This window comes from Phyllostomus hastatus, unplaced genomic scaffold (genome assembly GCF_019186645.2).
Source record: "Phyllostomus hastatus isolate PE091 unplaced genomic scaffold, TTU_PhHast_1.1 phas_contig_148, whole genome shotgun sequence".
Lineage (NCBI taxonomy): Eukaryota > Metazoa > Chordata > Mammalia > Chiroptera > Phyllostomidae > Phyllostomus > Phyllostomus hastatus.
Genome location: NW_025333607.1, coordinates 23,061,988 through 23,121,868, shown reverse-complemented (window position 1 = coordinate 23,121,868; position 59,881 = coordinate 23,061,988). Strand labels below are relative to the sequence as shown.

At 69.9% G+C, this 59,881-nt stretch overlaps 3 protein-coding genes across 9 annotated transcripts; 2 read left to right on the top strand and 1 right to left on the bottom strand.

Annotated features, from left to right (window-relative positions):
* Positions 1-1,126: 1,126 nt before the first annotated feature.
* LAD1 (ladinin 1) lies at positions 1,127-12,290 on the top strand. Of its 2 annotated transcripts, none has more exons than XM_045818108.1 (10): positions 1,127-1,649; positions 6,080-6,220; positions 6,868-7,954; positions 8,368-8,472; positions 9,494-9,531; positions 10,628-10,694; positions 10,815-10,952; positions 11,061-11,147; positions 11,377-11,451; positions 11,809-12,290. In XM_045818108.1, exons 1-10 carry the CDS (start codon positions 1,615-1,617, stop codon positions 11,812-11,814), a joined length of 1,779 nt encoding a protein of 592 aa, XP_045674064.1. In that variant the 5' UTR covers positions 1,127-1,614; the 3' UTR covers positions 11,815-12,290. The 2 variants fall into 2 exon arrangements, with proteins under 2 accessions (XP_045674064.1, XP_045674056.1); XM_045818100.1 differs by having other exon boundaries at positions 1,128-1,649; positions 9,494-9,537; positions 10,634-10,694.
* A 2,545-nt stretch (positions 12,291-14,835) lies between these two features.
* Positions 14,836-23,413, top strand: TNNT2 (troponin T2, cardiac type). Of its 6 annotated transcripts, none has more exons than XM_045817086.1 (16): positions 14,836-14,969; positions 16,650-16,695; positions 17,092-17,102; positions 17,207-17,221; positions 17,535-17,615; positions 18,026-18,061; positions 18,615-18,648; positions 19,185-19,245; positions 19,444-19,560; positions 20,058-20,135; positions 20,505-20,615; positions 21,341-21,349; positions 21,653-21,762; positions 22,102-22,192; positions 22,982-23,022; positions 23,192-23,413. In XM_045817086.1, the coding sequence occupies exons 2-16, from the start codon at positions 16,658-16,660 to the stop codon at positions 23,235-23,237; spliced, it is 879 nt and encodes a 292-aa protein (XP_045673042.1). In that variant the 5' UTR covers positions 14,836-14,969; positions 16,650-16,657; the 3' UTR covers positions 23,238-23,413. The 6 variants fall into 6 exon arrangements, with proteins under 6 accessions (XP_045673042.1, XP_045673050.1, XP_045673018.1 ...); XM_045817062.1 differs by having other exon boundaries at positions 14,860-14,969; positions 21,344-21,349; XM_045817055.1 differs by having other exon boundaries at positions 14,886-14,969; positions 16,653-16,695.
* A 3,523-nt stretch (positions 23,414-26,936) lies between these two features.
* On the bottom strand, positions 26,937-57,977 carry PKP1 (plakophilin 1). The gene is made up of 14 exons (XM_045816471.1): positions 57,579-57,977; positions 49,969-50,081; positions 38,379-38,764; positions 36,542-36,686; positions 35,619-35,826; positions 34,789-34,966; positions 33,551-33,665; positions 32,776-32,931; positions 31,920-32,096; positions 31,377-31,530; positions 30,933-31,119; positions 30,374-30,458; positions 30,108-30,214; positions 26,937-29,095 (listed from the first exon to the last, which is right to left on the bottom strand). Exons 1-13 carry the CDS (start codon positions 57,778-57,780, stop codon positions 30,140-30,142), a joined length of 2,181 nt encoding a protein of 726 aa, XP_045672427.1. The 5' UTR covers positions 57,781-57,977; the 3' UTR covers positions 26,937-29,095; positions 30,108-30,139.
* Between the last annotated feature and the right edge of the window lie 1,904 nt (positions 57,978-59,881).

Genomic DNA, 59,881 nt, shown 5'->3' with positions numbered 1-59,881 from the left:
GTGTCTGCGAAGAGAGTGGCAGACTCGGGCCTGGAGATCCGTGACGGTCCCCTGGCCTCAGGAGGTGTCCTCGCAAGGGCCACACTCCAAGTGCCTGGAGAGTTTTCCTTCCGGAGTTGGGGTGGGCACCAACGCTGACACCAGGGGACACCTGTTGCCCAGGTGCCCAGGTGCCCGGGGGCCCGCAGGTCGCTGCCACCCCCTCTTGCCCTCCCCTGGGAACGGGCTCACGGACCTGCCTCGGCCTCTGCACAGGGCTCTCCGGGGCCTTGGCCCTGTCGCCTTCTCACCTGGTGACACCCATGCTGAGCAGTCACTCACCTGAGCCCCCCAACCCCCGCCAGGAAGCGGGCAGGGCAAGGTCTGACTCCCATGACCCCAGTGAGGAAGCAGGGGATGTCGCCTGGTGCACGAATGGTCGGATCTGAGCTCAAGGCCAGGCCAGCACTGAGCCCCGGGACCCCTGTCCTTGCTTCCTGTGCCAAGAAGGAGGGCTCCCTGGAGGAGGGGGCATTGGGGGAAGGAGACGCCACCGCGGGTGGGTGCTGTGTGTGTTCTAGGCTTCTGCTCCGTAGTCGTGTGACCTTCACTGGGAGACCTGGGACCGTCCCCCCTGGGCCAGTGCCACAGGCAGGCCAGGCTGGAGGGGGCCCAATAGAGGCCCCTAGGTCTGGGTCCCCGCACTGGAGCGCCCAGGGTGCCGAGGCTCCCGCTGCCTTGCAGCTCTGACCGGTCAGGGAAGATGCGCTCCCCAGGCTCGCCCTGCGTGGGAAGCTCCTGCCCCCACCCACCCAGGTGGGCCGGGGCTGGTAGTGTCCACGTGGCCTCCGGTTGCCCCAGAATCAGTTACCCGTGTCCACGTCTTCCTTCTGGGGAAATGGAAGCCTCCTCGGGCCTGTTGCTCACCCGCCCCTCCGGCCCAAAGTCCGTCACCAGAGACCCGGAGCGGCGCGGGGACTTCTTCCCTGTGTCAGCCGCGTGCGCGCTCGGATCCCGCTGAACTGAGTCTGAGAGGCGCGGTTCCGCCTCTCAGGGGCACCGCCCAGCCTGTCCCAGGGCCTGTTGCGGGCCTGGGCGGCGCACACAGCCGCGGGGTGGGGGGGGCGGCGGCGGGGGGCCAGCCCGGGACCCGCAGTGCAGTGCGCTCTCCACCGGAGATTACGGTACCTGCGCTCGGTTGCCGCCCCGGCTTCCTGCCCTGGGGTTCTCGGGCGCAGTCGTTCCCGGCAGTGAGCTCAGCCTGACCCCGATCTGCGGTCCCGCCCCCCGCCGGCACCCTGGGCCGCGACACCTGCGCGAGGAGGCGCCCAGCGCCGAGCTGGTCCGACTGGTTCTGAGCAGGAAGCCGGCCGCCCTCGCTCCGCGCCGCCCGGGCGTCGCTCCCGCGGTCCGAGCGGCCGTCTGTCCAGCGCACCGGGGCCGGGGCGGGGACGAGGGCGGCGACCCGGGAGCCCACACCCCGGGGCCGCTCCCCGCGGCAAATCAGCGCGCGCCGCGGTGCGGGCGGGGGATATAAGCCCAAGCGACTTACCTGGGCCGGCGGCGGGGGAGGGGCGCGCAGGTGAGACGGCCCGCGGAGCGCGCGGTCTCAGCAGCAGCAGCAGCAGCAGCAGCATGTCCGGCAGGAAGGACTGGTCGGCGCTGTCCAGGTGAGCCGGGTGGCGGGGAGCGGGCAGCTGCGTCCCTGGGGGGGTCGCGGCTGGGGATCCTGGCACTGAGGCCAGACCCTTCTGGCTGCTCCTCGGGGGCACAGCACTGGGAGCAAACTGGGGGGCCCTCAGGGGCAGGCTGGTGTTCCTGCTGCCCAGGCTTCCTCTCCCCCCTCCTGGGTTGAGGACGCACACACAGGGTGGCTGGGGAGGGCCGGTCCTGGAGGGCCCCCGGCCCCCCACCCCCACCCTGGGGGTTGAGAGGCCGTGGGATGTGGCCCGAACTCGCTGGCACAGAGAAGTCTGTCTCCCTACCATTGGCCCTGGGGCAGGGGGTGCCCCTCGGCCCCCTCAGCCCCTCTTGGCGAGGAGGGGAGGGGCTGTGGGGATGGAGCCCCCCCCCGAGGGTGAGCCTCAGGTCTGAGGGTGGACTCCTGGGCGCTGCCTGGGCTGGGTGGCCTCAGGACAGATGCCGTCCCTCTCAGAGCGTATCTTATCTGTGGGTGGGGCCCCGAAGGGTCTGGGGACCGGTGCCTTGTCCCCGGCCTGCTGGACGCCCTGTAAGGGCCAGAGGAGGGGAGCTTGTCCCGGCGCCCCCTGCACCCCCCCCCCCACAAATCCTCCTCTGAGCACCTTTGCCTTCGTAGCCCTGAGGACCTGCCACTCGCCCATCTTGCCCCACCCCAAGGGAACCGAGGCCCATACACCTCCCACCGGGCCCCTGCTTCCCCCGGCCCGTGGCTGTGGCTGGTAGAAGCTGGCCTCTGGCCCCTCCCAGGTGGGCCCCAGGGTATTGCAGGCGCTGCCCCCCCCAGCCTTCCCCGTTAAGGGGGCCTTGGGATCCCCGTCTCCCCCTCCCTGTGGGTGGCGGCATCCACAGCTCCTGCAGGACCTCGCCCAGCCTCCCCCGGCGACTCATGTCCCTGGGCGGGGGTCCAGGTCCCGCTGTTGGGAAGCACAGCAGGACCCTCGGGTCTGCAGCGGGGAAGCTGAGCCCCAGGAGTGGGGGGGACTCAGGCGCCTGGGAGAGGAACCCCGGGCTGCCGGGGAGGCCAGACACACCCCAGGGGAGGTATGCGCTCCGGGCGGGGCCGCGTCACGGCCTTGGACTCTGCGTGTGGGTCGGCGGGCCCGGGGCCGCCCGTGGGTGTGCCTGTGCCCTGGGAGCCGGCGCGTCCGTGGGTGTGTGCGCACGAGTGTGTGTGCACGAGTGTGTGCGGGCCTGTGGCTGGAGCGGACGCCTGTGAGGGCGACGGGCCCCCATGTGGCCGAGTCTGGGTCCTGGGTGTCTGAGGAGGGCCGGTGGCAGTGTCCACCGCAGACCGCAGCGAAGCGTGCCGGCTCGGGGACATTCCGCAGACACGCTGCCCCCGGAGCTGTCTGCTCACAGGCGGGGGATGCCGCCCGAGCGCCCGCCTGCCCGTGTGGGGGGGTGTGCCTGTCGTGGGCGCCGTGACTCCTCGGGTGGGCCGGGGGCTGGTCTGAGCGCGCCCCCTGCGTGGCGGCCGGGGCGGGGCCCCGCTCCCACCGGAGTCCAGGGCCCCCGGCGAGGCGCCGAGAGCGGAGGGCGCCTCCCTGGCGAGCATGCCCGGCGGCAGAAGGGAGAGAGTGTGAGTCACCGCCAGCCGTCGGGCTGGGGGCACCGAGGGGAGAGGGGGCCAGCCTGCGGCCCACCCTCCGCACGGCGTGTGCGTTCTGAGGCCCCAACTCTGGCTCAGGCGCCGTGCAGGCCTGGCCGGCCGGCTGGCCGGGCACCCTGGCCCGTGGCCCTGTCCTTTCCTCTCTGGGCTGGCCAGGCCGAGGGCGGGGCCGGGCCGGGCCTGTTTGCGGGGGGTGAAGGTGGATCTGAGAATTCCTGCCCTGAGCGGCCCGTGGTTAATCATTTTCCTGCCCGGGCCTCAAGCAGCCACCCCCCCCCAAGGTGCCCTCGGCCTCCCCCACATGTCTCCCGGACCACCAGGGCCAGGAGAGACCTCAGGGACCACCCGGGGTGACCCTCCTCGTGTGGAACCCTCAGGGGCTGAGGACCGGCCCAAGGTCACACAGCTGGCGGGGCTGGGCCTCAGCCCAGGCCTGCGCCCCCTTGTCTGCCCTGTCCTCTGAGGCCCGCAGGCTGGGCGCCCCGAGCCCTGGGACCCTCAGTGCTGGGGCGGCCTTCCCGCCTGCCCCCTTAACCGGAGCAGCCGGGGACCCCAGCCCCATAGGGAGGCAGGCGGGGGTGCGTGCCCCCGAAGGAGGTGGAGGCAGAGCAGAGGGCTGTCCGCGGGGAGGGAGAGGCGATCAGCTGGGGAGGGTGGCTGGGACTCCCCGGACTCCACCCGGGCCAGGCTCTGGGGCCCGAAAGGTCAGTGCTCGGGCCTTGGGGTTTCCCCAGCCCGGCTCTCCCGGGCTGACCTCACGCCCAGCCTGTCCCGGGTGGGGAACCCCACACCCTCCGCGGCCGCTCCTTCCTCCCCGCCGCTGCCGGCGCCAGGAAGGTGGCCCTTTAGGGGCGTTCAGCTTTGAGAGGCTGTCCTGGGGTGCCGTCTCGGCCCCTCGCTCTCTATCCACTGGGCTCGCTGGAGGAAGGTCGTGCCTGCTGCGAGCCTCCGTGTCCTCATCCGCAAACGGGGACAAGACTGCCCCCCCCCCCGCCGCAGGGCTGTGGGGGGCGGGGGGGCTGAGGGTGATGGGGCAGTGACACGGCCAGGCCAGGGCCAGGCAGGGTGGCGGCACCGCAGTCAGGGCCTCGCCCCCGCTGGTGTCCCCCCAGCAGGTGTCAGTGTGCCCCCCGAGGTCCGATGAGCCCCCCCCAGCCCCGAGGTATCCTCTCGCATGCTGGGGGTTCCCGTAACTGTCAGGGGACCGGAGGTCCTCTGGGTGCGGCGCTGTCCCCGGAGGGCGGAGCCCTCGGCCCTGGAGGCCAGGCGCCGACCCCAGACTGGGGACTAGGGGCGGGGGAGGGTCCGCAGAGGGAGCGAGCTGGGGACGAGGTCGGCTGGGCCGGCGTTTCCGAGCCTGTACGGGGGAGGCCGAGGGGCCTGGGCCCCGAGGGACCCTCACTCATCCCTGGAGGAGAGTGGACACGTGAGTGAGTGGTGTGCGGAGCCCGCGGGGTCGTGTGGAGGCCACGGCGGTCTGCCCTCATTCCGTGGCCAAGGCCGTGCAGCCCTGACCGGAGCCCCCTGTCCCCACTGAGGGGGCAGAGACGTCCCTGAAGCCGGAGGGCCGCCTGTCCCCGCCCTGAGCCCCCCGACAACCTGCAGTGCCCGCTCTCTCCCTCTGCAGAGCAATTTCTGTGCTCTGGCTGGGGTGGTGTGCCGGGGCGGGGACCCCGCCTTGTTTGGAGAGCCCCACAATCCTGACGTGGAGCTGGCTCGGGGAGTGTTTGCTCTGGTTGGGATGGAAGGACAGGTGGGTCCAGCCCGTGGTGGGTGGTGGGTGGTGGATGAGCGGGGGGTGGGTGGGCGGGGAATGGGGCCGGATGGGGGCGTTTGATTGGCAGGTGGTGGGTGGGTCACGACTGGAGGAAGCCACTGGGGCACGGGTGGGCGGCCGAGTGGCTGTGAGGGCGTCTGTGACAGTGAAGGGTGGGCGGGGTCCCCTCGCTCCTGAGCAGCAGGTCAGAGCTGGTTCTAAAAGGGGCCCCGAGTGCCTGGGGGGTGAAGGGACAGCGACACGGGAGGCTGTTCCAGGAGCGGGCATTCTTCCTCCCGAGCCCCCGCTCTGGGAAGCTGGACCGTGTCCCTGCCCCGTCCACCGAACCTGGGACCAGAAAGAAGGGGGTGCTTGTCAATTCCTCCTGCCCCCCCCGCCCCGCCTTCCCAGGCTCACTCCCACTGCGGGGCCACGGTCAAGGCCAGCCCCACAGGTCTCGGTGGGGGTGCTTTTTCTCCCTGGGGACACCCGACAATGTGGGAGAGCAGTTTTGACCGTCACAACCGAGGGGCGGGGACCCCACGGGCACCCCGTGGGTGGGGGCGAGGCGCTGCTATTCAGGGCAACCTCGCCCACGGAGCTAGCCTGCCACTGCGTCAGTGGGGCTGCGACCCAGAAACTTGGCCCAACCCAGATCCTGTAGCTGTAGCAGAAATTAAGAGATGCTTAATAGATGTAGAATGCGAGCCGTATTTAAAACTTAAATTTTTTTGGTCGACCCATTAGAAGAACAGAAAGAAACACGCAATTTTAATTTCAATACTATATCGGACTTACTCCAAAATATCGTTTCAACATGTGACCCTCGCACAGAAGTGTTTCTGAGATGTCTTCGGTTGGGTCTTCAGAATCACCCTACACACACACACACACACACACACACACACACACACGGTGCAGGTGGTGCACGGGTCCAGTGCCCGTGGCCGCCTGCAGAGGGCGCCACCTAGACGCTGCTGGCCAGGCTCTGGGTCCTGGGGCCTCGCTGACCTGCACCCTCACCCCCGCCGCAGCCTGGCCCGGCAGTGGAGCCTGGAGGATGCGGAGGAGCAGCAGCGGGAGCATCGGCGACGCCACCGGAACCTCAGCTCCACCGCGGACGAGGACGAGGCGCCCCGGCCCGCCCAGGACAGAGGGCGGCCCTCCTCGGTCAGGTGCGCCATCAGGGTCGGGGCCGAGTGCTGCGCCCTCTCCCCTGTGACGGTGACGACTTGGTGTGGCGTCTGGCCTGCCCGGGGCGGGGGGGGGGGCGGTGTGTGGCTCAGGGCATGGAGAGGACTGTCGCCTGCCCCGCCATCCCCGGGCCCTCCTGGACCTGCCCGGCCCCCTCACTTCCCACCTCAGACTGCTGCGGTCCTTCCATTCCACCTGGGAGGTGGAGCTTTGCTGGGCCTTTGATGGGCATCGCCCACTCAGGCCTCACAGTCTCGCCCAGAGAGGACCCAGGAACCTGTTTACGGGTGGAGAAACTGAGTCAGAGCGTACACGGGCGCCGTGCCGACGTAGCACCCCTGGCGTGGCAGGGCCTGCATTCCCGTCTGACCTGCCCAGCTCCGAGGCTCCGCGTTTCCCATTAAACCAGGCCGAGCCCCGGTCCGGACTCCCCCTACTCCCCTTCTAAGGGGGGGGACTGACCAGGCCTTGGGGTTCCAGGGCAGAAGGGGAAGGGCCCAGGGTTTGCTGAGTGGCCGGGACCGTGCTGGGCTCTCCCATGAAGTGAGCCTCACCTGCCCTCCACACAGGCCCGGGCTCTCTCTCCACTCTGATGTCCTCTGACTCTGTGTCCCACCTTCCGGCTCAGGCTGCCGAGCGTGGAGGAAGCAGGGGGGCCCACGTCACCATCCCCGGGCTCCGGAGGGGAGAAGGAGGACGCCCAGGCCGTCCCCAGGACCCGGCAGGAGCGGAGACAGAGGCGACAGCTGGTGGAGGTTTCACAGGCCCCCGTCCGGGAGCGGCTGGAGGCGGAGGAAGGAAGGGACGGCTCAGGCCCTGGGCAGGCTGAGCAGCGGCCCCCCACGCCCAAGAAGGATGGGGAGGCGCCACCTCGCCGCAGACTGAGCCGGGAGCAGCGGGGCCCCTGGGCCCGGGAGGAGGAGAACCTGGTGGGCGGAGAGCCAGGAGGCGGGCAGCAGGGGGTCTCAAAGAAGAAGCCCTCTGCTCCAGAGGGGGTGGGGGCTCTGGAGCAGAGGCCCAGCCCACGGGCAGCCTCCAGCTCTGAGAGCACATTGCTGTCCAAGAAGGCGGAGGAGTCAGAGAAAAAAAAAACAGTTCTAGAGAAAACAGGCATTTCTGAGAAGCTGCCGAACCCAAGGAAGACGTCAAGTTCAGAACGGAGTCTGGTGTCTGAGAAAGCGTTGCTCTTCGAGAAGTCGTCGACCCCAGAGACAAAGCTGGTCCCAAAGAGAGCCCTGGGCTCAAAGCAGGCCCCGCCCGGGGAGCAGCCTAACCCTCGGAAGCAGCCGCCACCCTGGGAGCAGCCCCAGCCCAGGGAGAAGCCCCAGCCTGAGGAGCAGCCCAAGCCTCAGGAGAAGCCCCAGCCCAGGGAGCAGCCCCAGCCTCGGGAGAAGCCCCAGCCTGAGGAGCAGCCCAAGCCTCAGGAGAAGCCCCAGCCCAGGGAGCAGCCCCCACCCTGGGAGCAGCCCCAGCCCAGGGAGAAGCCTCAGCCTGAGGAGCAGCCCCAGTCCGAGGAGGAGCCCCAGCCCAGGGAGGAGCCCCAGCCCAGGGAGGAGCCCCAGGCCCAGGTTCAGCTTCAGGCCCAGGAGCAGCCAGCGGCTGGGGGAGGCCAGAAAGCCACTGCTCCCCCTGGGAAGGACCAGCTGTCCTCAGCAGAGCCAGGGACATGCCGCCCGCTGTCCAGGACCGCCAGCCTCCCGCCCATCACACTCAAGGTGGGCAGTGCCACCCCCCACTCCGCCCCCGTCCTGCCCAGGTGTCTGCGGCTCCCGTGCTGTCCCCCGTCTCCCACCTCCAGGCTGACCCTGGCTGTGCCCTCTTTCCCTGTCTGCTCCCCACTCACTGCCAGCACAGGGAGCACCGTGGGCGGGGGGTGGGCAGGCTGCTGGTGCTGAGGGGGATTCAGGACCCCAGACGCTGGGTCCTTCTGCAAGTCCCCCCGGCACTCTGCCGGGCCGTCTGGCTCCACAGAGCCGTGTCCACCATCCCCGCAGCAGAGGTGGGCCCAGGACCTTCTTACCCCCGCCCTCCCCTCCTCCTGCAGCTCCTGGGATGGGCCGGGCCACCTGGCGTCCCCATGGCAGCTGGGGCTCAGGGCTGCCCGTGTGACCCTCCCCTCTCCATCCAGGTGAAAATTCCTAGGAAGGAGGAAGAGGAGGGCACGTCCCCCTCCCCCAGGGCCACCTACAGCAGCTCCCTGCAGCGCTCCAGCCCCAGGACCATCTCCTTCCGGGTGAGAGCCCAGGGCCCCACTGTCCGTACCCTGGAGGGCAGCCCGGGGACACGGTGTCTGCCACAGCATGGGGGCCTTGGGTCAGACATGAGGACCACCGTCTGGACAGAGGGGGTTTTGGATTCCCCTGGGGGCCAAAGCAGAGCAGGCTGAGTTAGGAGAGGTGGGCAGCTTAGTGGCTTGAAGGTGGGTGTGGACACACGAGAGCAGCACCCCCTGGTGGTGAGAGCCGGGGCTGCAGGAAGATGGAGTGTGGTGGGGATGCTGGAGGGGTGCTGGAGGGATGCTGGAGGGATGCTGGAGGGGATGCTGGAGGGGATGCTGGAGGGGATGCTGGAGGGGAAGCTGGAGGGGATGCTGGAGGGGGAGCTGGAGGGGATGCAGATGGGGATGCTGGAGGGGATGCTGGGGGGATGCTGGAGGGATGCTGGAGGGGATGCAGGTGGGATGCAGGAGGGGATGCTGGGGGGAATCTGGAGGGGATGCTGGAGGGGTGCTGATGGAGATCCTGGCGTGGTGCTGGCTCGTCCATACACCTGCCTTCACCACCTCTGGTCCCACCCGAGAGGGCAGAGGCAGGCAGGGCTCTGCTCAGCCCCGGAAGTACAGATGGCCTGCCCCACGGACACTCTCCTGGCCCTCTCCAGTGTTTAATTCCGGTTCTTTTGCTCTCTGGGTCATTCACTCATTTTTTACCGTGTTTCGTGTGGGCATCTGGCGTGGAGGCCAGAGGCCCTGACCGGGGCCATGGGCAACGGGGGGCGGACAGCACAGCAGGTGCTGCAGACACCCCAAGAACACCTGCAGGGGCCCCACGAGAGGCTTCTGACCCAGGCTGGTGGGTGGGGGCAGGTGTCTCCCAGACAGGAGGGGTCCTCCCACGGAGGCCTGTTTGGGGGTTGAGCAGCGGAGGGGTGGGGGGCATGAGGAGGAATTGCTCTGAGTGCTGAGCCCTCCTTTGAGGGGGCCATGGCTTCCCTGGGGACCCCGGACTCACCAGGGTCTCTCTCTCTCGTTTCAGATGAGCTCCAGGATAAATAACTCCGAAGCAACCCTAACCCGCAGGTCAGGGGCCAGATGCGCCGCCTGTCCTGTCTGGTCACATTCTCACGTCCGGCTGGTGTTTGCTGAGCCCGGCTGCTCCGCAGGCCCCATGCGGGGACACGGCCCAGGGCTCCAGGACCAGCAGGGCGACTGGGTTCCCTTAGTGGGGGCCAGCTGAGGCCCTTGGAGAGGCCCGGGGCGGGGCAGATCAGGAGGAGGGAGGGGGAGGAGCAGGGCTTGGGTGGGGCTGTGAAGGCAGAGGTGGGGCGGGGGCCCGTGAACCCGCGTGGTGAGTGCACACGTGGGCGGAAGTGCCAGGAAGACCGTGCACTGAAAACAAGGAACGGGCCTGAGACTGGGACTGGAAAGCCGTCGGCGTGTGGGCGCCGCGTCCATCAGCCCTGGACGGTCACCCAGGCCTGCCACCCTGGGCCGGGCCGGGGTGGGGACTCGGGGTACAGAGATGGGTGTGACGTGGTGCTGCCCTCCACGACTCACGTCCTGGCTGATCCTCGAGAGCGCCCCGTGGGCCCGAGGGGCTGGAGAGCGAGTCCCAGGGCAGCTGGCATCTGAGCCGGAGTCACACTTTCCACATGGGAAGGGGGGGTGCATCTCACCTGCAGGGGGCAGCCTGTGAGAGCCGAGTGTGAGGGGAGGGGTACCACGTGTCTGGTTGGGGGCTCAGAAGCACATGGAGAAGGGGGTTGAGGGGTGCTGGGTTACGGGGGGAAAGGGGCCAGACCCTGGGAGCCTTGTTGGCTGGGCCCGGAGTCTGGTCCCTGTTCTGGGGCCTGAGGGTCTGGGCTGGAGGCACAGGGTGGGGTCCGTGTGGGGAGAGAGTCTGGGCGGCCGGCGGGGCTGGGGTCGAGTGCGCTGGGGGGCGGATGAGGGGGAGACCCAGGGGGTGCGTGTGGGGAGAAGTGACAGGCCCGGTGAGGACGGCAGGGTTCTGGTCCTGCTGGATGGGCTGTCTCCAGGGCGGTGGGGACCATCCTGGGGTCGGTGGACCCTCCCTGGGCTGGGCCGCGGTGGCCTCAGCCGGCCAGGGAGGCGGGACACAGCCCGCCCTCCGGGGGGCGGGGGCTCACCTGCTCCCTGTCGTCCTTCTGTGCCGCAGCGCCAGCGTGAGGCTCCCGAAGCTGGGCGAGAAGCTGGAGAGATACCAGTCGGCTATCCAGGTGGGCGGCGCGGCGGCCCCTGCGGGCGTGGGGGCATGCGGGCATGCAGGTGTGCGGGTGTGCGTCTGCCGCGCCCCCCAGCCCCCACCCCAGGGTCAGCACCTGTGCTCTCGTCCCCAGAGATCCGAGTCCATCAGGGCTCTGGGCGCCTCCCGCACGGAGTTCTTCGTGGCGCCTGTGGGGGTGGCCAGCAAGCGCCACCTCTTTGAGAAGGAGCTGGCGGGCGCGGGCCGCGCGGAGACAGCCGCCAGCCGGAAGGTGAGGGGCCCGGGTGGTGCCCACAGCCCCCGGGGGCGGGGTGGTGGCCTCCGGGTCTGCGTGGCTGTGCCCGCGGCCCCGCGCCCTGACGGGAGCCCCGCTCTTCAGGACAACCTGAAGCTCTCCGGGGTCGTGACGTCAAGGCTCAACCTGTGGATCAGCAGGACCCAGGAGTCCATGGAGGAGGACCCCCAGGTACCGGCCCCTCCGGCCGCGGACCCCTTCGTGGTGGGGGGCGGCGGGCCAGAGGGGCCCCAGGAGTGAGGGGCGTGCGGGAAGGGACGGGGGGAGTCGGCAGGGCTGTGCCCAGGCCTGAGGGTCGGGGGGGGTGGGGCCCTCCCTCCCAGGAAGGGGGAGGCGCCGAGGGTCCCAAGCCCCGCTGCAGTTGGCCTCAGTCCCGCCCCCAACCTGACCCCCCAACCAGGAGGTGCAGGGAGAGCCGGCCGCCGCCCGGAGGACCCGCGGGGAGAAGAGAGCAGACCCGTCCCTGGATGCTGAGGTGAGGGCAGCGGAGAGGGGCTGCCCCGGAGGTGCCCCGCGCCCGCCCCACGCCCGCACGTGCCCGCACACGCCCGCACGTGCCCGCACACGCCCGCACATTCCTGCACACGCCCGCGCACAGCAGCCGGCCGGCGGTGGCTCCGCCCAGAATGCTCCCGGTCCTGCTCTCGGGCTGGTGCGCCCCCTCCTGGGGGGAAGAAGCCCCAGCTGGCTGTGCCCCCAAGCCCTGGGAGCCCCCCTCCCCCCCACCGAGGGCGGTCTGCGGCCCAGTGTGGGTGTGGGGCTCGGACAAGGGAACGCCTTGCTGTCCAGAGCCCTGCCCCTCCCCTTGACCGAACAGACCTCTGTCCCACAGGTGTGACCAGCCCGCCCGCCCGCTCTGCGCCCGGGGCTGGAGGGAGGGCCCCGCCAGCCTCCTGCAGCTGCGTCCCGCCTCACACCACCCCGATCCCTCTCTCCTGGGGCCTGGGCCAGACCGTCCGTCCGGGAGACCCCCGCAGCCCCGTCCCTGCCGCCCAGGGGCAGGTGCGTCCTGGCCGTGTCCGGGGCAGGCACCGCAGAGCCGGGACCCACGTCAGCCCCGGGGCCGCCCTGGCTCACGTCAGCCCCCAGGGGCCTCGGCGTCCTGGCCGGGGGCGCCTCCTGACTCCTGCTCACTTCTGGGGTCCGGCCGCACTGGCCCTCAGGGACTCCAGGGCCACTTGTCCGGTGTGCTCCCGGCTGGGGCCAGCCCCCGCTGGCTGAGCCCGCCTCGCCCGCTCGCCCGCCCCTCACTGCCCGGCAGACCCCCGTGCTGCTCTGTGCCCCCCCGTCCCCCCCCCCCCCGCTGTTCTCAGGAAGACCCGGGAAACCCACCCACTCTCAGGTGTAAGCGACTAATAACCCCTTCCAATGGATTCCTGTCTGCTGCCTCTGCTTCCTGACGGCGACCGTCTGTGGGGCGTGGGGGGGGCTGTGTGGGCTGGGGGGGTGAGTCCTCCTTTCCCTGGCAGCCCCCTCTTTCCCTCCCGTGAAGCTGGGCTGCATCCAGCTGTCCCACGCAGTGGTTCTGGGGGTGCAGAGCTGCCCGTCCCCTCAAACACACACTCTGCCCACACTCGGTCTCCCAGCTCCGCGACACTGTGGCCCCGGAGGGCTCGGAGGAGCTGGGCTGTGGGGGGGTGAGGGGCAGGCGAGGGCAAGCCCCACTGTGACCGCCTGGTGCCCGGTCACACCTCCTGACGCTGTAATTGAAAACACGTTCATATACAGGAGCCCAGACCCACCCCCCCCACCCCCACCCCCCCCGCCCCCCGCAGGCCTGGGGAGCAGAGGGCTCCTCAGAACCCGGCCCTTCAGCGCAGCACATTCCGTCTCGGAGCCTGTGGTCTGGGCACGGGAGGCCCTCAGAGCCCCACGTGTGACCCGGCTGGACCGCGTCCAGCTGGCCCCAGGCCTGCCCCGAGCACCCTGGCCCCCTACGGCCAGGCTCCCCCTGGAGAGCGCGGGCACCCAGCTGGGGCAGGGAGAGGGGAGGGCAGGCACTGCCCAGGGGCTCCGGGCTCGCACAGGGGCCTCGAGGTTGTGGCTCCACAAAGTCCCCGGCCGGCAGGTCCCCCGTCAGCTTCTCTTAGAGGGGGCTCCCGAGAGGGTCCCTGGGGCCAGCCCTCCTGTCCCCATGGCCTGGGACCCCGCCAGGGGTGTGCCCTCTGCGCTGGTGGCCTCGCGCCCCTTGGCAGGGACAGAGGACATCGAGAAAGGTCGGGAGCAGCCGGGCCGTGTCACGGCGTGGCTGCTGGAGGCGGCTGGATGGCCACACCAGCGGAGGGACCGCCTCCCAGCTCTCCGAATCGACCCCCACCTCCGAGCCACTGGGCAGGGGCTCCCACACTCACGCGGGGATGCGCGGGTGTCCGTGGGGTTCTCCGGGGCACGGGCCTGTTCGAAGCACTGTGGGGCTGACGAGCAGCCATGGCCACCGAGGCCGCTCCAGTCAGGGGAGGGTGCAGCAAACACAGCACCTAAGTGCCGGCGATTCCAGGCCGGGACCCAAAGCAAGGCGGCGCCCTGGGGGACGCGGATGGGGGAGCCCGGCTGTCGCCGTTCCTCTGCAACCCTGCCCCCTGCACCCTCCCCTCTCGGCCTGGCCCCAGGGTGCTGGCAGGCAGGCACATGGCCCGAGCGTGTCCTGCTGGCAGGGGCTGAGCCTGGGGCGGGGTGGGGTGGAATCAGGCCCCTGGGCCCCGAGGTCCCTGGGGACCACAGACGCAACAGTTTCGGCTGAAGGATGGGGCAGGAGTCCAAGGGCAGAGGGGTGAGGAGGGAGCGGCCGTCCAGCCCGGGGAGGCCTCTTGGGGATGCCAGCAGCGGCTCCAGCACAGGGCCTCTGCGGTGGCAGGGCTGGGGAGGCTGGGCGAGACCTCCTCTGCCCGCGGAGAAGAGTGTGGGTCACAGAGGGCAAGATCTGGAGGACCGAGGAGGGGTCAGGCCAGGGCGCCGGGAGGGGAAGCCCGGTGCAGACGGTGCTGCCCCTCCCCCCGAGCCCACACGGGGGCCTTGGGGACTCGGACCGGCCAAGGACAGAGAGCTCGGCTGTCGCCAGACTCGGTTTCCTCCGCCCACTCATGCCGGTGGCGCACTGAGTCCCCCAGTGTCCTGGGCGCTGGACTGGGGGGGGGGGCAGGACACACGCCAGGCGGCCGACAGCAGGAATGCCCGTCCCCGTGCGGGCGGGTCAGTCCCGCAGAGCAGCAGGTCTGGCAGGTCCCAGCTTCCTCCGAAAGCCCTGGAGTACGAGCTCCGAGGCCCTTACGCGGCCGACCGGCCGCCCGTCCCGGGGGAACCACCCCTGGCGACCGGAAGTTAGCTCCACCGCCGTCTGGCCTGCCGAGGCCCAGCTCGCCCCTCTCTGGGGCCCAGGGCTGGCCGCGTGGCTCTGGGGTCACGGAGAAGACCCGCTCTGCAGATGTCCTCACCAGGCCCGTCCCCCGCCTTCTGAGAAGGCCACTCAGCCCACGAGAGGCAGCTGGTGCTTGGGGGGCGTCTGTGCCCACGAGGCACTCAGCAGTGTCTCGGGGGTGCCTCCTGCCCCCAGCTCTGCCCTGTCCCCAGCCTCCCTCCCGGCCCGGCTGCTGGCACCTGCTTTATCAGGATTGTCAGGAGGGACAGCTGGCTTCTGTCACCGGCCGGCTCCCCTCCCCCGCCCGGCCCCTGCATATCTGCTCTGGTTTTAAATAGCTTATCTCGGCAGCTGGACCACCGCATGGGCTTATATGGAGAGGAGCAAATGTGGTGTCAGCCCCGTCCCCGGCACCTGCCGTCACAGCAGCCAACACCCCCCGCCCCTCGCGCGGCCACCGCCCCCCACACGTGCCTCCCTGCCCCCCGAGAGGCCGGCCCACACGGCCCAGCCCGGGTGCTGCTTAAAGCCCTCGACCGCCCAGCCCTCGCCCAGTCCCTGCCCAGTCCCTGCCCGGTCCCTGCCCGGGGGCAGCAGCGCCGCGTCCGGTCCCGTCCCATCGGCAGCTCCTGTCCGAGGTGAGACTCCGGCAGATGCTCGCATGGGCAGTGGGGAGCAGAGGGATGGGGGCCTGCGTCCGCTCTGAGCACCGTCGGGGTCACAGGTGCCCGCGCTCCCGGGGCGAGGAGGCCACACTTCGGAGGAGGAGTGCGGGGTGGGGCGGGGTGGGGGACCCCGGTGAGACGCCGGAGACTCGAGGTGGGGTCCAGATGGGCCGCTGCAGACCCATCGGGTGGGGGGCCTCGGTTCCTCATCCGCAGGACGGGCGAGACCGCCGCCAGCCCTGCCTGCCTGAGTACAACGAGGCTCTGACAACAGGCCCCCCCCAGGGTCATCGCCGCCCCCCTCCAGTCTGACACCCCCCTGAAACTTTCCAGGCAGGTCCTTCTTGATCCCCAGAGAGCAGAGAGAGTGGCCAGGGCCGATCCGGGGGGTCAGAGCCTCTCCCCAGGGACTCGGAGGCCACGGCCTGAGGCCCAGACCCAGCGCCCTCCCCTCCTCGCCGGAGAGCAGGCCTGGGAGGTCCAGGGAGTGTGAGCCCAGCTCGCTGGGTTGCAGGGCCCCCGAGTCGAGCTCCGCCCAACACGCCCGCAGAGACACCCCCTCGATTCTTTAGCTTCTTCTGTGCAGGTGGAGAAAAAACTGGGGAAGCGTTTCCCCAGAGTGTCAGGAATTTCCAGCACATTCCAGGCCCCTGACTTCCCGAGTTCTTCCCCTGACCCAGATCTTCTAGGGCAAGTCCTCCCGGGGGCAGGAGAAGCAGATGCGAGGATCGAGTTGCCCCCTGCCCCTCCCTGCTGCCCCCAGCCTCCCCCACCCCCACTCCCACCCCCCGCTGAGCGCTGGGGACAAGGGTGGAGGGTGGGGCTACACTCCTCCGAAACTCAGACTTCCTGCGAGACTAGAACTTGAAGCTCATCTATTTCACAGAGGTCAGCTGAGGCCCAGAGAGATTAAGTAACCAAACTAAGGTCACACAGCAAAAATTAGGTTTTCAGAAACCCAGATTTTTGACTCCATGGCTAGCATGTGTTCTGCTGTCCATTGTGTGCGAGGTGGTCCCCCAAGAGGTGACCCCAATCTCTGGGGAAGCAGGTGGGGGGTGTGGATGAGAGGGAGAGTTGCTTTAGGACTTCGTCACCCCTGCTCTGCCAGGGTCTCGACTGTCCCCTGCTCAGCCTGTCCCTGCCCCTTCATCGTCCCGTCTCCGGCCACTGGCCGGGCATCACCCTTGTAGGAGGGCCCTCCCCCACCCTCTGGGGGCCGGTGTGCTATTGGGGGGGGGCTGGGTGTGCCCCCAGGAGCAGGGAGAAGGCTCCACGCTACTCCCTCACGTGCTGCACCCCAGGGCCAGCGGCTCTGAGCTGGCGGGAGGCAGGGCAGGGCGGAGAGAGAGGTTCCCGGAGCAGCTTCCCCAGTTCTCGGTCGCCGGTTTGGCGGCCACCTGGGGGCCCAGGCTGGGGGTGGGGGGCCGAGCTGGTGGGCCACGGACTCCCAACCCGACCCCAGGGACTGAGGACCGGAGAGCAGGCAGTGCCTTTGGGCACTTTGACTGGTTTCCCTGTGGCCACATTCACACGACCGTGTTACCAGTCACAGCCGCTCTGACCGGGCCACGTCCCGGCCTTGCCCGACGCGGGGCTGCGCTGAGGAAGCCGGCGCCCCCACGCTGAGGTCTTCTCTTTCTGGGGGGACAGCAGAGGCCATGTCGGACGCAGAAGAGGCAGCGGAGGAGTACGAGGGGTGAGTGGGGGGGGCCCCTTCCCGCCCCCATCCCTGGGAGCAGGAGGGTGGGCGCGAGTGCTCTGCCTCTGCCCGTCTTGGGGACGTCGGAGGTAGAGATGCTGTCTTCCAGGGTCGGCCGGGGGCCCGGTCACAGGCAGGGGGGCCCGGAGGCTGGGTCCCCGGGACGCGGACCCACAGGGGTTGCAGAGCCACAGGCCCCCCCTGCCTGCAAGTGCCCCGCTCAGGGCTCGGGGTTGGCACCGAGGCCGGCGGTGAGGGTGCGAGGCCCGGGTCTGCCGCAGGACACGGCCAGTGCGTGTGTGCGAGCGTGTGAGCGTGTGTGTGTGCGTGTGTTTGAGCGTGTGTGTGAGCGCGCGTGTGCACGGCCCCACCTGCGCCCCCTCTGCCCCACAGGGAGCAGGAAGGTAAGCACACGCCCGCGCGCTCCTTGGGACGGGCCGCCGGGTGTCGCACTGACCCGGCTCTTGTCTCCTTCCTCGGGGCCCCCCCGCCCCGCCCCCCTGAGCAGAAGAGGCCGTGGAAGGTAAGGAGCCCCAGCCCCCAGACCCAGGGAAGACCCGGTGGCCGTGTCCTGGCCCAGGGGCGCCCGGGTGCGGCGGGCTTTCCTGCAAGACGCAGGGAGGCGACCTTTGGGGTCGCGGTCGCTCAGCCGGGCGCCCCCGCTCGGCTCTGCGCTGCGGGCGGCAGGCCGCGTCCACCCGGCGCCGTGCACGGGGACGCCGGGGCCAGAGCGTGCCGGCGCGGGGTCGCTGGGCCCCCGCCCACTCCTCCTGCCCCGGGGGCTGCGTGAAGCGCGGGTGGGGCCTGGGGGTTCACTGTGGCTGCCGCCCACGCAGAGCAGGAGGAGGCCGCGGAAGAGGAGGTGGCGGAAGAGGAGGCCGAGGGCGAGGCGGAGCCTGAGGAGACCCCGGCAGACGGTGGGCCCTGGGGGCGGGGCTGGGGGCGGGGCCCCAACACCCTCCCGAGGGGCTGGCGGGAGGGCCTCCGCTGGACCTGCTTTCCCACCTGGGCAGCCACGCCTCCCGTCTGGCTGGGACTCAGCTGCCAACTGTCCATCAAGGAACCGTGACCTTGAGCCCCTTCCGTGTGGGGCGAGTCCGTGTTGGGCCCAGGGCACGGGTGCACGTGTGTGCACGCGTGTTCATGGCTGTGTGCTATGTGCCTGTCTGTGTGAAGAGACAGTTCCGTGAGCCCAGAAGCCAGCAGGGCACACTTGGGTCCTGTCCTGTCTGTGGGGGTGGGAGTGGGGGCTTGGGTGGGGGGGGCTCTCGGCAGGGGGTCCTGAGCTTAGAGCCAGGGCTTCGCTCACTTCTCACCTTCTGCTTAGACGACGGACAGGAAGAGGAAGTTAAAGAGGCCGAAGGTGAGTGGTGTGGGCCCAGGAGAGAGGTCTGGGGCAGTGGGGGGAGACGGCTCTCAGGGAGGTGGGGAGCAGGGGTTCACGGGGGGAAGGCAGACGCGGTGCCCTCCTCCGTCCAGAGCAGCTGCCGTGGGCTGCCCCGCGGTAGAGGGGCCGGGGTTGGGGTCCCTACTCGGGGCCACGTCTGTGGGTGAGGCTCCTGGAGACCAGGCAGAACTGCCCGCAGGGTATGGGGCTGTGGGGCTGAAATCCGAAGGCACAGCCAGTGCGCACAGTGGGTCACTGCCGTGGTCACTGTCACGCCTCCGGGGTGTGGGGAGTGGCCAACGGGGCTTGGAACCCTGTCCCCGGGGAGTCAGGGCCCTGGGAGCCTCTCTGAGTGGATGTGTGGGGTGTGCCACCCTGGGGTGCTCCTGGAGCCGGGGGCTCTGGGGCTGGAAGGGGCTCACTGTGCAGACAGGGAGACAGAGGCCCCCGGGACCCAGCCGGCTAGGGCAGAGCGGGGCCCCGATCCGGGGCCTCCTGACCGGCAGCCCTGTGCCCCTCTCCTCTCCAGATGGCCCCGTGGAGGAGTCCAAGCCCAAGCCCAGGTGAGCGGGGCACACCTGCGGGGAGGCCCTGGCAGCAGAGGGAAGGCGGCCAGGTCTGTGGGCTGGGTGTGGCAGGCACACGCCCAGGGGACACATGTCCAGGTTCCGGGGACAGACTGAGGCCAGCCCAGCCCGACACCCCGGCTGTCACCTGTCCAGCAGCACCCCCTGCCCGGCCACCTGTGTGCACACAGCTGCCCCACACAGACCCGTGGGCAGACAGGAGTCGGAGGCATCCTGGTGCACCTGTGTCGGGGCGGGGGGGGCCAAACCGCAGGGCTCCCAGGTTCCGGGGGTATCTTGTGGGGCCAGCCACAGGGACCCCGAGTCCGACAAACCCCTTGAGGGGTCACAGCCTCTCCACGTCCTGGGGGCGTGGTTCTGAGCAGCCACGCCCTCCCCGGGTCTCAGGGCCAGCACCTGAGATTCACGGTGACAGTGTGAGGACAGTGTGGGCGTCCCAGGGGGTGGGTGTCCCAGGCGGTGGGGGCCTCTCCGACCGGCAGGCGCTCAGGGCCCCTCCTCCTCTCCCACAGGCCCTTCTTGCCCAACCTGGTGCCGCCCAAGATCCCCGACGGAGAGAGACTGGACTTCGACGTGAGCGGGGGCTGCGGGGAGGGCAGGCCCGGCTGGGTGGTCCCGGGCCCCCGATGGGAAAGCAGGACCGTATGACCTGCGGGCTGGGAGAACATGGCTCGGGAGGGCGTCCAGCGAGGCTGGTCGGCGTCACCCGGCCAGGCCCCGGGGGAGGCCGAGGGGGCCTGCCGCCCTCCCCTGAGCACGGGCGCCCCGCAGGACATCCACCGGAAGCGCATGGAGAAGGACCTGAATGAGCTGCAGGCGCTGATCGAGGCTCACTTTGAGAACCGCAAGAAGGAGGAGGAGGAGCTCCTCTCCCTCAAGGACCGGATTGTAGGTGCCCCGCGCCCCTACCGGGGACCCCCCAGGCCCCTGTCTGCCCTCCCCCTCCACCCTTGGGCCTCCCCTCCACCAGGCAGCCCTCCTTGAAGCCCCTGCCCCTGCCGGCGCGGGCTGTCCGTCCGGAGCCCCGCCTGCCCCCCAGCAGCCCGGGTGCTGCTCCCCGAGGGCCGGAGCTGCGGGCAGCCAGGCCCCTGCAGTGGGGTGACTGGTCAGCAGCGGCTGCCCCGCCCCGCCCCTGGCTCCCACCTCCAGGCACAGCTGTCCCCCCGTGGAGGGAAGGCGAGGTGGGGTTCCGAGCACAGGGCAGAGGCCGGGGGGCGGAGGCCAGGGCGGGGCGGAGGCCTCCCTCAAATCTCGGAGGCCGGCCCCCCCAGCGCGGGAGGTTCGGTGGGGCTGGATGCAGGCGTCGGGCGTGGGCGGCCGTAGCGAGGCGGGACTCCCCCCACCCCGCAACCCCGCGCACTGCGCGGCTCGGCCTCTCCCCGCAGGAGAAGCGGCGGGCGGAGCGGGCGGAGCAGCAGCGCATCCGGAGCGAGCGGGAGAAGGAGCGGCAGACCCGCCTGGCGGTGAGTGACCCCCGCCCCTGGCGCCCCCAGGCCCCAGCTGCTCCCGATTCAGACCCCGGTCCGAACGAGCAGGGAGTGACCGCCGGGCACTTGTGGACCCTGAGCGCCCACGGGAGACGAGGCAGGACCGTGCGGCCAGAGTCCCGCCGCCCTCTGCCCGGCCGAGGCACCCGGGGCCTGATCGGGCATTCACTCAACAACCACGGGTCGCCCGGCCCCAGGGGCGGAGCCTGTGCACGGACCCCCAGGGGCTTCTAGCGGGGCGGGGGGAGGGGGGGCACAGTTCACCCGCCCACAGAGCCCACAGAGCCCAGAGCCCAGCCCCGCCCCAACCCGCTGCCCGCCCCCCCCCCCCGCCGCCCCCACCAGGAGGAGCGGGCTCGCCGGGAGGAGGAGGAGAGCCGGCGGCGGGCGGAGGACGAGGCTCGCAAGAAGAAGGCCCTGTCCAACATGATGCACTTCGGAGGCTACATCCAGAAGGTGGGCGGCCGCGGAGGCTCCGGGCGCGGGGGTCCCGAGGGGCCAAGGGTGGGAGGGGGAGCTGCCCCGCTGCTGGGGGTGAGACTGCGGGGCCCCTGCCCCATAGCCCCCCGCCCCCCGGCGCTCAGCCTGGCTGTGGATGCACGAGAGGGGCCTGCTGGGGTGGGGGGTGGGGGCTTCAGGCGAGGCCTGGACACGGCTTCTGCCGCTCCGGCTGGAGGGCACTCGGGCTGGGGACAGCCCGGGGACGGGGGGATGGGGGGGGCTCCACATCCTCATTTGTAAGGCAGGACTGACATGACCGGCCGGCCCTGCTGCCCTGAGGTCCAGCCAGCCCACACGGGGCGCACCCCGGGGAGGTGGCTCGCTCCTCCTGGGGGCTCGCTGTCCTCTCCCGATTTCGACGCCCTGCCTGCCGGCCGTGCACTCTCACAGGACAGGGGGAGGGGGGTGCCTGTGACCGTCTGAAGTCCCCAGCTCAGAACCGGGCCGGCCCCCCTGCCTCGGCCCCGAACTCTTGGCCCGGCCCTGCTGTCGGCAGCAGCCTGGCCCTGCCCCGGCCTCTCGTCCTGGTGTCCTGGGGACCGGGGTCGCCCTGGACCCGTCTGAGCCGCCTTCTCCTCGCCCCCCCCGTCTCTCCGCCTCGGGCCTGCGCACTCTCTGTCTCTGTCGTCTCCTCCGCCTCTCTCTCTCGGGGCTCTCTCTCTTGTGGCGCGCTGGTGTAGCAGGCGCAGGTGGGTACAGCGAACAGAGGCCTCTTGGTGTTGGGGGCTCCCTGGATGGGGATCCCGGCGGGGCAGGGTGGGGCGGGGCGGGGGAGGGGACGGATCCCGGTGTGGCCGAAGGAGTCGGCTGAAACGACTCTCCTTGCCCCTGCCTCAGTTTCCCCGCGGATCCGGGGGGGACGGGGCAGGCGTTGCAGGAAGAGGGCCAGCACCTGGCCCCTCTGCAGCCCCGCCCACTCCCCACCGGGTTTTGGGGGGCTGGGGCGCCGGAGGGGCAGTCCTCTAGCGAACGCCCTGCCCCCTGCTTGCCAGACGGAGCGGAGAAGTGGGAAGAGGCAGACGGAGCGGGAAAAGAAGAAGAAGATTCTGGCGGAGAGGAGGAAGGTGCTGGCCATCGACCACCTGAATGAAGACCAGCTCAGGTGGGGCCCGGGCGGGGGGCGGGCTGCGAGCAAGCGCACTAGGAGGGTGTCCGCGAGGGCGCGTTCTCGCTGCGACCACCAGGGGGCGCCGCCACCCCACACATCCCGCCAGGGCGCACTTGGCGGGACTGGTGTCCGCAGGTGCCGCCAGCCACTCACCTGTCCTGGCTGTCCTTGCCCGCCCGCCCGCCCCCGTACTGGTCCCCAGCCTTCTGGGTCCTGCGCTGAGCTGGCGGGCAGGCGGGCAGGCGGCCTGGCGGCCTGAGCCCCTGGGGCTGGGTCAGGATGAGGAGGAAGGCGAATTGTCCTCAGCGCCCCCCACCCCCATTCCGGCCGCAGGGAGAAGGCCAAGGAGCTGTGGCAGACCATCTACAGCCTGGAGGCCGAGAAGTTCGACCTGCAGGAGAAGTTCAAGCAGCAGAAATACGAGGCGAGCCGGCCGGGCGCCCCCTCCCAGCCCACTCCTCCCGCCTGAGTGGGCCCCACCCTACAGCAGGGCCACGCCCATCCCCCCCTCCCCAGTAATCACCCCTCCAAGTCATGCACCTGCCCAGGTGCCTGGTCCCCGCCAGCGGTCAGTGACACCCGCTGGGCTGCCGTGGCTGGACAGCTCTGAGGTTTCGGTGGGGCTGAGCAAGGGCGCCGTCCAGGGGTTCCAGCCCTGGGGCATCCCTCCCTGTCGCTGGGCAGGGATCGGCCCTGAAGGCTGAGGGGCAGCAGCCAGGCACCCTGAGCCGGGCTGGGGGCCAGGACGCGGGGAGCCAGACCTCCGGGGGGAGGAAGCCTCACCAGAGACGCACTCACTTCTCGGTGCCTGGCGGAAAGCGCCGGGCTGAGCCCCAGACCCACAGCCTGTGGGGGACCCCAGGGGGACAGACAGCACCAGAGCCCAGCCGGCTCCAGCCCGAGTGCGCCCCCCTGTCCCCCGGAGCAGGCCTCCCTCCTGGGGTCCACTTTGCTGCACCCCCGACATATCTCAGGCCTGTGACACTGGGTCCCCCGTCCCCACACACTTCCCCTGGTGGCAGAGAGGAGTTTGGAGCCACATCGACTGTGTCAGGCCTCTGGCTCTGCCCCTCGACAGGGTGACACGGCTGCCCTCTCACAGGGTCATTGTGAGGGTCACAGGGATGCCCTCCCACCTGCCTCCACCCCAGGCCACCTGGGGCCTGAGCCGCAGGGGCTCCCGGTGACCCCGTCTTGACCACTTTTCCTACAGATCAATGTCCTCCGGAACAGAATCAATGACAACCAGAAAGTGTGAGTAACCGCGTGTGACCTTTCCTGCCCCACCCCAGCCCTCTGTTGACCCCCTTCAGGGCCCCCCGTCCTCTCCCCCAAGCCACTGCCCACTGCAGGCTGCCCCTCTCCACCCTCAGCCCCCACCCGGCCCTGTGTCCCCTCTGACGGAGTCCTGCTTCTCCTGCAGCTCCAAGACCCGCGGGAAGGCCAAGGTCACTGGGCGCTGGAAGTGAAGCCCAGATCTGCTCCTTGCCGCGTTGGTGCCCTGCATGCCCCCCGCTGTGCCCCCCGCCCCCAGCACAGGGGGCGGCTCCTGCTTGGACTCCAGGACGGACCCACCTGGAGCCGCCGTGCACGGCTGCCCCCCATGTCCGCACCAAGCCCTTAATAAAAGCCACCGCATGCCGCACGGCATTTCTGTTACTTCCCCTTCAGGGGGAGGGAAACCGAGGTGAGACCCCGGTCTCATCTGGCAGGTCGGGGCCTGACAGGAGAGCGGCCCCTCCCCCACCAGATGCCAGGGCCTGAGTCCCCATGACGGGACGGTGTGGGGGGGCCTCTGGAGCAGGGGGTGTCCACATCGAGCCGCAGAGGGAGGAGTGGAAACTGAGAACCTGCTGCTGCTGGCTGTCCCGCCCGCCCCGGTGGCTGGCCCGGTCTGTGCCCAGGCAGGACGGAGGTGCAGAACCCCCCCCCCCGGGGGCTCCGCCCCTGACTCTCCAGCTGGTTTCTGGAAAGGGTGGGTCCTCTCTCAGGGACAGTCCTGGTGCCAGGCTCCCTGCTGTCCCAGGCCAGGGTGGGGACGGGCAGAGGGCAGGGCAGGCCAGAGTCCTGGTCCCTGCTCTTCCCTCCCCCAGAACGCCCCACCTCTCTGCCGGCCCACCCCCTCCCATCCCCGAGGGCCTGCGCGAGTCCCTGATTTTCCAAGGAGTCTCTGGGGGGCCCTCCTGAGTGCGGTGGCCCCCACAGGCAGCGCCCCTCGGGCTGCCTGGAGGACCCACACCGAAGGCCCATTTGCTCCGGGCTCCTGACTCACAGAAACCAGGTCTGGGTGCCCCCGCCCTCCGGTCCCGACCCCACCCACCGGCTCAGCCCGGGTTCCCAGCCCCGCCCCAGCAGCTACCGGGACGAAAAGTGCTGTCTGCTGCAGACTCCGGGAATGCCGTCCTCACCCCGACACGGAGCGCCCAGGCCCCAGGGGCGCCCCACCCTCGGCCTGGCTCTCAGGCCTGGGCCCCCGCAGCCACGCCCTCCGCACGCCCCAACCCCCAAACAGGCCCGGAAATCAGGCCCCGGGCGGCGTGGCGCTGCTCTTAAGGAACACGGAGGGCGGGTGGGCGGGCGGGAGGTGGTTGGGTTCCCAGCGCCCTCCGGGCTGAGCCGGGGCTGACGCAGTACTGACAGGGGAAGGGTGACCCGCTGAGGAGCATGAGGGGCCCCCCCGCCCCCCCCCCGCATCCTGTCCCCACCCACCCCCGCTCTGCCAGTGCCCCGAAGGGGCCGGCCACCAGGATACGTGCAGGCAGGCGGTCACTTCATTGCTGCTTGGGGGTAGAGGACACACGGGGCTTTTCCCTCTCAACTCGACCCAGGGACGCCGCCCCCCGACCTCCTGGCTGCCAACGACCGAGCCCTACTGGGTGCCGCGCAGAGTGTGGAGCCCCTCGCATGCACTCCCTGCCTGCGGGAGCTGCAGAGTCGCTGCGGAGACGCCCCCTTTCACACGGGGGGAAACTGAGGCTCCCAGGCGTGGGGGACCTCCAGGCTCTGCCTGTTCCCATGACGTTTTACTTATTTATTTGCACGGCACGCTCTCCAAATTCAGTCGGGTAGCTGATAGAAACAAGGAAAAGCACATTCTTTAAAAAAATATTTATTTATTTTTAGGGAGGAGGGAGGGAGAAAGGGAGAGAAACACCAATGTGCGAGAGACACATCAATCAACTGATCGGTTGCCTCTCTCACGCCCCCTACTGGGGGCCTGGCCCGAAACCCGGGCCTGTGCCCTGACTGGGAATCAAACCGGCGACCCTTTGGTTCGCAGGCCGGCACTCAGTCCACTGAGCCACGCCAGCCAGTGTAAAAGCACATTGTGAAGACATTGCAACTGTCCGTTAGCCAGCAGATGCTTGGACAGCTGCCGACTGTCCAGTGCAAAGCACGGGACCGTCCCGTCCACCTGCTGTGGGTGCGGCCGTGTCTAGGGGCAGGGCCGAGGTAGGCGGCTGCTCGGCCACCTGGGAGGCCGCGGTGACCCCGGGCCTTCGGGTTCGTGGGCGGGAGGGAGGCCCGGGAGGCTCTCAGGCCCGTCCTCGGTGGGACTCTCGGATCCCCGGGACACAGCATGGTGTGTGGGAACTCCACGTCACACAGACGGCAAGACGGACACGCTCAGAAGTCCAGGCCCGACCGGGCCCCTGCACGGCTGTGGGCTCCCGGGCCCCATGGGGGAGCGCCAGTGGACGGGCCGCGAGGACAGACAGGGCCACGCTGGGCAGGGCGGGCAGGTCCACGGGCAGGAGAGACCCCGGGGACCGTGGGGTGGCAGGGCACGCCGCGCCTGGGACGTGTCTGGTGCGGGTGTAGGCGGGGTGTCAGTGCGAGGCGGGAGAGGAGGAGACCGAGGAGGGGGTCTGTGGGGGGCCGCCCGGGGGCTGGGGCAGGGCCTCCGCGTGCCGGCCGCAGAGAACTGGGAGCAGGCCGATGTTTCGAGGCAAGAAGGCATGCAGTCCGTGTGGTTTCTGGGAGGGCTCCGGCGGTGGCCCAGGCGGGGATGGTGGCAGTGGGCATGGAGACGAGGTGACACCGTGGAGGGGTCAGGATGCGGTGCCTGGCTGGGAGAGGACGCGTGGAGGACGAGTGTCTCGCCTGGGGGACCAGGTGGGTGGGACCAGCCTGAGACTTTGTCTTGTTTCTCAGGCGCAGACAGACCGGGTGCCTCGAGCGGCTCAGGCCCAGCGGGTGTCAAACCCCTGGGCCCCTGGAGGGGAGGCGGGGTGGGGGAGGGAGCGGGGAGGCCCCGGGCGGGGAAGCCCCTGGCCGGTGGTGCTGGGAAGCAGCTCACAAGCCCCGCCCCCGTTGCCTCCGCTGCTCCCGCTCCCGGAGGAGCAGAGCTGCAGCAGCAAAGCCCCTGCGCCTCTCCCCCCTCCCCGCCTCCCTTCCCCACCCCTGCCTCCTGGGAAGCGCGAGGGCCGCCCCTGCGTGGTGGCGTCCCCGGCAGAAAGACGACAGGGCATCCACCGGGGTCCGGGAGCAGGCAGCCGCGCCCGTCTGGGCCGGAACCCGAGCCCCGGCTCAGTTGTCCTGCAGGAAGCCTTGCGGTTGCAGGGTGCAGGGGGTGGGCCGGAGAGGGTTGGAGACCCCGGAGGCTCGTGAGACCCCCGGCCCAGGGGGCCTGGCGGAAGGCCCCTCTCCGCACCCGGGCACCTGCCGGAGCGCTCCTCACCCCCCCACTATGGGCGCTGCGGGGGGCGGGCTGAGGGTGCGGAGCCCTGCTCCGCTGGGGAGTGCCTGCCCCCCGGCCCCCCGGCCCCCCGCCCCAGTGGGTCACCGGCTTTCACGTGCCTCCCGGGGGGCCCAACCTACCCCTCGGTGACATTCGTGCTCTCCGAACCCGCAGCAGGTGCAGGGTGACTGGCTCGGGCCGGGGGTGCCTGCTGGGGCCCCTGACCCGTTTCTTTGCCTTGTGGGCCTGGTCCCGCATTTTAACCAGCCGAACCAGCGAGCCTCGCCCTGGGGTCCTCGCCGTCTCCTGTGCTGGCTGAGCTCTGTGAGTTGGGAACTTTCCCGTCACCCGCACGTCCACGCAGGACCCAGCGCACCTCCCGGAGCTGACGGAGAGCGGGTGCCTGGCTGGCGGCGCCCCCCGCCCCCTCGGGGGGCAGCCCTTCCCCCTTCCACAGCACCCCAAATAATCCACTGCTTCAACGGTCCACAGAAATGCCAGCAATTTATTGGTTTCCTCTAGTTCCAAAGAAGCAAATGTACAGCGCATCTCACAGCGGACGGGCCCAGCCGGCACAGAGCTGTCACACAGACGAGGGGCGCCCGACACCTCGCGGCGTTGCCTTGCCCACCCCACGGCCTGGCCCTGTCACCCCAGCCGCCCCCCTCCTCCCAGGCAGGCTCCGAGGCGAGTGAGAGTGAGCCTCACTGCGGCTGAGCCTGGGGAGGGGGCCACACTCCCCCCTGGTCCCCGCCGGGCAGGGCTGCTGGCTGGTGACGGGTGTGTCTTAAGCACGGGAGGCCCTGGCTCGGGGGCAAGGACCGGGGACCCGAGAGCCTGGCTGCTCGGTGTCCTCCCTCACTGGGCGTTGACCCTGACAGCAAGGGCCCTGGTTGCTGGGGGCGGCGGGGGGGGGGCGCTGTCACACGCAGCCCCGCCCCCGCCCCTCCTCTAGGACTTGCACTCTCAGCCTCTCCTCCCCTCCCCGGGCCTCTCCCGGAGTGACAGGGGACGGGCCAGCTGGCCGGCTCCAGGGAGGCCGCCAAAATTGGGCCTGGCCTCACGGGGCGCCTTCGCCTCGATGGGACAGTCTGGTCAGCCAGAGGACCCCCCACGGCAGGACCCCTGCCGCCCCTTTCATCCGGGACAGCGTCCGCTCATGAGGACAAGCTCTGTCCCCCCCACCACGTGTCCTGATTCCTACAGAAAGGAGTCCCTCTGGGCCCCAGGGACAGGCAGGGAGGATGACGTCCCTGGACCCCTTTCCAGGACGCCCTCTCGGACGCAGCTCACCCGTGCGCCCCAGGAGGGGGTGCGCCAGGACCCCCCAGGGGACCCCCAGCACCGAGGGCGCCTGGTCGGTCACACGGCCGTCCCCCCAGGTCTGTGCCGGGTGTTGGGTCTCCGACGGGGCCCACCCTCAGCCCCGAAGGGTGTTGCCCGTCCCCACTGTGGGTTGGACAGGGATAGTGTGGGGGCGGGGGGTGGGTGTGGGCGAGCAGGGGACCCCTTGAACTGTGTGGGAGGAGGACCGGGCCAGGCGGTGAGCTCCTACCTGCGGCCTGGAGTCTGGGGCAGGAAGTCCTGGGCCCCGTGCTGGGCCCTGTTACTGCCACATGAAAGCCTATTTACAGCAAGCTTTTCCCTGGGGGAGGGGACGCCCTGCCGCTTCCCACCCGAAATGCACGGGAGGCTGGGCTCTCGGGGACAGCTGGTGGCCTGGCTGGGGCTCGGGGAAAGGTGGGGACCTCTGGCTGGGGCGTGGGCTTGTCGGTGGCCGGACAGGACGGTCCCTTTGGGGGACTCTCCCTCCCTTCCTCCAATGGTCCTGAGCCCAAGCCCTCCCTCCCTGAGGTGCCCGGGCGCCCGAGTGTGGGGGGGGTCGTGCCCTCAGGTGGATGTCTAAATGGCCCCTGGGGGGCCGCTGCCTGGACGACTCTGGCTCTGAGCACCACTCCTGCCCTGTTCTCCGGTGACAGGCGGGTGTCCAGCCCGCTGGGGAGTGCGGTCACACTCACACTCACACTCACACTCACACTCACGGGCTGAGTCTGCTCCGAGGAGCACGGCCCCCTCCCCCCGGGGCCAGCCTGGCTGAGGTCCCGAGCCCCGCCCAGCCCGGTGCTGTGGCCCCGCGGGACGGCGGCTGCGTCAGATGACCAGACTGTCCCGGGAGGCCCTGGAGCCCCTCCACGCCAGCCAGCCTCCCTGCCTGCAAAGCCGCCCCCGGAGACGGTCCCCGTGGCAACCCCCTCAACGTGACGCCCTGGACTGTGAGTGGGAAACAGGAGACACTTGTACCGCCTCTGACCGGCAGTCGGACAACCCGACGGAATCTCCGTCATCTGCAGTCACTTACACACGTGTGTGCCGCACACGCACGTGATACAACATACATAGTACCAGCTCTGAGCAAAAGAAGTACTGACATCAGAAAAAGCCCGCTTAACTCAAGAACAGCCCCCACCCCGCCCACCCCCAGTGCTTGCAAGTTCTCCCAAGGGAAAAAAAAAAATCTAAAAATGGTTCCATCTTCCTCAGCTTCCAAGTTTGTTCTCGTCGCGTTGAACGTCTCCAAATACTGCACCAGTGGCCAGAGCCACCCTCCAGCCAGGCCTGAGGCCCCTCCTGGGGGTCGTGTGGCGCCTGCAAAAGGAGGGGCCTCCTGTGAGTGCGGGTACTGACCGGCCCGCTGGCCAGCACCCTTGGGAGACCGAGAGGCCCCTCCCACAGGTGCAGGGGTGCGCCTGCGGGCCTGACAGTCACCGGGCAGGGGTGGGGGGCGGCTCCGGCAGAGTGGGTCAGCCCTGCCTGTCTGCCAGGCCCTCTTGTCCTGCCTGCACCCTGCCTGCACCCTGCCAGCACAGCCCTGGCACCCCGGCCACACCCGTGAGATCTGTGGACTTAGGCCCCTCCCCTTCCCCACCCTCCGGCTGCTGCAGCCGGCTCTCCACCGGGACCCCTGCGGCGCCAGGGGGCTGGCGGCTCGAGGGGGCCCTCACCCCTGGCTCTCTGCGGAGGCTGCTCAGCGGGGCCGCCCCTGGTGGCATGTCTGTGGGAGTGTCTGCGTGTGCCCCCGGCTTCCCCATGCCAGAAACACATGGTCTGCCTGTGTGCAGACGCACATTCCCCTCCAGAGCCACGGAGGCCGGGGCAGGGCCCCGGGTGTGCATCTGGGCACGCTCCTGGGAGGTCCTCACGCACGCTAGGGCCGTGAGCCTCAGTCACAGACCCTGGGCACGGGCAGGGGCGGGGAGTGGACTGCAGAAGGCAGGGGCCTGAGTGGCGGTTGCTCTAACCCAGAGAGACATGTCCTGTCCATAGGCCCCCGCCCAGTAGACCCCTCGGACGGCACCCCCGGGTGGGGCCGAGTGCCAACTCCCCTTGACCCCACAGCTCGGCCCAGACCTCGGCCTGTGGATGCAGCCAGGACATCACACGCCCCTGATATACCAGCTGGGATGGCCATGGCGCCCTGGCCCAGCAGCCTACACAGCTGTCCCCTTGGTCAGCCAGACTGAGGGCTGCCCCTGGGTCCCTGGGGAGCTCGGGGCTGGCCCCTGGGTCCGAGACTGGCTGAGGCTGCTGGGCCTGGAACCCCGCCCCCCAAACCCCCCACACCCCACTCCCACCCCCACCCAGGGGTGCCGAGGCTCACCTGCAAGCCGGTCCTGCTCGGGCGGCCCTCTCTTAGAAGCGGGAGGTGAAGTTCCTGAGGCTGTTGGGCCCGGCTAAGGTCCCCAGCATGTTCCGGTCAAACCCTTGCTGCGAGGGGACAGACCGCGGCCGTTGGGGTCCCCGAGGTCACGAGCTCCCTGCAGACTCGCGCGCCCCCTCCCCTCTCCCGCTCGCCCCAGTCCAGGGGACCTGGCTCGCACAGGCACACAGGAACGGGGAGGGCCCGCGCCGGGCGGGGGGCCTTACCTGTCGGAGGATGTTCTGAACTTCCTTGATGGACCACATGTCGGACAGGAGGAGCCGGGCGGCTTCTGCGGCCTTGGATGAGACGCTGGGCGGGAGGGAGGGAGGTTCGTTTGTGGGTGAGGGTCTGCACACACGCAGACAGGCCTGCCTCCCTCCCGCCCCCGCCGCCAGGCCTTGCAGACGTGGGGGCCCCGGGGCGCCTGATAGAGGAACCGCGTCCCACTTCCGGCCGGCCCCTCAGCCCTGTGGAGAGAACCCCACGCCCGTGTCCTGGGGGGAGAGAGACCCCGGCAGCAGGATGAAGCCCCCACGGGGCTGGGTCTGCTGCTCTGGGCTCCTGCGGCCCCTCCGAGGACTCGGAGCACACCCCCCCGGGGGCCCCTGGCTGAGATGGGCGCCGCCCCGAGGCCTGGCTGCTGCTGGACGCACAGGTCCAAGGTGCGCTGGGTGCACTGGGCTTCCGCGCCGGGGCCCCCCCTGCCCCACGCGGGGACGTGTGTGCTCTGCCCGGCTTGGGGCTGCGCTGGGGGCGGGGCAGGGGGCACCGCGGCCTGCCCACCTGCTGCGGCACAGGTTGACCACGTTGTTGATCATGCTGCTGGAGAAGACCCGCTTGGCCAGCTGCGGCTGGGAGGCCATCAGGTTCCGCACGGTGTAGCAGGCCGAGGTCAGGATGTCCTCTGAGTTGCTGGTGTTGCCGGTGTGGCTGGTGAGCAGCCGGGCCACTTCCGGGAGCACCTGGTTCCCTGGGAGGCGGGCGGGGCGGGCCTGGGGTCAGGGTCTGCGGGGCGCAGGCCCTGAGGCTCCCGTCCAGCACCCGGGGGCTCGGGACCCAGGCGGGACCATGCCGGCCTGCAGGCCAGCCTGGGAGACCCGCCCTTTCCTACCCCCGAGCTCCCCCCCAGGGGGGCACACGCCAGGGAGCGGTGAGAGGGGGGCCTCCCGGCGGCCTCTGGAAAGCGGGGTCCGCCCCGGGGTGGGGCGGCCGGGGCGGGGGCCTCACCCATCAAGCTGTGCAGCGGCTGGTGGCGGGACATGTTGCTCAGCAGGGAGGCCCCGGAGCGCACCACGTCGGAGTTGCCGGACTGCAGCAGGCGGGCGATCTGTGGCAGCCCCTTCTCCTTCACCCCGATCAGCTGGCTCATGCCGCTGGACATCTGCGCGGGGGGGCCGGGTGAGGACCCCGCCCACGGCCACCCGGGCCCCGGGGGAGGGGGGGCGCCAGTGACCCCGCGGGGAGACCCGGCAGCCCCCTCCTTCACGGTGTCCACACAGCCACAGCCGGGGGGCCGTGTGCTCACCGGGCACTGGGGGACGCCAGGCGCCCGGGCACCACCCCCCTCCCGGGGGGCCACCTCCGGTCCCCCGTTCTCTCCCTGAGCTGGGCACACAGCAGACCCTGCATTCTGGTTTGCAGAGCAAGGCTCCCAGCCCCTGCCTCCCCCGCCATGTCTGACAAGACGCGAGAGGGGCCAGGGTCGGCAGGGGGGCGGGGGATCCGAGGCAGGGGCGGGGGCGGGGTGCTGTGGGCGGCAGGGGCCCTCACCATCCCCTTGCTGGCCGTCAGGTTCTGCAGGGCCCCCGCGCAGGCCTCCAGCGTGGCGTCCTTCTTGCTCTTGCCCATGAGGTTCAGGTAGGTGCGGATGGCGTCCGAGTGGTACAGCCAGCCGCTGCCCCTGGGGTTGGGCTCTTCCTCGGGGAGGGGGCAGTCGTAGTTGTTGTTCTGAGGACAGTGGGCGGGTCAGCGGGCAGCCTCGCGGGGGGCGGACTCCCGAACCCCCAAACGCTGTCCCCGCACCTCAGAGGCCGGGGTCCTGCCCAGGGACCCGAGGAGGCCCCTGGCCACGGCCCTCCCTCTCTCCCTGCTGCCGCCGAGAGAAGGAGGGAGGCACCGGTGTGGTCCTCGGGGCCGGGCTGAGGACAGGGGGCCTCTCCGTCCCTCGGGCAGCGTGGCTGGCCTCCGCCCGACCCTCCCGGCCTCCCCGGTGGGCCTGCTGTTGGGTCCCGTTCCACGATGCTCCCCGCCCCACGGAGGTCAAGCCTGACCCTAACCCTGGGCCCACAGGGGCAGGTGGCCCCGGCCTGGACGCCACCCTCGTGCCCCGTGGAGGAAGTCCATCCTCTGGGACCCCCCGGGGAGACTCTGGGGAACCTGGGGACGCTGGAGGCCAGCGCGACCAGTCTGGACAGGGGTGAGAGTCCTGGTCACCCCGAACCCCAGGGCTACAGGAGAGACTCGGAGGCCGAGGGGTCTGGAGTGTGTGACCGGGGTGGTCTGGGCTGCTTCTGTCCCAGCACGCAGACCCCGGTCTGCAGGGACCCCCCTCCCCGCACCATCGAGCCCTCGGAGGCCTGCAGGCCGCGGCAGGCGGAGGGGAAGGGGGCGGGGCCGGCCGGCTCACCACCATCTTGTCGCTCCTGTTGCTGAAGCAGCCAGTGGAGGACTTGTCGGTGTAGGTGCTGCGGTAGTTGTGCTCCAGCTGCCGGTAGCGGGTGGGCACCTCGGCGTCCAGGCGGTAGGACAGGTTGTGCAGCACACACATGCAGTTCTCCACAGACTGCGGGCCGAGAGCGAATGCGCCTGAGCCGCCGTGGAGCCGCCCGGGCCCCCGGCGCACGCCCGCCCGCCCGCCCACCCCTCCGGCCACTGCCCCTCTGGCCGCCGCCCCCAGGGTCCCTCGAGCCTGCCTGTGTGAACCGAGGGACCGGCCTCGCCTCCCACCCCCCGCCCGGCTGTAAACGGGGCTGAAGTCGCTGCTGCTGGGCCCTGGGAAGGACACGCTCTGAAAGTGCCCATGGGGGCCTAGCCCGCAGCCCCCAGTGGGACGGCAGACAGGGCAGGCGGGTGGCGTCATGGGAGGCGCCTTCAGGAGCAGCCCTGGCCTCTGTGGATTCAAAGCCACCGAGCCCCATGTCCCCACAGGTCCCTCTGTTTCGGCTGGTGCTCAGCCCCCCACAGCACAGTGCTGGCCCGTCCTCACGGACAGGAGGCCCAATGCTGACTGCGCACCACTGTCCCCAGAGGCCCGCCGTTCTCCCCCGGCGTGCGGCCCTGCTGGGGTCTGCTGCCGGGAGTCGGGGGGCCCGGCCGTGCGGGCTGCACCTCCCAGAGCACAGGGGCCAGCCTCCCACCCCCCAGTCCCCGGCGGAGGGGCCCCCTTGGGGACGCGGTCTCACCTTGTCGTCGCAGCGGCTGGCCGCAACGCAGTTCTGCACGTAGGCCAGGAGGGCGTCGATGAGCCCCGTGTAGTTCCGCATGGTCTGGCGGCCCGCGTCGGCCGAGCTCAGGTTCCTGAGGGGGGAGGGAGGTGGGGGATGGCAGTGGGCGACAGGCGGGGGTGCAGGGGCGGAGGGCCCGGTGGACGTGCAGTAGACGGGACTGAAGGGGGACAAGGGCTGAGGGGGGAAGCAAAGGAGAGGGAGGCGGCCAGCCCTGGCCGCCCTGGCCGGGGCCGGGGGCGGGTCCAGCTGGAGCCCGGCACCCTCCGTCTCTCTGTCTGCCCGCTCGGTCCCCCAGCCCAGCTCCCACAAGTGTCGGGGGCGCTGGTGTGGCCCCAGGGTCCTGTGGGACAGGTTTGGGGGCTCCCGCCTGCCCTGTCTCTTTCTGTGGGGCGTGGGGGCAGCCTGGGGTTGGCGCTAGAGGCCCCCCTGCCCCCCGAGGAGCTGTGCTCCATGCCCTGTGGAGGACTCATTCCCAGACGCCCTGGGCCCAGGGGCCTGGGGCAGCCCCCCTGAAGCCCCAGCCCCCGGCCTCTGCCTCACCCCGCCCTGCTCCTGGAGGCTGCCGTGGGGGCTGCTGGGGTGGGGGGGACGCAACCCGAGACACAGGGCCCCTGCCCACCTCACCCCGTCCAGCACGGGGCTCCCCTTTGGGCAGGTGTGACCCCAAGGCACCTGCTCCGCGCAGGACCGGCACCCACTCCCAGCTTGTGAACCTGTCCCGAAAGGGGCGCACCCAGGACCCTCCGCCCCCACCCGGGGGTGCTCTGCCCTGCCCTGGGGAGGAGCTCGGGGCACTTTGGGCGAGGAAGGGCCAGCTTCACGCCAATGGGTATGCACAGGGTTTTGGCCCCGCGGCCTGGAAGTGACTCGGCAACCAGAGTCGACTTCTGTCTGAAAGAACTGTCTTAGGACCGCCCGCTCCCGGCACGGGAAAGGCCGGGGTTCAGGGTTCGGGGTGGGGTGGGGGAACGGTGCCAGTTTGGGTGGTCTGGTGCAGGCCTTCCCCTCCGGGGTCACGCCTGAGGCTGCGGGGCCCCTCGGGGGAGTGGTGGGCAGTGGGGAGTCGTGTCCGGTCGGCCCCCGAGGGCCGGGAGGGGGGCTGTGCTGAGCCCGGCCCAGCCCCGGCCGACGGGGAGCTGCTGGGTGGCGCAAGGCCGGACACGGAGCCCCCGAGGCCCGCCCTCCGCCCTCACCTCAGGCAGCCGGTGGCGTTGAAGAAGACCTCAGGGTCCACCACCTCCCGGGACACATTGCTGTTGCCGTCGCACCAGCCGGAGAAGGGGACAATGACGCGGTCGGCCAGGACGGGCAGTGCGTCCGAGATGAGCTCCTCCTTCAGCTCGTCGGTGGAAGACAGGTTCCAGAGCAGCCCTGCGGGGGGCGGGGGGCGGGGGGCCGGCTCAGGCTGGGCTCAGGGGCCGCCCGGGACCCAGGGGCCGCCCGGGGCACTCCAGCCAGCGAGCCTCCGGGGCATCCGTCACCTGCCCGCTCACCCCGGCCAGCCCCGCCTCCTGTCCCACTGCTCCACGGGGCCTTCTAGAGCTTTCGGTGTGGGTCAAGGGGATGCCCGCGGGAGGCGGTCAAGAGCACTGGCCGGCGGTTTTCAGGAGGGACCGTCACGTCCGGTCCCTAACACCCTTTTAATGCCCCAGGCCTGCGGTCACGGGTGCTCTGCCCCCGTCTCAGGCGCCTCCCCGTCCAGCCCAGGCTGCAGAGGGGCTGCTTCTGGGCCCCGCCCTCAGAGTCAGTGCGGCTTTGGACACAGGGCGGATGCAGATGACCTGTGGGCCCCTGTCCCCTTTCCCTACAAGCCCCAAGGTCTGCTCAGGACGGACTGTGGCTGACACCAGCCTTCCACGCCCTACCCACTATCCTCCGAAAGACCTTGACCCCCTGTGACTTTGCACAGTGCCTGGGCCGACCCACCTGGACCCCCCGGGCTGGTGCGGTGGGGGTCCAGGACATGAGCCCCAGCTCGGCCCCGCCCTCACGGCAGTCTCGCCCGCGTGGCCAGGCTCCCTACCGGTCAGCTGCTTCTGGATCTCCGTGTTCCCGGTCCTCCGCAGGAGGTTGACGGCCTCCCGGATGCCCCCCTGCCTCCGGGTCTCCAGCTTGTTGGTGCTGCTCCGGAAGACCAGGTTGCGCAGGGCGCCGGCTGCCGCCTGCTGCACGTTCTGGTTGGGGCTGCGCAGGAGGTCCACCAGCCTGCTGATGCCGCCCAGCTGATGGACCTGGGGGCGGGGGCGCCACTGGTCAGGGAACGGGCTCTCGGAAACACCCATGCCCGCCCAGGGGAGCAAGGGGTGCGACGGGGCGGTAGCGGCCCCAGCCGGGAGCCAGGATGGGGACTGGGACCCCGACACCCCACTTTCCCCTCCGGAGTCCGGGGTGGGGACCGGAGGAGAGATGGGCGTGGACGCACTTCGAGCCCCTAAAGCAGGACGGACCCAACGGAGACCCTCCCCCAGGAGCTCTCTGTGCCCTGGGAACGCCGGGGCAGACGCGTCCCGGACTCCCCGGGAAACTCGTGCCCCAGCCTCCCAGGGAGAGTGCAGGGCCCCGTGGGGGCCTCCCCGTCAGCCGAGCCCCGAACCCCACCACCGGTGATTCGGAGGGACACGGACAGGCAGGCAGGGAGGGAGTGGGTGACAGGGCTGAGGGGTGGGACATCGTCACGTTCGTCGGGGGGGTCCTGCTGGACCCGCAGCTGCCCCTGAAGTGACAGTGACCGATGGGGGGGACACCAGGGGAACGTCTGCCTGGCCAGAGCGCTCTGCTCTGCCCAGAAGGCGTAGCCGTCCGGCTCCGACCGGGAGTGTTGCCCAGCGCACTGCTTGCCCCGGGCAGCCGGGCAGCGTGAGCAGAAGCCTGTGGTGAATGCCCCCCTCTCATTGGTCAGCGCAGAGCCCAGCCACTGCCCCGGGCCCTCCCCGGGCTGCCAGGTACCTGCTGCTTGGCCGACTCATCCTGGAAGCAGGTGTGCTGGATGTAATAGGCCCCGATGGCCTGCAGCTTCTCGTCCTGGGAGCTCAGGTACTGCACGGCCTTGGGGATGGTCAGCCCGCTGCACTCGATGTCCTCGCTGCAGATCCTGCGAGGGGTGGCGGCGGGTGCGGGTCACGGGGGCCCTGGTGCTGGGACTCGGGAGTCCCCCAGCACTCCCTCGAGAGCCAGGACAAAGCAGCCGGGCCCACCCGGGGACAGCACTGGGACTGCCCCCGGGGGAGGGAGAGGCACACCCCACAGTGAGCACCCACGGGGCACGATCGAGCAGGTAAGGGACCTCTGCCTGCCCTGGAGGCAAGCTCCCCACCTGCTCTGCCACTGCGCTCACCTGCTCACCTGTGGCTGGTGCGGGGACACGGAAGGGAGTGGCCGTGAGCCTGCCCACACACCCACCCATCCGCCGTCCCTCGTCCACCATTCACCCATCGTGCACCCATCGTCCATCTTCTGTCTGTCTGTCCACCCATCTTCCCTTCATCCATCCACTTGTCCATCACCATCCATCCATCTGTCCATCATCCATCCACCTGTCCATTATCATCCATCCACCGTCCCTCTTCTCTCCATCCACCTGTCCATCATCATCCGTCTGTCCATCATCATCCGTCTGTCCATCATCATCCGTCCATCTTCCCTTCATCCATCCGTCCGTCCCTCCGTCCACGATTCATCCATCATTCATCCACCGTCCATCTTCTCTCCATCCATCTGCCATAATCATCCATCCACCATCCACCATCCATCCATCCGTCCATCCATCCACCCATCTCTTCTTCCTTCCATGCCCAAGCCTGGCTAATTCTTCGGACACAAAACCCCTCACATCCACTCCCCCCTCCCACCCTCAGGGCTGCTGCCTTCCCGCCAGCCCTGGCTGCTCTCACGGAGACCCCAGTGAGGGACCCCGCGGCCGGCTCTCTCCTCCGCGTCCCCACCCACCACCTGACGACACCCATGGCCCTGCCGAGCCGTCCTCAGCCCGGCTGACTGCGTCGTCCCCTCCGTGTCCCCTCCGTGTCCCCTCTGTGCTGCAGGGTCAGGATGGACGACTGGGGCTGCTACCCAAGGGCGGTTGTTTGGTTGAACTGTGCGGAACGGCTGGCCGCCAGCCTTTTTTGAGCCTCGAACCCAGCAATGTCCTATGTTTAACCCGATCCCGAGGCTCTGCGGGGCCTGACTCCCCAGGCCCTCGCAGGGTCTGCCCCCGAGGGACTGGTCCTCACCGTGCCCCCTCCCCACCCGGGCACACCCCAACCCGCTCTCAGAGCCGGACAGAGAGGCCCGAGATCCACGGGCATCGGACCACGGACGAGTCCCGTCCCTGCAGGGCGCGGGACAGCGCGGGCTGCCAGCCCCACCCCCAGGGCTGGGTCAGCAGGTCCGGGCGGGGCCCGAGAACCGGCATTTTTTCCCACACTCCCAGGGTTTCGGCTCCTGCTGGGGCAGGAGCACACCTCTCGGACCACTGGCCCAGCTCGCCTGCTGGAGTTCGCTAGCCTCCCTGTGACTCCTTCAGAGCCCGCGCACTCAGCCCATGTGTGTCAGTGTTTGTGTTCTGTGTGCAAGGCCCCTTCACGCTCGAAACACCCGGGGGAGGAACCCGGAACTCCCTGGGGACAGAAGCTGGGTCTTTCCCAGCTGGGGAGCTCCCTGCGGGGCACCAGGCGGAGGTCTCCTACCCCTGCACCCTCCCGGCCCCCAGCCCAAGCCCCGGCCCCAGCCCTGGCCCCGCCCCCAGCCAGGCCCCGCCCCCCGCCCCCCCGCCAGCGTCACTCACTTGGAGCTGGCCCGGGAGTGGCTGAAGGACGCGTCCTTGTTGCAGGAGGTGGGCGGGATGCACACGGGCTCCTGCTTGGAGATGCAGGAGGGCGGGCGCCCGGGGCACTTCTTGGTGGCCTTCTGCCCGCTGCAGGTGCTGTAGAAGCTGTAGCGGCTCTGGGCGGTCTTGTGGCCCTTGCCGCCCAGCGTGCCCTTGCGCAGGGTGCCCCGGGGGTCACAGCAGAGGTCGGGCTCGCTGCGGCTGGCCTTGATCTTCTGCATGAAGCAGATGTCGCTGCCCGCGTGGCAGCTGCTCCGGGGGTGCTGGCGGCCCCAGCTCTCCATCTGGCTGTAGGAGCTGAAGCGCCGGTTGTCCGCCTCCCTCTTGAGGGTCCCGTTGTAGATCTGGCCAGAGAGAGAGGGAGGGACTCGGGCTCAGTGGGGTCCCCGGGCCCCAGGGCGGTGCTCGCGGGACCCCAGGAGGACTGGGGGGCAGGGACCCTCCTGGCGCATCATCTTTAGAACTGTGGGCCCTGGCCCCTCACGTGAGACCACGTCGGCGGACCGAAGCCCTCGTCTCGGAGAGCAGCCGGGCCGGACAGGAACCGCTCTGTCTAATGCCCCAGCGCCGGCAGCCCTGTGCAATGTGCTTCTCTCTGGGGGCGGCACGGGGCCCCGCCTGGGAGGGCGGCCTGAGGCCCCGACGGTGGCTCATGGAGGGAAGGGCAGCCATGGGACCTGAGCCCGTGTGCCCCCCAAGCCCTCGCTCTGGTGCACGCCTTCCTTCGCCACTGGACGCGGCACGGTGGCCACCAGGGTTTCCCACGGTGGTCTCTCTGCCACACCCCCCTCTGCAGGACAGGAACCAAGCAGAGCGGGCCCTCTAGGGGCCGGAGGGGGAACAGCCGCCCGCTCCGGGGCCATCTGTTCCGGGGGGCCCCTGCACACATGGGGCAGGGGCAGCGGCATGGGGTGCTGGGGGCCCTGGGCTTCGCTGTCAGGCTCACGGCGGGAGGCTGGGCAGACCCTGGGCCCCACGAGAAAACACAGAACAGTGAGGCCCCCCGGGGCCAGGGGAGCCGGCCTGGGAGCCTGCGCCCGGGCGGAGCCTGCCTAGCCCGGGACGGGGCTGGGAGCGGCCTGGGGAGCCAGCCGCCCACAGAGGACTTTCCAGAGCTCGGCCGGGCGCTGCCTGCGCCGACTTGTTCGGAGACGGGAGCGTCAGCACGGAGCCCGGGGAGACGGCCCCACGGAGGTGCTGCCCGGGGACTCACCTGGGCCGCAGCCTGGAGCCTGCCTGCCCCACCTGTGCATGAGTGTGTGTGTGAGTGAGTGCATGTGTGTGCAAGTGTGAGTGAGTGTGCAGGGGAAGTCCGGCCATGGGGTGACTCCCTTCCACCCCAGACCACACGGGCTCCAGGAGGAGGAAGAGCCCCAGAGAGCAAGCACCCACCCACCCGTGGGCCAAGCTCCCTGTCAGGCCGCCGGACTCAGGAGCCCGGACCGCCAGCCCGGGCCACGGCACGCCCCTGGACGCCGCCCGCACACCCTCGGGGCGGCAGCCTCCTCCCCCGACCTCCCCCGAGGGGGTGGGCGTGTGGGTGTGGGGAGGGCGACGGGGCAGGAACAGGCAGAGGGGAGGAGAGGGGCCGTTCTGGGAGCCTTCGCCCCAGGAATGCACACCTTGCAGATCTCGCACAAAATGTGCAGCTAGGCCCCGCCCCTCCCTCCCTTCTCCCGGGCGAGGGGGGGAGGGAGGTGACCACGGCGGCACTTTCGAGGGGGAAGCAGAGGACTCCCTCACAGGACAGCCGGCGAGGCCTTAAATGGAAATGCAACAGGAGCACCCTTGTTCTCGGTAAATGACGCTGCCTGTCGTCATCTCCGCCGCCTGACCTGGCTCCCAGGGCCTCGTCCTGGCCCCAGCCCAGCGCCCGGGCCATCCTGCTGAGTAAGCTCCCGGAGGCTCCGGGGCCTCGCTGCACTGGCTGGGGCAGGAGCAGGGCCGCCCTGCCCACAGGGAGCGGCCCTCGGGGGTGGGGGCGGGGGGCAGGTGTGGCAGGGCAGGTGGGGACACCCCTGTGGCCCGAACTTCCCAGCCCCCCGCCTGCCACGTGCCAGTGGTCTCCCCTGTTCCGGGAGCCCCCGAGCTCCCCGCCGCTGGCGTGCTGCACTGTCTGGGGGAGGCTGAGGTGGCCGCCGCCCAGCCCTCCCTGCACAGGTGGCCTGCGTCCTGGCCGAATCAGCGATGCTGCCCCTCTTTCTATCAGGCTGAGGGGGCGGGGGCACAGTGGGGCTCCACGCGCACCCCTCGAGGTCCCTGGGCTGAGACGCCCGCAGCAGAGGGGGCTCCGGGGTGGGGAACACGGCTCTGGGGCCCGACCACCTGGGGGGCAGCCTTGGGCCGGTTACTCGCACCCGGTGGGCCTCAGGGTCTCCCCCGGTCAGGCTGCCGCAGCAATTGTGCCCAGAGAACCCGTGGACACGCGGTCACCAGCCACTCGGCACACGCACCAGGTCTGTTCCGAGGCACCTCTGTGTCCCGCTGGCACCCAGACTGGACAGGGTGGCTGCCCTGGAAGGGGTTCACCCGGGTGGTCTCCACCCCAACCCCCGGGGCCACGGAGGAGGCCTCACTAGTTTCAGAAAACCAGAGGCTGGTGGTCCACGCAGACCACACACAGGACGGCCAGCCCTCGGGGAGGCCAGCCCCTCGCTCTGCGGCCACGGCCGCAGGCCCCGAGCCGCTGCAGCCGGGTGGCCAGCGGCCAGCGTGCACTTGGCAGGCAGGAGCTCTGCTCTGCGAGGCTGGCACCCCACCCCCACACGCCGATAGGGATCTGCTGGCAGCGTCCCCGCTTTGAATACAAAGGACAGTGAGACACACACACACCCCTCTTGTCTGGCTGTCTCAGGCTTCCCTGGGAAACTTCAGCCTCAGGTGGGAGGGGCCACAGATCGGAACATTCCAGAGGGGAGAGGCTGACCCCCGCCCGCATCACAGAGCAGCCTGGGCTGGACATCGAGGGGGGCCCGGGGTGCGTCTCCACCTGGGAGACCGGGGGGCTCTTCAGGGGGGCCCACCCTTGGCCCTGCCTTCCCAGGTGGGCCAGACAGGGGCCTCCCCGGGCTGGGCCCCTCTGCGGATGAGCTGGCCCTTGTGGGCCCCCGGCTTGCTGCCCCGTCCCCTCCCTTCTCGGGGTGTGGGCTGCACCCCCACTCGAGAGTGCCCCGCCCAGCACCTGTCCTCTCCTCCGAGGCCAGGGAGCCCTCTGAGGCCAGCCCCCTCGTTTTGTCGGCGAGGGGACAGTCCCGCACGTGACCAGACCCGGGTGAAGTGGCGTTGGCGTCGGCGCCAGGGTCTCGAGGCGCGGAGCGCAGCCCACCCGGCGTGCGGAGGCCCCCGCTGACCGAGCCGGGGCCGTGGGGCAGCGCTGTGGCCGAGGACTGCACGGCGGGAGGGGGGCTTCCTCTGTCCTCCCTCCCCTCCCGGGCCGGACGCAGCCTGGCGGCTCTCCGGGGCTCTCCACCGGGCGGCTGCTGCAGGGCCTCCCACCCGCCCCACCCAGTCTGCGGCCGGCGCCTGCCCGGTGGGGCCGGCTCCCTGGCCTTCCTCGGGCAGAGCTCTCATTAGCCCCGGTCTGCGGGGGCCTGTCTCCCTGCTGGGGACAGGGCCGACGCCCTGGCCGGGCCCTCCCAGCCCACTGCTCACACAGCCCGTGCCATCAGCCGGTCCGGGCCTCCCTGCTGCGGCTCAGGCGGCCGTCCCCCTGCCCCCGGGGGCCTCTCCTCACCCCCCTCTCCAGGCCCCACGGGCCTTGCTCTGGGCATCTCTGATGACTGTCGCACCCGGCCACCTGAGGCCCTGCCTGCTCTCCCTCTGGGACTGTCAGCCTCTGTCATCGCCCTGCACTCTGCACACGGAGGCCCTCGCTGTGCCCGGGACAGGGCTGGGCTCACGGCCCTCCGCAGAAGGGCATCTGTGCGGGGGATGTGGGGACCCGGGCTGCGGGCGGTGCGGGCACCTCGGCCCCCGGGGCACTCGGGGAGCGGCGTGGAGGCCCAGCAGGGGACCAGGCGGGCGAGGCCCACGAGCCCTCCCTGGGCCCCTCGGCCTGGGGGCAGCAGCTGGCCAGCCGTGCCCAGAGAGCCCTGTCCAGCCCTGGGTGACCAGGCGGAAGCTGCTGGGCTCCAGGGGTGTGCGGGGCAGGCCCAGATGAAAGGGCTGTCTGGTGCCTGGCCACCACCCCGGCGAAACTGGCCTCTGCCAGCGAGGCGGGGCTGCCAAACCGGCTTCCCGGGGCGCGCCCTGCCCCTCCTCGCCCGCGCACATGCCCAGCAGAGACCCGGCAGGGCCACTTCCGACACCCTCCTCGGGACAGCGAGGCGCACGGTGTCTCGGGGTCCTCCTGCCTCTCCGTCCTGGGGAGGGCCGTCCTGAGAGAGGTCCTTGCCCAGCTGGTGGGGGGGTCGGGGCCGGGACAGGACCCATCACCCTGGGGCTCCCTGCTCAGTGCCCCTGGACCTTCCTGGGACTCGGGCCAGCTCTGGGCGGGGCTGGCCAGTCAGAGAGAGGCCTGGGGGAGTCGGCACCTGGCTGGCCGCTCTGCTCCGCCCTCCCCGGGGGTCTGGAGAGCACAGATTCTCTCTGGTCTCGGCGAGCACTGCCTGGGAGGGGGCACTCTGGGCCCAGGGCCGGGAGCTCGGGGCGGGGGCAGGGGGCGCTGCTGGCTCTGCAGCCTGAGGCTGCCGCTGGGCCTGAGTCACCAGAGGTGGGACTTTGGCGGGAGGGTGTGCCGGTCCCTGTGCTCTCCTGAGCAGCGCCCCCTGCGGCCAGGACCGGCAGTGCCACCGTGGGGGGCCCTGCTCTCCTTCCCTCTGTGTAGAGTGCGGAGGGTGGGCGCACAAGCCGCTCTGCCGGGAGGCCCCCATGCCTGCTGGGCGTGGAGGGTGAGTGCACACACGCAGGCACACACACACAGTCCCGCGTGCAAGCCCGCCTGCCGACCTGGGCATGGGTGCGGGCTCTGGCTGGGGCAGGGTGGTCCCCGAGCACACCCACCCTGCCACCCCCGGACCGGCACGGAGTTCCCCCGAGCACCGTCTCACGGGAGCCGCCCAGCGCCCCACCCTCCCGCCTCCCCACTGTCTCTGTGAGCGCAGGAGGCCCAGAGAACTCGGGGCTGGGCGAGGCCACGCAGGGGGGACCCGGTCTCCAACGCCCCCTCCCCGAGTCCGTCCTCCAGCCACTCGGCCAGAGAGTCTGGTGGCGTGAATCAGGTCTGAGTGGCTAGGAGGCTCCGCAGGGGGCGCCCCCACCGAGGTTCCTCCCAGGGACCACAGACAGGGTCCCCCCCCGGGACAGGAGGGGCGCAGCTGCCGGCTGGGGACGCGACCCCACACTGCCCACACGTCGACCTGGCTCGGGCCTGGGCGCAAGGCCCACCGGCCGCCTCTGTGCCCGTGGGTGCGGGTGGGGGTGGGGGGCGGGCCCCAGGAGCCCAAGCTGCTTCTCTTCCCAGCCGTCTCTCAGCCCCACCCCACCCCCATTCTGCTTCCAGCTGAGTGAGCATCTCTCGGGCAGGAAGGCCTCTGCAGGGACATGCTGGGGCCCTGAGGGAGGCCGGGCCCCTCCCTTTGCAGGGTGGGGGACGGCTCTCCCGCCTGCCCGCCCGCCCGCTGGGGTCTCCCTGAGCCCAGCGACACAAGGGGAACTGGAACCAGAGAACAGGCACCAGAGGACCCTCCAGCTTTGCGGTCTGTCCGTCCTCACGTCCCTGCTGCCGGCCTTGTCCCACCTGCCCTCGCCTGGCAGGAGACAGACCCCGAGTCTCTCCTCTTGGGGCCCCGGCGCCTCCTCCCCCACACAAGGCCCCCCTGGGAGGGGCCAGGTGAGCCCACCCTCCTCTGCAGCATGACTTCCCCGCACACCAAGTCCGGCCGGCCTCCCAAAGACCGAGAGAGCAAGTGGGGGAGGGGCACCAGGACACTATGTGCGCGTTCAAAACGTGGCACCCCCTCCAGGATTATTAAATGGGGGGCCACAGACTGGAGGCCCCCAAAGTGAGGGCCACTGGAGATGGGGGGCAGGGCTGGGCAGCGCTGCAGGCTGACAGTCCCCTGCTACCCCAGAACCCGAGGGCTCACCCCTGAGTCTCCAGGACACGGGGCCCAGGGCTAGGTGAGGCTCGAGACCCCCTGGTCCCCCACCCCTGCAGGCGAGGACATGGGGCTGGTGGGAGGGGGCCGGGCCGCAGCGCTGCCATCTGACCACGGTGCCTCTCGTCCTGCGGCTCGGGTTGTCCCGCCGGTCCCCTGTCACTCAAGGACGCGCAGACTCACGGGCCGAGGAGCCGAGTCCTGGTCGGGCCGGAGGGACAAGGGCCCCTCTGAGGCGCCAGAGGCTCTGCTTTGGGTCTGAGTGTGAGGACGCGGGCCGGGCACCCACGGCCACCCCCTCGGACCTCACATCCGTCAGGCCGTGGCTCCCTTGAGGAGAGTGGCCCCCTCCCTGTGGGCCACCGGGGAGGGCCTACTGCACCCTGTGTCCCGGGCTGCTCCCACCAGTGCCTCCACCAGCCAGACGGCTGTCGCACCGAGTCCCTGGCAGTGGCCTCACTCCCCGGATGCTCAGACCAAGTTGCCTGGCCTCTGTCCCCCCCAGGCCCGTTCAGGACAGTGACAGGTGAGAGTCCACCTCCTCCTGAGGCTGGTGCTCCCGGCAGGGCAGGAGGAGAGGGCGGCCGGCGCGCACGCTCGGCCAGAGGGGCATCGTGGGTTCCGTGCCCCCAGGCCCTGGTCACGGGAGGCCAGGGAGCCGGCGACGGGCCCCCAGCTGCCCTCCCCGGTGGTCCATCCGAAAGGAGGCCCCAGGGCCACTGCGCAGCCCAGCCCCAGCCCCAGGAGCCTCTCTCCCGAGCCCCTGCCCCTCCTCTCTGCTAAGGCAGCCCCCCCCTTCACAGCCATCCCCACGCCAGGAGCCCGCCTGCTCTCCTGCGCCTGGGCCGGCTCGTGGGTAGCTTGTGCATGTGTTTGCTGGCAGCGTGCCGCCCCCCGCCACCCCCCGCTGCGAGCCCACAGTGCTGACGGGGGGCACGTTTTCTGACTTCTCCAAGCAAGGACACAGGACACGGGGTGTCAGGGCCACACGGGGCTGGGCGGAGCAACCGACGGTCACCTGTGGCCAGTGAAGGAGGACCCTGCACCCAGGCCTCACCCAGACCTCAGCCGGGAGGGGCGGTGGGCCTGAGACTCGGGGGCACAGGCACAGGAGGGGGCTTCTCCCGTTCAGCCCCCGGGCAGCGGGGGCTCCTCACTCACAGGCACCACCCCCCGGTGGACAGTGGCAAGTGGAGGGGGCTCATCCTCAGGGGACACTACAGGCAGGGGCGTCTGCCCCGGCTCCTGCCATGGCTGACACCCAGGGAGTGTCCCCGGCCTCTGCAAGGAGTCCGTGAAAACACGCCAAGAGCAGGCTGCTGCTTTCGGGGTGTGTGGGGAGCCGGTGGCAGCCCCCCTGCCGGCCCCCCGACTCTCCTCTCTCGGGCACACTCTGTCCCTCGGCAGGTGCGGCCGCTGTCTCTGCTTGTTGGGCCAGGGCCTGGGGCCCCGTCTCCCCGGCGGTGGCAGTGAGTCAGGCGCTGGCACAGGGGCCCGGGGTTGGCAGGCGCAGCCACCGCTCGCACTCGGAGCAGCGGCCGGGGGTTAGGCAGCTGCTGCTCGGCCGGCCCCTGAGGTCAGGGCGGAAGTGCGGCGGTGGGGGGGCCTCTCAGGGGGAGGGGGGGCTCGGGCCACAGCTGCCTGCCGCCCCCTGGTGAGAACCCTGCCAGATCGGGCCCAGCTGCCCGGCTCTGTGGGCAGAAAGCCAGGGTCTGGAGAGTGGAAGGCCGCCCGGGTCCCCGGTCCGTGACAGCCCAGCAGACCCGAGGACCCTGGCCGCCCACGGCTGACCTGAGTGTCGCGTCCACAGCCCTCACTGCCCCCTGTGATGGGGGCTCCGCCCACTTCAGAGGTGGCGAGCTGTGGACGCTCAGCATCTGGGGCCGGCAGCTGGTCAAGGGGCAGGTTCGGACCCAGAGTTCCTGGCCGAAGTCCAGGGCCCGTCCCTCCACGGCAGGCCGCCCCTGGGGCTCGACTGTGCTGGCCGCGGGTTGCTCTCCCTCCCTGCGGTGCACTGTGCTCCGAGCCCCCGACCCAGAGCCCCGCCTGCGGACACTCCGCGTCCCCCACTACCTGGGGTGCACTGAGGTCGGGTCTCCCCGCCCCCACGGGACCTGTTGTGACCCAGCCTCACGGCTGCAAGGGAGGCCCCCAGGTGGCACTGGCCCCACCCGGGCCCTTTCCTGGTGGGATCGGCCAGAGCTGTCCTGTCCCTTGGTCAAGAACAAGGGAGAAGGGTGGGGAGAGAGACCGCTAGTGAGCCGGGGCGTCACGTGGGGCCACGAGGCCAGGGAACAGGACAGAGCCAGGGCCGAGGCCCGGTCCTGGGGACCGTGCCCCTCGGGGCCGCCGACCGGCTGTGGCTGTGCTGGGCGGGCAATGGCCCACGCTGAGCCCTGGCCCAGAGCGCCCGGCTGACCACAGAGCAGCTCCTGGCGGGTGGTGGGTGCGAACGACCCTCCACTGACCACGCCGCTGGACGGGTGATCCCAGCAGCGATGCCCCTGGACTCGCAAGTAGGAGAGCCTGCCAGGGCTGCAGCTGCTGGACAGGGGGGCTGCCGTCCTAACCCAAGTCGCCCCTGGGGATGAGGACCAGCCACTTGCTTCTGCTTCCCCGAGAACGGACCCACGCGACGGAAGTCCGCCTTCAGCCTGGAGGACGGGTCATGCCTGCCCGCGCCTCCAGCTCCTCCTGGCCTCAGCGACCGGGCAGGGCACTGAGGGCCATGACGAGGGGCCCCGATGGCTCGACCCCCCTGCTGCTCCCCAGTGACGCCTGCAGCGTGAGGTCGCTCAGCCAGGCCCCCCCCTCCGGGGGGGGGGGTCGAGGAGGGGCCTCTCCTGCGTCTGTCACAGGGATGAGCGGGACGAGGTCCTGACCCAGGGCTGCCGGGTGCCAGTGCACCCACGAGGCGCCCAGTTCCACGTGGGTTTCGGGGAAGCCACCCAGCACCCCCCAGCAGAAGGGTGGCCCCAACACTGAGCTTCATCCTCTGGACACCCGGAGCCGACCCGCGCCAGGGCTTACGGCTGAGCCCTCCGGCCGGAGTCCAGGGAGGTAAAACCACTCTCCCGGCTCCTGGGTGGCACGGTGACCACCCGTCAGCAACGTTAGTGGGTCCAGAGTCTTGGGGTGGGGGGGTGTCCGCCGAGCTGCTCGGGACCCGCGGGCAGGGAACGGCCGGGCGAGGGCCGTGTCCACTCCCCCGGGCCTCGCCCCCTCGGCCGGCCTTCCGCGCCGCGCTGGCCTCGGGGTGGCGGGGAGCGCGTGCCCTGCGCCCACTGTTCTGCAGGCTGTGGCCCCTCTCAGCCCCGGCCTCTGTCCTGTGTTCCCCTGGCACTGTCCCAGTGCCCGGGTTCCGGCCCCGGTGGCCTGCCCGCTCCCGGTCTGACTGCGGTTCTGGCTCCCGTGCCAGGGGTTCCGCCCCCCCCCGTCCCCCCCAGGGCCGAGGCCTGTGTGCGCTCAGCGCCGCGCCGTTCCCAGAGCCTCTCCTGGGCCGCGAGCAGCCGGGATGTGCCCTGGCGGCTGCCCGAGGTGAGTCACGGCTGACGCCCTGCCAGCGAAGGGCGGGCGGGGAGGGCGGGCTTTCGGGTGCGGGGAAGGGAAGGGGTAGTCCCCGGTGGTCGGACAACAGGCGGGGTGGGGCAGGGGTGGGGGCAGCCCGGAGCCCCCGGGAGCCGGTGAGCTGGAGTGCACAGGGCAGGCACGCCATGGGACAGAAACGCTTGCCGCAGTGCTCGGTGGGAAACCTTCACGTCTGTAACCAGGTCGGCAACACTTGGGCGTTAATGTGACACGGTGTCGCCCTGTGAGGGAGGGGAGCACACACCCAGGCCGCACGTTCCCGCTTCACGGACGGGAACCTTGGCGTCCAGGGGAGCTCAGAGGTGTGCCTGGGTCACGGCGCCGGGACCAAGCCTTCTGGGACCATCTGCACCGTCAGCGCGATGGGACCCCCAGCTGCCGGCCCCTCCCCGGCCTGACCTGACCCTCCCCACCCCCCGCTGCTCCAGCAGAGTCCGTGTGGAGCCCACTCACTCCGAGCCAAAGCCCTGACTCACACCTGCACCTGACCCGCCTCGGTCTCCTGTGCTCGCGCTGAGCCCACGGTGTCGGCCGCCATTAGGAGTCAGAAAAACAAAAAAGCAAAAACAACAGAGGAAAGTGCATTGGCCGCAGCCTGGTGGGTTTCCCCTTCGGCCCCTCACCACTGCCAGAGGAGAGACACAGGCCCCCCAAAGTCAGCCCCAAGGACAACCTAGGGAGGGAGAAACCTCACCAACAACAAAAAGACACCTGCCTCATGAACCGCCCACTGTCCCCTGCCCAGGACCCCAGCGGTCGGGGGCACCTCCGAGGGACGCTGCCGAGGGCCCGGAGTCCCACGGAGAGAAGGGGCCTCCATCCCTCCCCTTGTGATGCTTCCAGGGCCTCGTCAAAGAGTTTCCGCCCTGGCTGGCGTAGCTCAGTGGATGGAGCTCAGGCTGCGAACCAAAGCGTCGCAGGTTCAATTCCCAGTCAGGGCACATGCCTGGGTTGTGGGCCATGACCCCCAGCAACCGCACATTCATGTTTCTCTCTCTCTCTCCCCCCCTCCCTTCCCTATCTAAAATAAATAAATAAAATCTTTAAAAAAAGTAGTTTCTAACCATGGCCTGGGCTCATGCTGAAATAGGAAAACAAATGGCCGCTGCAGGGCCGGGGGGCTGGCAGACACCGTGGGGGCCACGCAGAAAGACAGCAACGAGGGGCCGGGGTCGAAGGATCCAGAGTCGTCCCCCCCGCGTCAATTACAAAAACAGACCTTAAGACAGATGAAATCGGGTGTGTGCACATGTGTGTCACCTCCTCTCATGCTGAGGACAGCCCCCCGAGGCAGCCTGTGCAGCGCCCACCGCGCAGGAGGGGGCTGAGGCCCGGGGGGGGGGTCAGGGTCCCGCCTGGCAGCCGTGCCCGGCCGAGCTGCAGAGCTGGGCTTGGGAGCCAGGGTGGCCGACGTACGGCCTCGAACCACGCTCCCTGCCTCTCGGTCGGTCTAGCTGGCCGAGTCCTCTGGCCTCGGGGCCCCCTCCAGGGCCCCCTCCTCTGCCATCAGCACAGACTGAAGACGGAGCCCCCCAGGATTTTCCTGGGGAGGCCTAATCGAACCTACAGAGGGGCCTCAGGAATTCACGTCTGTGGTGTGATCGCATCAGACGTGGTTTGGGGGACGTCAGCCACCAGGGTCCTTTTCTCGAGGCTTCGCACGAACCCCTCGGGGCACCCTGAAACGCCCCGTCGGCCCCCACGGGGTGTGCGTGGCGAGCCCCGCGAGACACTGGCCGCACCGAGGGCCCCGGTCAGAGCCGGGGTCTCATCGCGTGCGGCCCCTCCCTGCCACCCGCCTTGGCCACAGTGCGACCTCCTGCGGCGCGGACCCCAAACGCCCGCCCACAGACGCCTCTTACCGGGTAGCCCCACGAGCCGTTCCCCATCTGGAGCTTGGAGTAGTAGCTGCTCCGCGCGGTCCCGTAGTTGTTGTAGTTGTTGTAGCTGTCGGCCAGGCCGTCGTACATGGAGCCTGAGGGCAGAGGCAGGGTTAGGGCGGGCTGGCTGTGCTGGTCACTCACCGCCCAGGGCCTGGCCCGCCAGCCGCTCCCACCCGGCCCCCCGGCCCCCCAAGGAGTCCAGGTCTGAGCCGGAGGAGGAGGGGCTGGGCCCAGGCTGCAAGTCCTGTCTCCCGCCTCCAGCCCCCCCACCGGCAGGACCCAGTGCAGGCCCCATGAGGGCAGAGACAGCCCTCTCCTGGGGACCCCCTGGGTCCCTGTTCCTGGCGAAGGTTGGCACCTACATGTCAGGAGCCCTCGGGGCACCGCAGTGCCCTTCCAGGGAGTCCTGACCCCACATCCAGTAAAGATAAGCTTCCTGCTCAGGGGAGACAGGCAGGGCCTGGACATGCCAGGTTCGGAGCCTCAAGGTCAGGGCCACAGAGTAGCGATGGTTGGCTGGGGGCCACTCCAGGACGGGACTCTGGCTCCGGCCTCAGCCCGGACCCCCGGTGACCAGGGGCCTTCCCGGCCCTCCCTGCATCTCCTAGCTGCTCCGGCTGGCGAGGGAGGTGTCCCTCGCCTTCAGAGGCCCCAGTGAGGGCTAATTAATGTTTCTGGAGTGCTTGGTGGCCCGCAAATGACAGGCTCTGCAGGGGACAGAGTGTCATTAGGGTCATTAGCGGTGAAGTGGCTATGCCTCCCAGAAGTCAGACTGGACTTGGGCTCCTGGGGGGCCACCCCTCTGCCCTCCCCTTCCCCAGATGGCGGGGGTCCTGGAGGGCAGTCCCTGCTGTCCTCGGAACAGGGCTGCCCGGGACAGGCTGTGCCCTCGCCTGCCACGCTGGCGGTTTCTCCTGGGCCTCCAACGCCCACCTCGCCCACGTGTCAAAGGGGAGCTCAACACCCCACCCCTCTGGGAAGCCTTTCTCAACCGGCTGTCCTGCTGACTGCGCCCAGGTCCCGCCCGGCCGGCGCTCCACCCCCAACACTGCCTGCCTTCGAGGGACACCTCTGAGCTGGACACCAGAGAGGGCTGGCCCACGCTCTGGTAGAATGACGGCCTCTGTGGGGCCGTGAGAGCCTCCTGGGGGGAGACCACCCCGTCTTCCTGAGGTGACGGCTGGGGTGCAGCGGTGGAGACCCTGTCTCGGGAGGTGAGGGCTGCTCACCTGGTAAGGGAGCCCTTCCCTTGCCTGCCCCACCTGCTCAGACCCCCAAACCCTTAGGGCGGGGGGACTGGGGTCGCTGTCTGGTGCCACCTCCTCTGTGGAATGTCACATGGCCCCCAGAGCTCAGAGGCCAGGGCACTGCTCCTGACCCCTGTCCCCCTCCACAGAGGACCAGCAACCTTCAGCGCCGTCGCTGGGGCCCTGGGAGCCTAGAGGTGCTCACACTGGTGGTGCCTGTGGGCAGGTCGGTGCACCCTGCAGCCTCAGCCTCCTCTTCCGGATGAAGAAGGGGTGGCCTCTGTGCACCCGGACGCCCCATGTGGCCCCGGGGTCCCCTGGCTGAGGAATGACAATGACACAGGAGGAGCCTGGCGGCCTTCTCCAGGGTCCAGGGGTCCTTGCGAGGAGGACACGCAGACGGCAGAGCCACCTCGGCCCCCCGCTGCCTGCCTGGGGCCTCCAGGCCCCACTGGCCCCGGCTCCCCGGGGGACATGCCTGTGAGCCTCTGACTGAGTCGTGCTCCTCACTCACTGAGTGAGTGAGTGTGTGTGTGTGGGGGGGGCAGCTGGTTGCCCTCCTTTCTCCTGCAGCTGCCCCCCCTGCAAAGGCGGCCTCTGTCAGGAGGGGACGGGGACAAGGCCGGGGCTCGGCCGCCCCGGGAAGGGGCTGCACCAGACGCCCAGCCCAGCCGGTCCCCCTCCCTCCGTGCCGCAGGGCTTGGCAGGCCCGTGCTCACCTGGCTCTAGCCCACGAGCAGGGAGTCCCCACCAGAGGGCAGGTGTGGGTCAGCCAGCGGCTCGGTGGAAAGTCTGGGGTGGTGATGGACAGGGCCCTGCTGGGGAGGCGGCGTCCGGGCCTCTGCCCCCCTCCAGGCGGACCTGCCAGCAGTCAAGCCACGCCCCCTCGGCCACCAGGGGGCACCTCCCCGCCCCAGCCTGCTGCTGCTCCCACATTCCCTGGGTGGGGCTGGCGGGCGTTCCCTGCCATGGAGGGGAACAGGGCCACCTCTGGAATGCCAGTCCCATGTCCTAGGGCTGATGTGGGTGGTGACAGGTGCGGGGTATAACTCTCTTCCAGTGGGGCTGAGGCTTCTGGGCCCTTCCCGGGAGACCCTGATGGCCCCCCTATGTCCCCTATGAAACTAGGACTCGGACTGTCTGACCCCCACCTTACGCTGCTCTGCTTGGCTTCCTTGTGGGAACGAGGCTGCCATCACACCAGCCATCACGGCTTCTCTGGCAGAGGGGGATATGCTTGGGCCCCAGGCTGTGGGGGGTTGTGTTCAGAGACATTACACATCTGAAGTCACACCCCTTGCAGTGAGCCTCGTAGCTCAAGAGCACAGGTGGGAGCTGACCTCTCTTTGGGAGAGAGCTGCTCCCGAAACAGAACCCACATTTCCCCCTCTGGGCCCTGGGGGTCTGGCCACTGCCCTCTGGAAATCAAGTTCCACGGCCAGGACATGGGGCCTCTCCACGGGAGTAACAGGGCCAGGTGTGACGACTTTCACTTCTCCACCTGGTCCCCAACTTCCTAGAAGCCTTTGCCGACTCACTGGCCCTGATCGCCCCCCCTGGGCTGCCTGTCTTCTCAGTACAGGGTGGTGGGGCGCCCCTGCCCGGCCACGGGGCCAGGGTCCTTGGACCAGGTCAGCCAGCCCCCCCACCCCCAGCTGGGTGGGGTAAACAGGGAAAGAGAGCGGCCTGGCGCTGCTCCAGAACCAAGGCCACCCGCCCGCCTGGGGAGGATCCCTGGTCCAGGAGTGGTCGGGGACGTGGTCCCCACACGCAGTGCACCCCCAGGACCATCCCCGCCTCTCGGGTCACCATCTGCACCCCGCTGTCCCTCCTGAAGGGCGGTCAGGCCACTGGCAGAGGGTGGCATGTCTGAGGGGCCCTGGCAGCTGGCCCGGCCTGTGCCCTGTCCCCAGGGGGCCCCTGCCCCCCACCCCCGCAGAACCCCAAGTTCCTGCAGCAGCTGTCTCAGGGAGGTGCTGCTTTCCCAGGACGCCAGCGACCCCGCCCCTGTCATTCCCGTCAGTCAGCACTCAGGTCACGGCATCTCGGGACCTGCCGCCCAGGTGGCTCATCCCTGTTGCCGGCTTCCCTCTGACGCCTCTGAGCTTTCTCACCCACAGACGCCTGGAAGACACAGGCGGCTCCCTTGTTAGGGCACATGGAGTTCTCTTCCGCGGGGCGGGGGGGGGGGAGATGCAGCGCAGACAGAGGAACCTTTGAGGAGATGACTCCTCCCCCCACCCCCAAGTTCCCACCCCACCCAGACAGCTTTCCCTTGTCACCCAAACCCTCTCCCGGCGCTCAAAGCCTCGCGCAAACCCCCAGAGGTGGCCCGCCCAGCTCTGAGCGCCGCACCCCCTGCAGCCAACTCTCATCAGCACCCTGTCCACCCTCCTGCGGGCCCCAGCAGCGTGGCCCCTGCGCCTGCTGAGTGCGCGCGCGTGTGTGCGCGCCCCAGCGAGTGATGGTGCGTGTCACGGGGGTCTCCACGGGTCTGCGTGCGAGGGAGGGAGGGAGGGAAGGCACGGGAACAGGACTCTGGAGCTTGGCTCGAGGACTAACTACAGCAGGGCCTCTGGGGCACAGCCGGGCGCTGGAGTTAAAAAAAAAAAAAAAATCCCAGGGGGATCCCCGTGCGCTCGTATTCGGATGTTTACTGGAGAGAAATGGTGAGCGATCCGCCTCGAGGGGGCGCCACCCCGCAGGTCCGCAATGGGCGGGCCGGGGGCTGAGTGCAGAGGTGGGGAACTAGGTAGCCTCTTTCCCAGGAGCGTCATGAGCACCAGGTGCTTGGGAGATGATCTAATCCCACCTGTCCCAGGTGCAGACACTCGGGGGAGGTGGTGACTGGCCCAGAGCCGCCAGCAAGGGAGCCAGACGGCGCCCAGGTCTCGTGACACCGGGCAGGACGCAGCCGCAGCGCTAGCCACCGCTGCGGTGTGCGCGCACGTGCACGGCCTGGGCGCAGGGGTGTGTGCGCGCACGTGCGGTGTGCCCAGGGAGGACGCCGCACGAGGACCTTTAATATAATATCCTTTCGTTCTGGTCGAACGTCACACCCCCTCCGGGCGCCGTGCCCCCTCGCGGAAGCGGGGCCCAGAGTTCTAAGCTGAGAGCAATGGCTGATGGGTATTTACGGTTTGGTGTGTGGGGAGAGAATTTTGTGGGGTTTTTTTTTCTTTTTTAAAAATCTGCCAGTGAGCTGAGCCAAGGAGCAGGATCCAGGGAAACAGCATTTGCTAGGAAACACCCCAGAATGCCCCACATTTTTGCACGTGTCGGAACAGGCCAACGGAAACTCAGGTTCCAACCTCAGCTTCCAGCCAAGAGGCATTGTAAAGAAACAAAAATTGGTTCATTTGAAGTTTAATGAGCGGTTCGCTGCCAGAACAGGCTACGGCACAAATACCTTTTGCCACCCCCCCCCCCATCTCAGCTTTGGCCCCCAAACAGAGCCCCGCACGGGACCCCCGCCCCCAGCCTGCGACCCGGGAGGGGAAGGTGAGCGGACCCTCCACGCTCAGGCTGAGACACAGACGCGGAGGGACTCGCTAGCGAGGCCGTGCCGGGAGGCCCCCCAGCTGCGCGCCGTGCCCCCCCTGCGGGTGGCCCCTCGCCTGTGCGCGTCGCAAACCGGCCTCCAGGAGGCCTCAAGCACCTCTGCCCTGCGAGGGACGGGGAGACGGGCCCGCCCCGCCCAGTGTCCCCCACCCCCGCCTCTGGCCGGGGAGAAATACAGGTTTGGCCATTTGAGATGGGGATGATGCTTCCGAGAAGCGAGATGCCAGGCCCAAGGCGTACACATTGCAGCTGAGTGTTAGGGTTTCCCGACTGGGACGCGAGAGGGAAAAAGCAGATTCTGTCAAGCCCTGTGGGTGGTATCACCGTGCAGGGGGAGGGGGGAGCGGGTGGGCAAGGGGGCGGTCACATGAGATTTGGGTCAAGCTTTAAGAAGAGATTCCAGCGCAGTTACAAAGAACCCAAGTGTGGGAAAGTGTCTCCTTTACCGGAGACCAACCCCTCCCTACAGCGACTCCCAGTCCAGGCAGCCGAGTGCCCTGCAGAGATCTCTCTGGGCAGCCACACCCCCTGCTCCCCACACAGCCTGGAAGACGCCCTGTGCTCACAGGGCCCTCTGGAGGTTTGGGGGCTGGAGAAGGGGAAAGAGCCACATGGGCAGCGGACTGGGAGCAGCCTGCCTCAGTGGGGTCTCCAGGCCCCAGGGGCCCTCGCTGCCCCCACCCCCCCTGCTGCCGGACCAGGCTGAGGGGTCCGTCTCCAGGGCCTGTTTCTGGTTGGGCAGGGACGGGCACACGGGCCTTGACTCTGTCCCCTGAGCTCTTTGTCCAGCCCCGGCCCCTCAGCTCCCCTTCACAGACCAGACAGGAGAGAACCCAGGAGTTCTCCCGACGGTCCTTCATGGGGCCCGAGGGGTGCGGCGCGGCCGGGCTCCCCAGGGCCGCAGCTCCGCCTGAAGGGCCCCAGTAGAAGCCAAGGCCCCGGAGGGACCTGCTCTTCTCGAGGGCGGGACCGAAGCAGAGTTGGAGCCTGTCTTGCAGGGCGAGGGAAACAGCCTGGGGTGCGGCCCTTCCAGAGCCGCCAAGACCCCTCCCGGGACCCTGGGCGGGTGTCTGGGACAGAGGGAGAGGAGTGAGTGGCCGCGCAGGGAGCCTCAGGCGCAGGGCGCGGAGGAGGCGTCTGGTGCAAGGAGCCGGCCAAACCAGAAGCGCCGGCCCCAAGCAGCCGCCCGGCCTCCCCAGCTCTGACGCTGCGGGGAGCTGGCCCTGCGGGATCCTCGCCACAGCTGGGGGGCGGGGGCGCTCCGACGGGGGCAGGACTCGCAGAGCCCCGGGTCTGTGGACGCATGCGCAGCGCCCGGGAGTCCCCCCTCGCCTGACTGAGGGTCCCAGAGGACCTCGGGGTGGCCGGTGTCTGGGCACTGGTTTGCGGTCTCTTTGGCACTGTGGGCCGGGAGCGCCGGCCAGAGATGGAGTGGGGGTGGGGGGAGGACGGGGGTCTCGGGGGGACTGACCCCTGCAGAGTGGGTCGGCTTCAGGGGTGACTGGGCGCCTGGGCTGGGGCCAGGAAGCAGCTCCCGAGGCCCCGCGTGGAGGAGGAGGGAGAGGTGCCGGGGCCCGGCCCGGGGCCCGGGGACCCAGCGCCTCAGAGCCCAGGGCCTGGGCTGCTCCGTCAGGGGGTCTGTCCCTTCCTGCCCTTCCCCGTGCCCCCACCCGTCCCCGTCACCGGGGCCTGAGCCCACACACACATCCCGGGGGACCCCTCCTGGTCGGCCGGCCCCAGGCTCCACCGGCATTCACGTAAATTCAGCTGGAGAAGTACAAGCTTCTCGAATTCCGTGCCGTTCTCGCTGCGTGTCGTGTGTGTCAATAAAGCACTGGGTCTAAACCCCCCGCCCGCACCCGCCCGAGGCCGTGCCTCCCTCCCCGAGGTGCGGGGGCCTAGCCCTTCCCTCGTCACCTCACACAGCGGGGGCGCTTTGTGGGGGTCTTGGGAGGGCTGTCTGGTCAGACAAGCCCCCAGACTGGACACGTGTCCCCCTCTGAGAGCTCAGCCAGGGGCAGGTTGGACCCCTCGCTCACCGACCCCAGTCCCTACTCTTCCCCCAGACCCTGTCCCCAGAGCAGCTGAGCGCAGTGGGCAGAACCCACGGGGAAGGGGGCTTCCGCACTGGCTACCAGGGGAGAAAGGCGCCTCCCTGCTCCCTCTCCGGTCCCCAGACCCCCTTCCGGTCCCCAGGGGGCACCCCAGCCCGGGGGGGGGAGGGGGGGCCCTTCCAGGAGCCGCGCACCCGCCGAAATGTTGCAGAGGCAACAACAGCTGGTCCACCCGGGCAGCGCCTCTCCTGTGCCCCATTTGGGTGTGATGACACCGTCACTGTCTGGCAGCCGCGCATCGCCCCACCCGGACGGACGGGATCCTGCCTGCCTGGGCGCTGGCCCGTGGCTGCCAGCTGCAGGCGCCGGAACTCGACGCTCGGGGAGGACGGGGCTGGTGAGGGCGAGCCCCGGGGCCGCGGCCCGCAGGGGAACCGCGGCAGAAGACGGGCAGGACTGGGAAAGAGAGAGAGAGAACTGCTGACGGCGCGCGGAGAGACCGCCCGTCCGCGGCACAGGGGCCGCCCTGGCCGGCACCGGCGCGGGCTCACTCCGGCAGCCGGACACGCGGTGGGTTGCGGCGGCAGCTCCACCCCATCGGGATGGGACGGGTTCGCACCCCGCGCAGCCCGGGCCCCTGCCGCCGCCCGGGGCGTGTGCGCGGCTGGGCCTCGGACCGGGGCGCACGGACCGACCCCGCGCGCGCGCGCATGCGCGGAGACTCTACCTCGGTTGGAGTGGCTCAGGGCGGACGACTGGGAGGACTTCGACTTGTGCCGCCGGGCCGTCATCATCACCTGCTGCTGCACGCGCTGGCTGCCCGACGCGCCCATCTTCATCTTCTGGTCCGAGGGCAGCGCCAGCGTCGAGTGGTCCTGGTTCTGGAAGCATTCGTAGGCCAGGGCGGTCTTGAGCGGCGAGTGGTTCATGGCGGCGGCGGCGGCGGCGGCGCGGCGCGGCCGGGCCTGGGGAGCGGCAGGCGTGGGGTGCGCGGGGCGGCGGCGGGGGCTCCTCTCGCTCAGCGGCTTCCTGTGCCCATAGAGCGCGTCTCCGCACTGCTCCTGGGCCTCCGCCCGGGCTCGTCTCTGCGCGGGGAACTGGCGGGACCCGCCCTCCGTGGAACTGGATATACCGCCCCCGCCCACACCGCCCACCCCGCCCGCTGCGCTCCCGAGTGTGGGGCTGCCGTCTCTCCCATCCTCTCCCCCCTCCCCCACGGGCGGGCGGGGGCGGGGGGGAGGTCCCGCCCCTCCGTCCTGTACCTCTGCTCTCGGAAAAACTGTGTCCTCAGCTGGGAACCCAGCGAGGCTTCTCTCCGGGAAGAAGGAGTGTGCCCGAGGAACCGGGGCAGCCGCACACCCACCCCCTTTGTCCCGAGGTCGTGGGGAGTCCCGCACGGCGGGGGGGGGGGCTCCCGGTGTGGCAGCAGAAGCTCAGGCCCTGCCCGAAGAGAGTCCTCCGTCTCCTGGGGACAGTCCCTTCTCCCGCAGGCCGCCTCCGGCCTGCGCAGAGTGGGTGGGGACACCCAGCGAGACCAGGGCCCCGGCCTGGGATGGGCAACCGCAGAGCGGTCACCTGCCCGCATGGATCCCCCGGGGCGCCCCCCTGCAAACAGTGCGTCCTCCTGAAACTCTGGGCTCAGCCCCCAAAATGGTGCCTGGCGCACAGGGGAGTCTCAGTTCAAACAAACAAACAAACGCCCTTCTGAATGGACGAGGCGAACACAAGGTACATTGAGTCTGGCAGGAACCCCACCCAGACCCCCCGAAACCCCCCAAGGCTGCCTCGCCCATACAGCCTCCCCAGGATGGACTTCTGATTCGAGCACATGCGTGTGCCTCGCCCCGTGCTCATCCCGGGGACCCGTGTGGGGTGCCCCTCCCTCCAAGCAGCATCGCCCTCGGGCGCCGGGAGCCCACGTCAGGCCACCGGGTGAGCGATGGGCTGAGTATTTTTTTAGCGACGTTGACGGAAATCCCCAGAAACGGCGCCCCGCCCTGCGCCGCCATCTCCCTCGGCACAGGACCCCGGGCACGGCGCGCACACTCCCTGCTGACTCGGCGTTCCCACGGCGGGCGGCGGGGCCCCCGGAGCGCCCATCCGGCTGCCGGCCCCTGAGGGCCCGGGACTCCACCGGCTGCCCTTCCCCTCGCCGCCCGCAGCCCCCACACTGGCCCCGCAGGGGCCCCTTCTGACCCACAGAGGGAGGGACCCTCGGAGTCCGTGCTTGCCGGGCACCTGGCGTCGAGGAGGGCCGGCGAAGCCGAGGGGCTGTCTCGGGGCCGCTTCCCGAGAGTGGGTGTTCTGTGCCGGCAGCCGCAGCCCCCCGCCCCCCAAGGCACTCCCGCGCTCCTCGTGCGGAGCGGAGTGTTGTAAAGCACGTCACAGGACCCGTAAACACCAGTAGAAATAGCTTCCTAATTGAGGGCCGTGTGCCCACGAGCCGAGTGTCACATAAACCAGGGAGGTGGCCGACGACGCATCGTGGGCACGGGCGTCCAGTGCCTGGGGGGGCCCCGTCACCACTTAAAATGTGAAGACTCCGATTCCGGCCCCAGACCCCCAGGGCTGATGGACGGAGCCTGGGGGACCGCCCTGCCCAGCCTCCGGCGGTTCCGGTGGGGGGAGCGCGGGTGGCTCGCCCGAGGTCACCAGTTACCGCGGGCCAAGCCTCCATTGTAATCAGGCCCGTGGCTGTCTTCCTCCACACCCCCGGCCTCCCTGGTAAAAGCCCCATAAAGTGGGCACTGCAGTCCCTCCCTCGCTCACGGGTGACGCGAGGGCCCCGAAGTTCCGTAAAGGACAATGGCAGCGCATCACCGTGCAGGTGCACTGCGTCACGCACTTGGCCTCTCCAAAACCCAATAGTCTGGCCACAATCCCGTCAATTATGTCTGTAAAGAATGATAATTTTGCTGCCTGTAGGATGGCGCAGGGCCCCACGGAAGCGTCTGGACCGGCCCGCACTGCGGTCCCAGGCCGCGCTCCGGACGCCGCCGGCGCGCACGGTCTTTGACGCCGTGTCCGGGC

What these genes read in the sequence shown, in the direction of transcription:
- LAD1 (XM_045818108.1), top strand. Translation starts at nt 1,615, where the DNA reads ATGTCCGGCAGGAAGGACTGGTCGGCGCTGTCCAG. An exon ending in GGGCGGCCCTCCTCGGTCAG is followed by an intron (nt 6,221 to 6,867) that starts GTGCGCCATCAG and finishes CTTCCGGCTCAG; the next exon opens with GCTGCCGAGCGTGGAGGAAG. An exon ending in CCAGGACCATCTCCTTCCGG is followed by an intron (nt 8,473 to 9,493) that starts GTGAGAGCCCAG and finishes CTCTCGTTTCAG; the next exon opens with ATGAGCTCCAGGATAAATAA.
- TNNT2 (XM_045817086.1), top strand. Translation starts at nt 16,658, where the DNA reads ATGTCGGACGCAGAAGAGGCAGCGGAGGAGTACGAGGG. An exon ending in GGAAGTTAAAGAGGCCGAAG is followed by an intron (nt 18,062 to 18,614) that starts GTGAGTGGTGTG and finishes TCTCCTCTCCAG; the next exon opens with ATGGCCCCGTGGAGGAGTCC. An exon ending in TCTCCCTCAAGGACCGGATT is followed by an intron (nt 19,561 to 20,057) that starts GTAGGTGCCCCG and finishes CTCTCCCCGCAG; the next exon opens with GAGAAGCGGCGGGCGGAGCG.
- PKP1 (XM_045816471.1), bottom strand. Translation starts at nt 57,780, where the DNA reads ATGAACCACTCGCCGCTCAAGACCGCCCTGGCCTACGAATGCTTCCAG. An exon ending in CCAGCCGCTGCGACGACAAG is followed by an intron (nt 32,932 to 33,550) that starts GTGAGACCGCGT and finishes CTCGGCCCGCAG; the next exon opens with TCTGTGGAGAACTGCATGTG. An exon ending in TGACGGCCAGCAAGGGGATG is followed by an intron (nt 31,531 to 31,919) that starts GTGAGGGCCCCT and finishes CCCCCCGCGCAG; the next exon opens with ATGTCCAGCGGCATGAGCCA.